Raw genomic sequence first — 72,089 nt, forward strand, 5'->3', positions numbered from 1 at the left:
GGAAAATGATAGATTATTGGCTGAGAAGGATAGGGAGATTTAGAGCCTACAACAAGCAATGTCTGTCATTGAAGATGATATGCATGCTCCACACGTGCAGAATATGGAGTTACAATCTAAAGTTATGGACTTGGAGAAGGAGAATCGAAACATAAAGAGGAAGCTCACAAAAACTTTGGAGATTGGGTCCACTTAAAAACCAAAGAAGCACGTCAGTGCATCCGATTAGTTAAACCAATTCAACCAAAGGAAGTGGACAATATCATAGACGAGGATATATGCTCAATCTTCTACAATGAGAAATATGTTCCCTCATGCAGAGAATGATACTATTGCTAAAGTCCTAAGCAAGGATATGGTAAAGAATGTATTGAAAAATCGTAAATTCAGGGACATTGTAGATGGTGTCGCAAGTGAACATCTTAGGGATGTGAGAAACTTGTTTATTGGTACAAATGCTCAAGGATTATGTGACAAGGTGGGAAAGAGTTCTGAGTCATATAGTATTCTCTATCAACAATTGGATACATGTTTTAAGCAAGTCTTCAAAACTAAGCGAGTAATGCCTCTGCCAAAACCATTTCATGTGAAGAAGGCTCGAAAATAGCTAAATGAGAAAGTTTTAGAACTAATTGGTGAGCCAATGCATCTGGAAAATATACACATACTGAAGTATGGTTCCAAAGAAGTTGCATTTGTATTGTATGCATCCAAAAACTTTGTATTGGATATATGTGGATATATGTACGGTTCAGATTGCTATTGTTAAGTTCTACAATATGTCTATGGAAGAATGTAGAGGCAAGCTTAAGTTTGTCCTCAAACTTGATGAGAGTGAGATTATTAAGGGGCAAAAACTTGAATGTGTGAGTTCAACACTTATGAATCGAGCATTGGATCCCAACATCGATGAAAACCATCCTTTATAATTCATTGTACAATTAGAGAATGAAATATGGTGGCTTGTAGCATTTGAAGTACTAAAGGAGGACCATGAAGTACTTAATGTTTTTTTAAACCCCACTAATATACCCAGTGTTATTCAACAGCAAAATAATGGAGCAATTTTACACATCGAGGGTTTGGGTACTATCAAGTTGAATGGCATCTTGTAAGTGATTTAAAAACATTGAAGTGTGTGTTTGGTTTATCAAATGCAACGAATGCAAAATTTCCATGCATATACTGCATGCAAACTAGGAAGAAAGGAAAAGATGGAAATAAAGAATGGCTTGCCAAGGCAGGACAACAAGGTGCTCCAACACGTGATAAAAAAGTCATGAGAAATGGAATGCTAGTTCCAGTGGATCCAAACTAGGGCCCTATTTTGGAAATACACTAACAAGAGTTCACTTTTTCACATTGCATTGTTCGGTTAGAATAATTGAGAAGCTAGTATATGAATATATATGCTTTACATACAAGATGTAGCCTGTGTCAGAAGCTGATGCTACATGCAAGAAGGTAGAACAAGTCCTCTCTAAAGTTGGATTGCATAGGGGCCAAGTAGAAATAAAAAAAAGGACGAGAAAAAATAAAAAAAGAGTGGAAATATCCCTTGTAAACCATGCTTTGGCGGACCCAAGGCTAGGAAGTTTATATCTCGACCTCGAAATGAGGAAGGCAATATACTTGTAAAACAATCAGAGAGGTATGAAGCATGGAAAAAGTTGCACCTTGTTGTTTTGGATTGGAGCAATGGGGGACAAACAAGGATTGCAAAGGCAGAAGTGTGGATACACCTAGATAGATTAGCAGCTCTCTTACAAAAGTTGAGGTTTAGGGATGGTGATGCCAATATATTTAAAGAGACAATTGCTAAATTTCATAAGTCCATGGTGGAGGCATGAACTACAAACATCATAACACACTGCATGGTTAGTATTGCCAGCATTACAAAAAAATATCATCATGTCAAATTAGTTTGTGTTTCTAATCTCTCTTCTTGTGCAGCATATACTTGAAGCACATGGTCCATACTTTGCAGATCAAGGAAGTTTGGCAGTATAGTCAACTCAAGGCATGGAACGATCTCATTAGCAAACTCGCTCTACTTTTCAAAAGGCAACTGATCATGGAGGTGACATCAATGATTCCAATTCTATGAGGCAATTATTACAATGGTGGTATAGGAGATTAGAGATATGATATGAGGAAAAAGAAAAGAAGTCCAAAACCTCTCAAGTAGAATTTTGAGAGCGGAATTTAGGTGACGGGAAGTGCTTAAAAATAGCTAAAAATTATGAAGATCAAGGGAAAAATATTCACCGTCAAAGGCGGCGGCTCGATCTAGGACGATTTTAAGCGCCAAAGTGCTTTAAAGGCGCCCGAGCGACACTTGGTGATTTTTCATAAATTTTCAGACAGTCGTGCGGGTTGACACGAGCCACTGGCCAATGCGGGATGCTACGCCAAACACCCAGGATTTTTCAGAGCTCGATTCCGAGTCCGGACGGGGGAAAGGCCACAAACCGGTCAAGATTTGAAAAGGTGGACATGAGTTTGGCCAAGTGGGCATGACCCTTGGGAGCCCAAACTTAAAATGCCACATGAAAGATTAGAACAAATCGTGGAGAGAGAGAGAAGGAAGATCAACGCCAGGATGCGCCGAAAAATGCGCCATGATCTTGATGGAGGCAACATGCCTGCTGCACACAACCCCCCCGAGTGATCATTGGCAGTGAATCCCCTCCGTATGCTGACTCTATCGCCGCCCTTCGCCCGTCGAATGATGGCCTGGTTTGAAATTTCTGATTCTAGTCTTTCTCTCTCCTCCCTCTCTCTCTTCTAAAGGCAAGATCATGTGGGGAGAAGAAGGAAGAAGAAAGAATGATGGAGGCTTGTCCGGCATGGACCGGATTGCTACACGGGCTGAGAATGGTGATTTGTGATGTTGCTGGACATGAAGTGTTGCTGTTTTCCAAATCTACAGCCATGGAAAAGAAACCCGAAACACGCGTTTAAGCGGTAAACCAAAAAATTACAAAGAAAATTTAGTGTTTTATGATTTTGATTGATGGAATGCCGTTCATATGGACTAAGATTTGATTATGCTGCTGATTCTTCTGAGTTGTTACTGTGTATAACCAGAAATTATGAAAAACATGCATTTCATGGCTCGAAATAATGTCAAGAAACCCAAAAACGCATGAAAATGAAGGAAAACAAGGGTTTTGGGCATATAAATGGGGAAAACCGTCGATACACATCAACTAATCTTTCAATTTTGTTGCAAATGAACTAAGGGCCACAGCCCACAAACTGGTTTTCATTTTCAGCAATTTAGAAAATACAAGAAAATGAAGAAAATGGGGGAAAATGATAAAAAAAAACCCTTGAAAAATAGGGGAAAAATACATTTGGGGCTACGAAAAATATAGAAAAATAGGATTTATGTTTGTTGATGTATAGCAAGGCTGGGGCATGAAGTTATGCTTCAGTTCAGCCTTGTTTATATGTTTTAGTGCGTGTTTCCTTCCTTTCTCCACATAAAATGACAAGGAAACCCTAAAAGGAATGAATGCAATGATGCACTATCAACGGGGAAGGGTAGAGTTGTGGAAAAAATGGTTAAATGCCGCTGAGCATGATGAATAATTTGCTGATTTTATATGCATTGCATCTAGGACGGAATAATAATGATAAAAATTAAAACCTAGTAGCACGAAGATCACTTCGGTGCTAGGTGATTGCAGCGAAGCACAAAGCGGTTAGAAAGAAAAGCATGAAAGAGATGATTTGCACTTGCACGCTGCTGGTTTTTAAAATGTTTGAGCACTAGGCATCCACCTCTTTGCATGATCATTTAGAGGAAATTAAAAGTATCAGAGTCAGCTCCTGGACATGCATAGCAATTGTTTTCAGTAGGCCTTTGACCCACTGTTGAGAGCGTGAAGTTCCTATGCTGTAGGCTAGTCGTGGGATTCTAAAGGGGAAATCAAGTAAGGACAATGGTACATTCTTGGATACGTTTATTTGGTACCTTGAGCGACTTTTGTGCGATGTGTTTATTTGTTGAGCGACGCACTGAGGGGCCAATCCCCAAGGTGTAGGAGAGTCGCAGAGGGTTGACGGCATTCAGCCATAGGAGGAACCCCATGTGTATGTGATTCGAGCCTTTTGGCTATGTGGAAGGGACTCCCTCTGAGGAGTAATATTGGGTTAGGATCAGTTGGACTACAACGTATTACAAACGCAATGTTTAGGAAGGCAGAGATTTTGATAGACGCTCCTGGCCGCGAGGCCGAGGGGTTGTCTTGTGCGTAGTGACGAGGCCCGGCTAGTGCATGAGCCAGTGCCGGCCCGTTTTTAGGTCCATCAGTGGTGCGTCTGCCGGGAGCTGCTTAAAAGTGGCGGTTCTCGAATCCTGGTTGTTTAAGGACCAACTAGCAGTTTATGCCAGAGGATACTGAGCTTGATCCGTTATTTATTGATAAGCATCGTCTAGCAGAAATCCAAAAGCAAGAAAGAGACGAAAGAGCTAGGCGACGTGCTGAAATTTTTAGGAGATATTCCCCTAAGCGTAGCGGTGCTGAACCCTTACGAGGGAGTGGATCTAGTGGTCTTAGGACCACAAGTAGCAAGTTAGGAGAAGGTGGAAGCTCTAGTGCTCCCCTTCCTTCTATAAGCCAATCCACGTCAAGTACGGGAGGTGTAACCCCACCGGTCTTTATTCCTAGTGCAAATCCAATCCGCGTCATGGCGCAGCCTATTGCAATTCCAGCAGGAACGACGGATTTGCCGGCTCTAGGTTACCCGCTACCCATTTTTAATGGGCTAGTTGAGGAAGATGCGGAACTCCACATTAGGGAGTTTCAAAAGCTGATGTTTAACTGTCGCATTCAAGAGGAAGGACATTTGATGATGTTCTTCAATATGACTCTCAAAGGAAGAGCCGCTATATGGTATCATGGTTTAGAAGCCGGAACCATATTGAACATTGATGCATTTTATGGAGCTTTTCGAAGGGAGTTTGCCCCTGAAAGGGGTGGGCAATATTGGTTGCGTGTACTCAACGTGACCCACCAAGATCCACATGAGGATATTCGTGCTTATGCGAAGAAGATAAAAGAGGTCTTCCGTAAGTTGGACACCTCTATTCCTATCCCCGCAGCTGCCCAATTGCAATATTTCCTACATGGGTTGGACTTTAATATCCAATTGCAGTTGAGTAGTGTCCCCTTGGGGGATATAGATACTGCCATTACACGAGCACAAGAGGTGGAATCCCGACTACAAGCAGCCTATGCTTCTCGAGGCAATTCGAATATGGGTGTAGTATTGGGAAACAATATGGCAATAGCCAATGGCAGTAGTGGCCAAGGGATAGCGATGGCTAACCCTAATGGGAGAGGGAACATGATGCAGAATGTGCCTTTATTACCAGCTCCCCCTAGCATGTCGATGCCGACGGGCAGTCAAATGGCTCCAAATGGTGGAGGCCAGGCGGTCAATCCTAACACCATGCCTGTGGCTCAACAACCAGTGCCTAATCGAATTGTTAGGCCGATGGAGCGACATGGTAATGACCAAGGCTATGAGTCGAGTTCTTCCAATGTTCTTGGCGAGGTTAAGGACATGATGAAGCATTATACCGACATGATTACGGAGCAGTATCGACAAATAGCGGTTGATGTTAACTTCCTTAAAAAACAACAAAATTTGATAGGAAGTAGATACCCGGAGGAGGGTGCACCGTCGAGGTTTAGTTGCAAATGGTGTGGCGGGCAGCACTATCCAAGAAATTGCCCAAATGTTAAGTGCGATATTTGTGGAAAATCTGGCCATCTAGCAGCTACTTGCTGGAGTAAGATCAGTTCTCTCCAGCGTGGTAGTCGGCAACCAGGGCCTGTTAATCATCGAGCCCAAGGAAATGATTCCCAGCCAGAAAATGGGCCTAAGCAAATACTTCAACGACCAAAGACTACAGTGGAGGAGCTACCAAGTGGTAGTGGGGTTAGTTTGATTGAGGCTGTACGCGTTAATGATGCTGAAACCTCTAATCTACGAGCTGTTCTTACAAGAGGTAAAAAGGGTAGAGAAGCCGACATGGATAAGCCTGTCGACAGAAACCCTAAACAAGGCGACAAAGGAACGCAAGTTTTGGATCCTACCCTAGAAGGGGGACCTTTGAAGCCCGTAGAGAGTAAAGCCGATAAGGAAGCACCAAAGAAGAAGGTGAAAGTTAAGAAAGAGGCAATAAAGCCAGTTCAGCGACCTAAAGAGCGGATGGTTTGGCGTGAAAAGCGAGCTCTATCAAATTATCATGAATTCGATTTGGTGAGCTCTCTTTGCGAAGTCAAGCCGGATGTGAACCTCTTACAGCTTATTAAGCTTTCCCCAGGAGTGCGTAAGGAATTTAGAAAGATCCTACGTACCGGGTATATCGTAGAACCTTTGGGTATTGCGCGAGTTGGTGATGACTGGTTCGAGCATGCTGAGAAGCATTGCCCAAGGGTTGCAGCCTATGTCGATGGGATACTAGTAGATTATGCCATTGTCGACACGGGATCATCTGTTAACATTATGAGTTCTGAACTGATGGAAAGGTTGGGTCTTGCGATTCAGAAAGATACCTCCACAATTCTCAGAATGGCAGATGGCAGTTTGAGACAGCCGGAAGGCTGCATTACTAAGGTCCATGTCACTGTTGCAAATGTAGAATGCATGTTGGACTTTAGGGTGATTCGTTTTGCAGGGCGGCCAAGTTACCAAGTATTACTTGGACGACCTTGGATCTTGCAAGCGGATTGCCAAGTGGATATACCTGCCGGTCGATTAATATTCGGCAGAGGTGCCCAGCGTGTGGTGGTTGATGCTTATCCTGAGTCCCCGCAGAGTGAGAGAGCTCCTCTATCTTCTACAGAATTGGAGACATTAGAAGATTTATCTGCTAGTGAGACATCATCGAGTGATGAGTCCAAAGAGGGATCCACCACGGAGGACATCTATCAGATCACTTTGAACGAGTCGATAGAGGCCCAAGATCGTATAAGAGATGCAGATGTTATCGAGCTAGACCTTGGTACGCTTGATGATTCGCGGCCAATCAAATTAGGCTCTATGCTCAGCTCAGCAGAAAGGGAGGACTATGTGGCCTTGATCCAAGAATTCCGTGATATCTTTGCCTGGAGTTATGATGAGTTGAGAGGCATTCCCCCTAGTCTTGCTGTTCATACAATTCCGTTGAAAGAGGGCAGTCGTCCTGTACGACAGAAAGTACGGCGTATGCCTTTCGAATTGAGGGACGGGCTGTTTGAAGAGTTACAGAAGCTTCGGAAAGCGGGTTTGATTTTTCCTGTGCAACACACGGAATGGTGTTCGCCAGTTGTGATTAGAAAGAAGAAGAATAATCAAATCCGTTTATGTGTAGACTTTAGGGAGCTGAATAAGCAGACAGTTAAGGACTACTACCCATTACCATTTATTGACCAGATTTTGGATCAATTAGCGGGTAGGGAGATATATTCGTTTATGGATTGCTTTGCAGGGTATAACCAAATGGCAATTGCAGAAGAGGATAAGTTGAAAACAACTTTCATTACGGTATTTAGTACTTTTGCGTACCATGTGATGGCCTTTGGTTTATGCAATGCGCCTGGTTCGTGGCAACGAACAGCAGATAAGACATTCGGTGACATATCCCCTGAAGAGTTGAGGGTGTTTATTGATGACTTAGGGGCCGCCACCGTGAGGAAAAGGCAGTTGATCATTTTGAGAAAATGCTTTGAGCGCTTGACGACACTGGCACATTTAGATGAGCTTAAGCTGCAGAGCTTATTGCACCAAGAAGTGGCGAAACGCCAAATGAAGAAGCTACACGACCTCAAAGCCAAGAAATACACCTTCAAGAAAGGACAGCTTGTTCTGTATTATGACGCACGACGTGAATTATTCCCAGGCAAGCTAGAACCCAAATGGGATGGGCCCTATAAGATCGTTAGAATAGGAAAGAATAAATCCACAGTTTTGTTAGCTGACCTTGAGGGGATAGAATTTAAAAATAAGGTTAATCTTAATAAGATTAAACCTTATTACTTCTGATTGCACTAATGCTATGACTGCCTTGCAGGTCTAGGCAAGATTGATCAAACATCTGCAAGGAGATCGTGATAGAGGTTGATGGGTCGTCTGATCCCTTATTTAGAACACCCATATTTGGAACAGAGATATAATCAGGGAAAGCTCATTTGGTGGAGCAAAGGATACAAGGTGATTGAGCAAAAAGGCGGGACATTTATTTGGGAAATCAAGGTCTTCTGCCATCATTGCCTACAACTTTTGACGAGCATCCCTGTCGAATTCAATAATGATGGAGGGATGGAGCCTACAGTCCACCCATTGAATATGCTGAATTTTGATTACCATAATTACGAGTAGAGTTCCGGATGGCGGGATATGTAAACCCTTTATGGACGTACACCTTGTACTTTGATGGGGCGTCCAGGGGTGCATGCAAAAAAGGAAGTGTAGGAGTTGTCATCCGCGACCCCCGACGACGCATTGTCATGAAGTTAGCTGCTTATCTCGGGGCAAATTTTACTAATAATATGGCCGAATACAAAGCCCTGATCATGGGTTTGAATATTGCAAAAAAGGGTGGTATCCGCCAGTTGTTGGTGAAAGGGGACTCTCAGTTGGTTTTAAATCAACTCAATGGGACGTACATGGTGCGGAACCCGATCCTTTGTATGTACCATCACACTGCCATAGCCCTGCTAGACGAATTCGATAGAGTGTCTTTTCAGCTGATTCCACGGAATTGGAATCAGTTTGTCGATTCATTGGCTAATCTTGCGTATGAAGAGGACCTCTTCTTTAATTGTGGCCCTTGTCCCGATATATCTATTGATGGTGAGACAGGACCTGGTCGTTTGTGGGGTATGCTTTCTGAACATGCCTTTTTTGGCAGACGATGGTTGATTTGGGTGATGCAGAGGGTAAGCGAGACTCATCTACCTTTATTATCTCGGACCCATAGACTGATTCGACGCCATGTGATGCGAACACCTCTTGCGATATACGCAGGAGGGATAGGTCATAATTTAATGCACCTAGTTTAGGGCTATGCGCCTTTGTTCCCCTGGGAATAGTATGCTTTGATGTCTATCATGGTTGTTTCCAAGTGGATGTTCTGCATAGTATTGTTTGATTTCATTAGGCCAAGAGGGCCGATTTAGTTTTGTAGCAAAGTCATGTCTGATTTCATTAGGCCACGAGGGCCATTTCCCTGTCTAGTGCGGGTGCGTTTAATCGGGTTTTTGTTTTAAGTGTTGTGCTGGACAGGTTTCGCGGGTTGTGGAATTTTGTGGAGCCTGGAGGCGCCTTTGCTGCGATGGAAGCTTCTTGTGGCCATTCCAGGTGATATTTCTCCTTTACGAGTACCTTTCTTTCCTGTTATATGTGTATTTGTACTTGTTGAGGGGATCTATTTTTTTTGGGGACCGGCAACCAAGGCATGAAGTCCCAGGTTTAGGCTAAGTATGTTTGAGGGAGGTCGGAGTAGTCATTGCCTCCTGTAAAGACATTGTTAGACATTGAAAGACATGTTTTAAAAGGAAGTCCTAGTGGCCCTGTTCTGCCAGCCTGCTAGGCAGTCGTTCTAGGAGTTCATGTTAGTAGTGAGGCAGTTAGAGAAGCCTGCTAGAAGATAATAATGATGATGCCAAGAAATCCTGACTGTCCTAAAGGATGACTATTAATACGAAGGTGTGTAAAAAGGGGTTCTAACCCCTATCAAAGAAGAGGAGAAAAGAAATGAAAATATATAAGCAGTTGATCATTGCCTTGCGTAGGCCTGGTAGGTTCCTGGGGACGAGTCCGACCCGGGGCCGATACCTTGTCTTCCTAGGGGTGGCTTCTTGCTGGAAACATAATGACAAAACCAGGAAGGTTGGAGCGAAAATAAAAGTGAGCGTTAGAAAAGGATTAAGTGTCGCCTTGCGAGGGCTTGGTAGGTTCTTGGGTGCCGAGACAGGTCCTGAGACCGATGCCCTGTTCTCCTTGGGTCACTACGCTCAGCTCCCTCCTTTTTACATGCCCAAGTATGTTCATCCAATAAAAACCCTCAAAGAAGAGATATACTGAAAGAAAATATCCTTTGCTCAGGCTATAGGAGTCCTCGCCTTGTAGGAGCTCCTAGTTGTGTTGTCTTTAGTTGGTCAGTAGTGCAGACTACCACTTAGGGCAACCTCTTTGACAGTTCTTTTTAGTTTGGCTGTGTTGGAGCAGCTGGTTAGTAACTCGCTTCGGATCTTCTATTAAATGATGCTAGGCCTACTCCTTGTGGATGTCATGCCTTGGTTTTGTCCAGGGGTAGGGGGAGCATTGTGCTGAGTTTTCTGATGATAATTGTTTTGTATCAGTTTGATGCTTCTTTGGTTGTTTATGTGCAGATATGTTCGTGGGTTCGATGGGCTGAGTCGCCCTATCCCGTGGTCGCCAATGGGAGCGGAATTTAGGTGACGGGAAGTGCTTAAAAATAGCTAAAAATTATGAAGATCAAGGGAAAAATATTCACCGTCAAAGGCGGCGGCTCGATCTAGGACGATTTTAAGCGCCAAAGTGCTTTAAAGGCGCCCGAGCGACACTTGGTGATTTTTCATAATTTTTCAGACAGTCGTGCGGGTTGACACGAGCCACTGGCCAATGCGGGATGCTACGCCGGACGCCCAGGATTTTTCAGAGCTCGATTCCGAGTCCGGACGGGGGAAAGGCCACAAACCGGTCAAGATTTGAAAAGGTGGACATGAGTTTGGCCAAGTGGGCATGACCCTTGGGAGCCCAAACTTAAAATGCCACACGAAAGATTAGAACAAATCGTGGAGAGAGAGAGAAGGAAGATCAACGCCAGGATGCACCGAAAAATGCGCCATGATCTTGATGGAGGCAACATGCCTGCTGCACACAACCCCCCCGAGTGATCATTGGCAGTGAATCCCCTCCGTATGCTGACTCTATCGCCGCCCTTCGCCCGTCGAATGATGGCCTGGTTTGAAATTTCTGATTCTAGTCTTTCTCTCTCCTCCCTCTCTCTCTTCTAAAGGCAAGATCATGTAGGGAGAAGAAGGAAGAAGAAAGAATGATGGAGGCTTGTCCGGCATGGACCGGATTACTACACGGGCTGAGAATGGTGATTTGTGATGTTGCTAGACATGAAGTGTTGCTGTTTTCCAAATCTACAACCATGGAAAAGAAACCCGAAACACGCGTTTAAGCGGTAAACCAAAAAATTACAAAGAAAATTTAGTGTTTTATGCTTTTGATTGATGGAATGCCGTTCATATGGACTAAGATTTGATTATGCTGCTGATTCTTCTGAGTTGTTACTGTGTATAACCAGAAATTATGAAAAACATGCATTTCATGGCTCGAAATAATGTCAAGAAACCCGAAAACGCATGAAAATGAAGGAAAACAAGGGTTTTGGGCATATAAATGGGGAAAACCGTCGATACACATCAACTAATCTTTCAATTTTGTTGCAAATGAACTAAGGGCCACAGCCCACAAACTGGTTTTCATTTTCAGCAATTTAGAAAATACAAGAAAATGAAGAAAATGGGGGAAAATGATAAAAAAAAACCCTTGAAAAATAGGGGAAAAATACATTTGGGGCTACGAAAAATATAGAAAAATAGGATTTATGTTTGTTGATGTATAGCAAGGCTGGGGCATGAAGTTATGCTTCAGTTCAGCCTTGTTTATATGTTTTAGTGCGTGTTTCCTTCCTTTCTCCACATAAAATGACAAGGAAACCCTAAAAGGAATGAATGCAATGATGCACTATCAACGGGGAAGGGTAGAGTTGTGGAAAAAATGGTTAAATGCCGCTGAGCATGATGAATAATTTGCTGATTTTATATGCATTGCATCTAGGACGGAATAATAATGATAAAAATTAAAACCTAGTAGCACGAAGATCACTTCGGTGCTAGGTGATTGCAGCGAAGCACAAAGCGGTTAGAAAGAAAAGCATGAAAGAGATGATTTGCACTTGCACGCTGCTGGTTTTTAAAATGTTTGAGCACTAGGCATCCACCTCTTTGCATGATCATTTAGAGGAAATTAAAAGTATCAGAGTCAGCTCCTGGACATGCATAGCAATTGTTTTCAGTAGGCCTTTGACCCACCGTTGAGAGCGTGAAGTTCCTATGCTGTAGGCTAGTCGTGGGATTCTAAAGGGGAAATCAAGTAAGGACAATGGTACATTCCTGGATACGTTTATTTGGTACCTTGAGCGACTTTTGTGCGATGTGTTTATTTGTTGAGCGACGCACTGAGGGGCCAATCCCCAAGGTGTAGGAGAGTCGCAGAGGGTTGACGGCATTCAGCCATAGGAGGAACCCCATGTGTATGTGATTCGAGCCTTTTGGCTATGTGGAAGGGACTCCCTCTGAGGAGTAATATTGGGTTAGGATCAGTTGGACTACAACGTATTACAAACGCAATGTTTAGGAAGGCAGAGATTTTGATAGACGCTCCTGGCCGCGAGGCCGAGGGGTTGTCTTGTGCGTAGTGACGAGGCCCGGCTAGTGCATGAGCCAGTGCCGGCCCGTTTTTAGGTCCATCAAATTTATAAGTAGGGCAATATATGAAGTGAGAAAAGCAAGATATGAAAATGGCACAACCAGACAACGCCACGCGGAATGGTTGGCAACCCAAGAGAGAGATGGCAAGAAATGGAGACCTAGATAAAGATAATACTTTTGATGCATTTAGAGTCCACGAGAGAGTACATTTACTAAGGACATGACATATCAATACTACTACCTTTAACATGAGATGTCTTGCAAATTTTGTTTAAAATTTTGAAGGTTTGTCACTATGTTTTTCAAAGTCAATTTTGAACTATGTTTTTTAATTATGAAAAGTCGATTTTAAAATCCTAAGACAAAGATATGAAAATTCCAAACCTTGGAATATTCATAGGCCTAGACAAACAGGGGCATGAGGGGGGTGGTAGGAGAGAGAGAGAGGTAGGGATGGGGTGAAGAAATGAAATGAAAGGATAATTTTAAAGTTCATTTACACCAGAGTAAGTTAAAAAGTTTCTTACTTAAGTCAAGTTTCTCCTTTCATTTTTTCCCATTACTCTTCACTCTACCCTCCACCTTTCTATCCTTCATCATCACAACCATGGTACGTTCCAAGCTTCCTATCACAAGAAGGTGCCTACAAGAGCAAGAGCTCAACACTCTTCTGAATCTAGTGAGCATACTATGAGTGACAAAGATCCCCTGGTGGTCGACAATGGTGGCCCTACTGCAGCTAATAATGGTGGCGCTACTATGTCCAATAATGGTGGCCCTAGTGTGGTCAATAATGATGGTTTGCCATTGTCCAAAAATGGTGGTGCACATGCTCTAGTTGCTTCACCTCCCACTATTGCTCCAACTAGTAATACACATCCTTCAACACATAATAAGTGAAGATGGAGACCAGACAAAACTGCACTACGTGTGATAAGAAAATTCTAGAAGAGTGCAAACTTGATTATTCCTAAGACACCATTCTCTAGATCTATAGTTAGGGCATCATCACAAGTTCTTTTCAAGAAACCAGGCAATGAATATGGGGCAATGGTCAAGCCAAGCCTTGCTTTCTCTCCAAGAAGTAGCTAAAAGTTACTTGATTGATCTAATGAGTGATTTTCAAATTTTAGCCATTCATGCCCGATGTATCACTATTAAGTACATAGATATGGTTCTTGTTCATAGGATCCGCAATAACAAGGATGCATTTAATCTTAATGTCAACAATATGCTTTGAGAAGCTACCTTGTAATTGGATCTATGTTTTTAGCTCAGGTTTGGTTGTAGATTGTAAGGAGCTTAGTTTTGGGTTATCTTTCCACTAGACCTTCAAGTATTTGATAGCAGTGGCCTGCAAAATGGAGCTAAGTTTTGCCTAGCTCTAGTTGTACTTGGTGCGGTGCACTATCTATCGTGTATTTCATGGTTTCATAATGCCAAATCCAATATTTGATATTCTATTTTACCATGATTTGCATTGTGCGTATTTCCAAGTTTCTAATTTTCAAAGTAGTTTCGTTGAGGATAAATTCAATGCACAACCATGCACACATCAGTGATCAATTGTACATGAGCTGATTCACTATATCTTTACTATATTTAGCGGTTTGGTAACACTATATCTGATATGCGATATTCCATTTTACCCATCACTTATTTTTTGTGAGTTTTTAAGTTTCCAATATTTCACGTAGTTTGGTTGACAACACATTTAATATGCAGTTGTGTACACTCGGTGGGTGAGTTTTTTTGTTATCGGTGAAGTATAATCCAGTTAATGCATTTTCAAAAAATGATTGAACCATCAATTTTATAAATTGAAATCAGGTGAAAATTCACCCACATGCCGGGCATCATAAAAACCCATGGATTTTAAAAACTTGGCCCCATGAAAAGCCTCTAGGACACTTGTCTGGAGGTTCACGTCTGGGACCCTGAATTTGGGATTCAAGGCCCCAAACGCCAGACTCCAAGCAGGTGTCCTAAAGACTTCTGATGAGGCCAAATTTTTTTTGGGTAGTTGATGTGTCATAGAGGAGTCCACATATAAAATTTCATGTCAATTGGATCATTGGTCATATTTTTCCAAAGCTTGGATACATTAATTCAAGTTTAAGGGTTTTTGAAAAGTTTTGATATATAAGTTTAAAGTTTCACCTCATTTTACACATTTCACTATTGAGTTTTGAGTTTTCTCTACTAGAAGACATGGCACGCACCAAGCAAGCAGCTCGGAGACACCCCCCTAAAAATCCCTTGCACATGCCACCTCTCCCAACTCCACCACCACCACCATGCCAACATCGCAAAGTGTCGATGGAGGCCAAGCACATTGGCTCTTCATGAGATCCGCCATTACCAGAAGACCACACACCTCCTGATACCAAAGGCTCCATTCTAAAAGCTAGTGCGGGAGATTATGAATGGCATACTGATTAAGAGCACCATGAGGCACTTTCCAGATGGATCACGCTTGCAACAACCTGATTGCTGGACTGTCCAAGCCCTCCTTGCACTATAGGAAGCTGCCAAAGCTCACCTCATCGACTTGCTTGGAGACTCGGTCTATGTAATAGTGCATGCAAGGAGAGTCACCGTCACCGATAGGGATTTGTGGAGAATAGTGAGGTTCTTCCGATGATGGAAGGATAATCCTCACGAAGATCAACAATGATAGGGGTGTACTACTAAAATATATACCGAATGTAGCTTCCAAAGAGATTTTATAAAACCCTGGTTGTAATGGATCCCATGTAAAAAGTTATAAATATGAATATAAATTTTTTGGTGTGTCTTATTTTTGTTTATTCATTGTTTTATTTCTATCTTTGAGTTATCATTACATGCGTTAGAACGAATACATGTTGCGCACAAATTCGATAAAGTACTATGTATTAATTTAGTGTACGAATCGTGTTGCATATAAATTCGATAAATAAACGTAACATTCAAGTAAAAAATAATAATAAATGATGTGTATGACAAACTACATTGCATGCAAATCCAACAAATATCGGTTTTCATTACTTCAAGAGAAGATTACAAAGTGCAATACATTGGTGATGAGATATCATTTGGGAATAAGTACATCTACTCTCTCCTAGGCTTCTTCGAGCTACACTCCCCATGGTCAGAGCTATTCTTGATCATAGGCAGCAACACATTTTTCCCTAGTAGTTCTTGCCTAATGACATTGGGGTCTTGAACACCAGCAATGATGCCATGGGCCACCATGGAAAAAAATGGCCTAGACCTAGTGCTAGAGAATAAGTAGAGGAGCTTCGAACGTCGAAGCAACACTACTTTCTCCAAGCTAGAGTTCGTTGGGATGGTCTTGAAGGGCCCAGCCTTCGTTAGTGCCCTCAACTTCAGGAAATTCTCAGCAAAAGCTGGAGAGTATGTCTTATGAAATACAATAATGTCACTCACAAGCTAGACAATATGCTTCTTTAATGCCGAGTCCTGCACCCTTCCTTGGCTACCAAATTAGCCACCTTGTCCAGATGAAAATTCATCTATATAGACAATGTCCTGTATTACACGAGTTCAGTGTCAGACTCACTATGCATGGAGTGTGCTAAATATATATACATAATATTCGTGTGCAAATTTACCAATAGGATCTCCAGGGCATCGAGACCATTGGGATTAATTTTCACTCGGATTGGGCCCCCAAAGAGCTCGTGTTTGGGGGACCTAAATATGCACCTTGGTTTCGGCGAAGGCTTGCATCTTGGGGCTTGAATCTGTAGCTCATGTATGGGGGACTTGAATCTGTAGATTCAAGTCCCCCAGACACAAGCCTTCGGCCCAAGGCTTCTCCGGGAGCCCGATCCGAGAAAAAATTAATCTTGTAGATTCAGGCCCCTAGATGTGAGCCTCCGGCCAGGGCTTCTCTAGGGGCCCGATCCACGCAAAAATTAATCCCAATGGTCTCGTTGCCCTAGAGGCCCTACTAGTAAATTTGCACACGAATTCGATAACATTACCTTCTCTGCATCATCTATCAGCTAATGTAATGGAGTATCCAAGTCAGCTCCTGCAATTGGGCCACCCTTGTCTCTCTCTTGGGAAGGTACTGTGTAGTTGGGTCAAGGTCCAAAAATTCTATCTTGCAACTGCTCGAACTCCTCATTTGAGATATCATACTGTGGCGCTGCATCCTCAATCTACTCTTGGATGCTCACAATGGCAGATATATCAACGTCACTCATGCCATCATATCGAGCCACCTCATCAACATGTGTTAGGGCATCTTGGATATCAAAATCTATAAAATCATCAGGTGCATCATGCACCATGATACAATATAGTTCTTCTTCTCTTAGCTCCAAAATTTCTACTACATCCTTGCATAAGTAGATATTCCATCCCCTCGATGATGATAGCATGGAGAGAAGCGAGAGGTGGCTCATTGCTTGTTGGTGTCTCATGAGAGCACAAGGAGGTGGGTGCACAATGGCTAAGGTTTGTGCTTCCTCTATGCTTGGATCAAGTGCGATCTCTTTGGGCTCCCTCTCAAAATACTTTAGATGTGGCCGAGAGGATGCGTTGATCTCTTTGTCACTGTCCTCTTGCACCTCAGTGCACAAAACATATATGGCAAATGTTGCATCGCGCTCAATGAGATCCATCGTGGTATGGTCTTGTGATGAGGTGAGCACTGCTCTGGCACAGAGATGCTATCCCACATGCATGAGGGCTCAATTAATCACCTTTGCATGGCTCAATCCATCACATAAACTATATAAGAAATCTTTGGGGACCCATTTGAGAGTAGAGTCCAGAATAGAGCATGTGAGAGGGTTTGCCGCATCACAAAACGATGCCATTATACTAGAGCTAGGGTCTATGGCGGAAAGTGAGCTAGACTCAAGGTCATGCAAAACCTAGGGTATATCTGGTCTCCTATGTGTGCATAGCACGTGGAGCTAATCCATGTGGTGAAGGTGAGAGTGGTAGCCATGGCACACAAAGAGAGAAGGAAGGAGAGCACAAGTGTAGGGAAGTAGAGAATGAAAGTAAAAATGAGTTTGGAGTTATAGCTTTTATGTATCTAGGGTTTTAAATGAAGGTTCTTTTTTAATCCTAAAGTTTGAAATCAAAACTCTTACCTTAGTTTCTTAATTTCAATACTTCAAAGTCACCGTTAAAATTACTCATACAGACAAACACTTCATTCTACATTATTATATCCTCGAATATACTTGGATCACTGAGTATATTCAAGTCCAACTAGAGAAAATATAGAAAATTTTTAAGAAAAGAAATCTAAAAGATCTTGAAAATCCATTGGATCCAATTTAACATTTAAATTTAAGAAATGAGTAAAAGAGATGAGCTACAATAAATCATTATGCAAAGAAAATATTTCATAGATTATAAAACTCTAGCTTGCAATTTAATTATGATTTTAACCAGCACGATTGACTAATTATAGTATGTATTATCACACGCTTGGATCACAGTAAACTAAGATTTTCTAAATTGAAAATACTCAGAAGTTTAAAAAAAGTTTATATCCTTTCTTTATTTAAAAAAATTACAAGGATTCTACTAACTCAAGGATATGTGGAGAAGCACATTGTTTACATGTCATGGATGCTCACTATGAATCCTGACTTTTCTATTATCTAACTTGAAATAGAAGTTGCAGAGGGGCTCATTGGATATTAATTGGATTTCTTATCTCATAAAGAAATGGCCCAATGGCTCTCTGCACTGACCACAAAAGGATTATGACCATTCCACAAGATAACCACATCTATGAGAGTTGTATGTGTCTCATCTCAGGTATCTTAATCCAAGCTGATCTACTCCCCTCGCAAAAGTCGCCATGTTCTATATCAAAAGCAAATGCATAGAGTTTGTCTAGCAATGAAATACCTGTAATTTAAAAAATAATAATGGTAAGTAAATGCAACTAACACAACAATTCATCTAAGTAAGACATAAGTCAGTTAACTCAAGGCATTCAATTTAGTAAAAAAGACTTACCTGAATGTGAGGTCATATTGGTTGACCTTGCACTCCATCATCTCATCAAAATGTGTTCTTTTGACTTGCCAAGACTCACCCAATAGCTGACTCATCCATTCCTCAGATGGACACTTGCATTGATAAGTAATCTTTGTTTTCTTCAGAACATCATATGAACCAAACAAATGTGCAAACAATGAGAATGGAATGGACTAACTAAGATGCACATCTTTGGAGCCTGTGGTGGGTTTCATAGCACTATTGATGTCAGATTTTATCTTGGACTTACATGCTCGTGACAACTCTAAGCTACCAATCAACCATTCACCACCACTAGATAGTGGTGGCAACGGGACATACTGTAATCTTTGGCTTTCTAGTACATACAATGAATTATAAAAAAAGATATTTTGAGTTGCAAGTTGACTTGCAAAGTTATTATCATAGATCAAAGAACCTTTGTCTTCATGTCAAACATGTATCTTGCCGCTCAAAAATTCCACATTTTGCCATTCATGCAAAGTTGATGGATATATACCTATTTATTATTTTGTTTATAATTTGCAATGCAGTTCTTGTCGTGTACTGAGATTTGTTTGTGCATATAAACATGTTGGATCAACACTTCTGTTAATGTACTTATTCCATTAAACACTTTTCTGAACTCTAAAAATTCTACCTTTCCAATGTTTGCCAGGGTTTGCAACATCCTGACGCCTGACCTTGAAACTCCCTTGACTACTCGGGTACATCAAAATTCAATCCAACTTATGGTACTTATCACAAATCCAATTATTGCCACTATATTTCCTATTGGGGACCTCCAGTGCAAGTATGTTACTGATGTTTTTCCTCCGTGAAGACATCTATAATAACCAAATAGAAAATTTACCTATCAGCATGTGTATAATTTGCAAATGTTCTCTCCAAATGAAATGAAATTTAAATGGAGAAATTCAAAAAAAAAATTGTACTTGAAATTCTTTTCACAAAGAAGCCCAAAGATATTGAACAAGAAGTTGACTTATAATAAGACCATTGTTCCTTCACTGACAAATTCCTGGAGTATAAAAACAAAAAAAATCTTGGAGTCAAAGCATACATATAACTTACATAGGCTTTGTCCAGATGAGTTAAAACTTAACCATAGAGCAACAAAAAAAAGTGACAATATATCTATGGCTCTCTTTGCAAAGAAGCCCAAAGATGGTGAAGTTGAGTTTTAAAAAAAATCATTGTTCTCCACCCTCGAAGACTCTTGGAGTAAATAAACAAAAAAAAATCTCAATATGCATATAGCTTGCATACATTTTGTCCAAACAAGATAAAATTTAACTATGGAGTAGCAAAAAAACAAGACAACATACATGTAACTTTGTTTACAAAGAAACTGTAAGATGTCGAAGAAGGAGTTGAGTGTTCAAAAGATCATTGTTCTTGACTGTAATAAGGCTCCTAGAGTACCAAAACAAAAGAAATTACATGTCAAAGAATGCACATAACTGGCACAAGTTTTGTCCAAACAAGATAAAACTTTACCATAGAACATCCATGGAAGAAAACTATGTTTGTGTAGAGGAAATGAAATTTCACAGGGTTACAGACATGGCAAGCAACAATGAGGCTGTAAGATTTCATCAGGAAAGAAGAAGCGGAGAAAGAGATATGATAAATTTAAGTTCTGCCTAAGAAAGAGGGGGAAATTGAAAAGGGGAGAAATAAAATGTCGAACATAAAAAAATAAGAAAATGAAAATTTGTGTTACAAATTTCCAAGAAGTGTCAACATTGTATTCCCCACATTTCCCCTTATTTTATTGTTTCGAGCCAAGATATGGCTAGAAGATTCATGTTACATGAATTTGGAATCCCAACTCTCTCATTGGTTAGGCCTATATTTGTTTATTCACTCCTTAAGGGGAAAAAAGGAGAGTCCATATTTCTCCTAATGAGTAACGATCCGCAAAATCTAGCAAGTTGGCTTGTGGTGGCCAACCATGCATGGTGATGTTTATAAGTGGGTCTAGCACTGTGATTCTTGCCAAAGGCTTGGTCATCCTAGCACTAGAGATCGCTTGGTGCTCCAACCAATCCTACCTTTGGAGCCCTTCCAAAAATGGATTGGCCCAATCTCTCCAGTAGTTGCTTACACAAAAAACAAGTATATCCTAACTCCAACTAATTATTGCATGAAATGGGTAAACCATGGGCTCTACTAGACAATACCACCAAATCAATTACTTAATGTTTATTCAAGGATATCTTTACTAGGTATGAAACTCCTATTAAATTGGTCAATAAGGGAGGTATGCACTTTGCAAATAAGGTCATCAAAGAGCTCATCTCTTTTTTTTCATTGCAGATAAAAAATCTTCTCCATATTATATGCAAGATAATGGTTTATTAGAATCAACCAACAAGGTCATGTGCAAAACATAAAATATTAGGATACCAAGCTTCTTGTAGCATTATGGGCCTTTCGAACTTCCTTCAAGACTACTACCAATATGATCTTGTACAAATTAGCATTTTGTATAGAAGCCATTACACCCCTAGAGTATGTAGCACCTAGTTTATAGCTCCTGGTATAAGATCACAGGAATCTCTTCCATTCCGGATGGAAGCCATTGCACAATTAGAAGAAGACCAAATCTGTAGCACCTACATTTTATCCAAAAGTCTAAACTTGCCAAAAGCACCAAATGGACAGACTAAAATCACTTTTTTAGAAGGGCCAACTCATTTTGGTATGTAAGACTCAAATGGGAAATCTTCCAAGCACACTTAAATTCTGGGGTGGAGCAATCCTTTTTGGATCTTTCATAATTCTGACATTAACTCCTTCTATCTGACTGTGACTTACAAGTAAGCTGCTCTATGGAAGCCTATCAATGGATTCTGGATATGCTACTATCATACTGAAGGCTTCTAGGCCCACCAAACTAGATTTCCTTACTACTCCTTTGCAATCAAATTTTGGATTTTGTTCCCCACTGGTTACTCATTTGTAGGTCAGCTAACTGCTAGACATTGCTAGTCTTGATGATATGGCATTCATTTATGAACCCCACTCATAAGCTCATACTCTTGACATTGGCATGGTATATTGAAAAACTCATCTAACCATGTCTTATTATGGCATGTTTTGTTGATGTGGCACACATGCATTGGCCGCCGTCCTTCAGCATTAACCACATGACCTTTTAAGAGAAACTATTATGAGTGAGAATAATGCATCCCTGCAACCCTCGGCTCTAAAATCCTTTGAAATCTTCATCAGTACCAGTTCTACCAATCTAAAATGGAAAATCATGGTGGACTACTACCAATCATTGGAGCATCGGAATGCCAAAGCAAAGGAGAGCATCTAAGTACTGCATTAGGTGGTGGTGGTGGACCCAAAATGGCACTAGAAGGTAGCATCATTTGACCTTCTTTCGTAGCACATTCTAGAGGAATGGTGGGCTAGAGTATCTCGAGAGATGAAGAAGGATGGTATTCCTTGTTTATGCTAGGATTCAGTGAGCCCATGCCCTATGCTAAAGCACCACTAGAGTCCATCTCTGGTCCCTAAGACCAAATTCAAGAAGGAATCATGCCCAAATCATGAAGAAGAATTCCCAAATCTTGATGATCCAAGCAAGGATCAAGGAGGTAGAGATCCTAACCATGATCCACTTTTTGAAGACCCCTTCGCTCCCACCTCTGATATCATGAAGTTAGCTGGTATTAACCAACTTTGGGCCTACCTAAAGTCCTATTTCTCAAATGATAGCATTGCATCCATGCCCTCCTAAGCACTCTGTCTAGGTATAAACTCTAACTTGAAGGAATCCATGCTTGCCTTGGCTAGATTACCTTTGAGCGTGACCAATTGTAGAAGTAAATCTTTCTTGGATCCATCTACCTAAAGAAGCTTGTGGCCGAGCTCATCTTCCACAACATCCTTGTCTAGATTACCTTTGAGCATGGCTAGTTGCAACAACAAATATTTCTTGGATCCATTTACCTGAAGAAGCTTGTGGCTGAGCTCATCTTCCACAACGTCATGTAGCCTCCCCTTTAGACTCGCATGGATCTTTGGCTATACCAGCACCACCTTCAATATAACCCACTCCCCTACTCTGACACCAACCTCCCAAAATAGTAGCACCCCACCCCTGGCCTCCACCAAACCCCAATCCACCTCACCCCTTACTACCTCTCATCCCTCCCGAACCAAATCCAACAAGGTAATGCATGTGAGACAAAGAATGACTATGACATCAGGGTGAGTAATTTTGTACACCCTGTGTGCCAGTGTTAAAGGCGGCAGCAATTAGCAACCTTTAAAGCTAGGGTCCCCATCGTTGCATTAATGAGCTAACATATGTAGGAGCAGTGAAGACCATCTAGCACGGCACATGGGCAGAGCGAATGCCATAGTAGTAGACAACATGCTATATAAGGAAGGAATGGAGGGGGGAGATCAAGGGTTAGACACAATATATTGAAGAGGAAGAGAAAGGAATCAAGTATCCAAGGGAAATTGGGATTTAAAGATTCAATGATGCCCATATTCAGCTATTAAATCTTTCGTGTGTCCCTCTCTGACTAGTCCTTTGATTAGCATCCTAAGTGTTATCTAGTAGTAGAGCTATCACTTGTATTGTCCACAACTAAAACATCGAGCACTAGTACTGCCGTCATCTTTGTATTCATCGATTGTCTTAATTTCATAAGGGTTTTGTGTTCTCTCATTAATTGCTCATGATTATTGTGTTACCATTACTTTCGTCTCTATTGAGATAGCTATATTGATTTCATATAGTAATATACATTTGGGATTGATTCTATTGTTGAGTATATTTGGCATTTGTTTTCATTGTTATGACTATGTTGAGCTCTGCACACTAGACACTGACTATAGAGTAGGATGTCGGTGTCCACATGTTAGCTCTCTGAGTATGACCACAGTTCACTCTATGGTGGTAGTGTTTGGACCCGATTACAAACACAAACCCTAAAACGCAAATGGTGCGCCATCTTAGAGAAGTGACCTAACCCTAATCCTAATTTGTGTCTATATAAGGGTGGAAAGTCTCACTTGTATTTACCCTTTTGGTGCATCCATGCTATGGAAGCTCTCTTAATACAACTATTGAAGCTTTCTATTCTCTTCTTTTATTCTATCATCTTGCCTCCATTGTTGAGAGTGAACAAGAGAGAGTAAGTAAGAGGTATGTTGAGTGAGGGACTGAGAGAATTTGAAGCTTATGTTATCTTCTTTCTCTTATTCTTCTTCTTTACTAGCGTCTCAACTTTTTGGTGTGCTCAATGGTGGATGTGAAGGAGAAATGGCATAGAATTGTTTTTGTTGGGTTGTGGAACCATATTTGAGTTTTCAAGCTTTCGGACTACAACATGAAAAGGTAAGAGAGGTGAGCTTACTATGCCTAAAAGCTAGTCTTCTATACATGGTTAGTTAGTGTGAAGTGCCGAAAGACAAGGTGAGAGATTGTAGCCAAAGTGAGCTATAGATTCTGAGAGAATAGAAGTCCATCCAATGTCATGACTGTTATGTGCTTAGCCCAATATTTTGGTTTCATTATCAAGACAAAGGACTGTGTGATTACCAAGGTTCTCACACTCCTATATGTGGCGGAATAGGAGGCTTATGCATGAGCATGGAGTGGATTAGTAGGGTGTTGATCATCCACATTTATGGTCAAATTGGGAGGAACCATCTTGTCAAATTAAGATTAGAAAGATTGGATTTGTTAGACTAGACAAAAAACACCAAACTCAAATTTAAAAACAAAATAGAACTCAAAAAATAACACAAAAACACAAAACATAAAACTAAAAATGCAAAACTCAACTCGAAATTTTCTTGCTTTAACAAATCATCTGACATTATTGTGGATTAAGGGTACATCATGCTTGTCATACTTGTTGGGTTGTGTGTGTAGAGAAGCAAAAACAACACAAAAATGTAAAATGCAAAACATAAAACATAAAACTTAAAAAATCCAAAGCACAAAACTCAAAACTTAGGTCTTCTTACTTGAACAATTTGTGTATCAATGTTATAAATGCAACTTTCTTATTATAGATGATTCATAGTGTGAGTAAAATTGAAAAAACACAAAACTCAAAACTCAAAACACAAAAGGCAAGGCAAAACTCAAAACTCAAACTTGTCTTACATGAACAATTTGTGTCACACTAAGGTGGATTAAAAACACATTATGCTTATCATTGTTGTTTGATTATATTTGCATTGAAGGAAGGGAAGTGATCAAAACTCAAAACACACAAAACTCATAATGCAAGCATCAAATACATGGCCATTATTTCATTGTTTGGTTGCTTGTTCTTATTGCCATTCATAGTTAGGATTCTTCGCACCTAGGTTTAGATCATTCTCACCGTAAGTTCACTCATCATATTTGACTCATTTAAGCTCACTCTCACTAGAGTTCATATTCATCAAGTTCACTCATATAACTCATCTTAAAAGTTCATGCAGATCACTTTCACTCATCAGGTTCACTCATATCAAGTTCAATCAAATTAAAATTTTACTCATATCTAGTTATCACTCAATTGGAGTTCACTCATCTTGAAAGTTTACTCATATATAGTTCTCACTCATATCGAGTTCATTCAATCATATCAAGTTCACTCATTTTGAAAGTTTACTTATATCACATTCACTCATCTTGAAAGTTCACTCATATCTAGTTATCACTCATTCACTCATATCACATTCACTCATTAAGCTCACTCATATCTAGTTATCACTTATCTTAAAAGTTCACTCATATCTACACTTACATCAAGTTCACTCATCTTGAAATTTCACTAGATGAAAAAGAATCCCATCATAAAAGTCATCACACATCCAACAATGATTATCCTCACTTGAATCAAAAGGTATCCCAACATAATGGTTGTCCAAGTTAGGAAAGATGTCACTAGTCATTTACTTATAGCCAATTGGATCAAATGGGTATAAGGAATTATCTTCATAATCCACAAGATCAATATCAGAAACATCCAAGTCAAATGAGGATTAATGATTAGTTACATCACATGTAATATGAAACTCTTCCCTAAGTACATGTATACCTTCATTAAGGATGGGTTGATGTGCATCATTATTAAGCTTTTCATTAGCCATTTCATCTTCCTCAGCTTTCTCCTCTTCATTTACCCATTCTTCATCCTGGAACTCTATAACAAGTCCCAATTTAGCATTCCTCTTCTTGCATATGTCTTTTTTATGATCAGAGGACATTGGTTCAGCACATTTGTAACATAAACCTTGAGCATGCAGTTCTTTTATATCATCACTAGTTAGGAGTTTTCCTTGGATAGCACCATGCTACCCACTATTATGCTCATACTGCTCATAAGGGAGTGGCTATCCATAGTCATGATCATAATGCTCCCCATAAAGATTTGCATAATAATTATATGCATGTTGTCCAAAATCAAATGATGGGTGTCCATATGCACTAGCATACTGTTGCTCATGTCCATAACCATGATCATATGCACGGTGCTATTCATAGTCTACCTCCAAGAGAGTATGCATGAATATCGTGTGCATGCTTGTGTTCCAGAATTTATATCACTATCATATGCATGCTGCTCATAGAAGTGACCATGGTTATTAATGTAGTGATGAGTACCCTCAATTCCAACTCCGAGACCATAACATCAACCAAAAGTTCCTACATTGGATAGCCAATTTTGAATGGGGATATGAAGCTAATGTTCACCTAAATTTAGATAATGAGATGGATGTTGTTTTGGCACATTCCACACCAGATGTTCTTACTACCATTTCTGTTGCATTGAAATATTGGCCTATAAGTTTCTAGCCAATACTTGGGTCTTCTATGAGACTAAGAATTTAGCAAGATTAGTCTCTGACCCAAAGTAGTCTAATGTACATGCACATCATAAATGCTCAATTGTCTTGAATTAGCTAGATATCATGTTGAAGAAGTTTGTCTTGTCTATAAGTATCTTGTTGTTCATAAATGTGTGATTCATGAACAAAACTTTGATGATGTGATGAAGCATTGAGCTACTAAACAATAGATGAGAGATGCCAAATTTTAGCTTTCAAGTGATTTGAAATTGAATTGGACTCAGAACTAGTGGAATCATTATCTAGTAAGCTTTGCTCAAAAAATAACTCCTCTTCACATGACATAGGATGCTTCAATGAAATATGTGTCATCATACACTTTCTCTTGCAACTCTTCCTCACTGCAATCGATGTGGTCACTGATTCTTCTTGCATTCTCATAGCCACCACTTGTTTAGGACCCTTGAGTTGCAAACCCTTGTCCCATAAACATTTCTTATTGCCTTAGTACTCCATCCTTTACTTTGGAATCCTCCAAATCATGCTCTATCATAAGCTTCCCATCCCTTTCCCCATGCCAATTATACTCTCTGATACTTTTGGCAATAGTTGATGGATAAGGCTATGAGTCAAAGGATCTAGAGACAACCAAGTCAACATAAGGATAATACCTATCAACAAGGGAATAAAGCTTGCCTACATTGCCATGAAGAACATCCAAGTTAGCATAAGGATAATGCCTATCAGCAAGAAAATATGGCCTGCATGCAATGCCATGTCTAGATTCTTGAGATTGCTTAGCTTGATCTCATGGCATCTAGGATATGTCTCATCGACAGAAGATAGCAAGTCAATTGAATGATGCTATTATTATAAACCAAAGTCACAAAAAAGATCTAAAGCTTTCAAATCCTTGCCTTTATTGGAAAACTCTGCCTAAAATTCAGTCCTTCACTACCTAATGTACCTTGTTACAAATGTTACTTTCTTCTTCAACTTCTTCAAGAAAGGAGAATTCTCCACAGCCTTCATATAGTTTGCAAAATACAAACTATATCATTTTTTAGTATGATGAGAGCCATCCTTTTAGCATTTGGTGGCAGTGTGTTATATGAGCCCACTATGTGGCTTTAATCATGTCCAAAAAAATATTACAATATTAGCATGTTGAGAAACCTCAAACAAATATTTTGTAAAGAACCTCAGAGTTTGGTTTTGTATAATCTATTCTATATTTTACGACCTACAAAATCAAGCCTCAAAATCAATGGAAAGAACAATCTAGTTGTGAGAAAAATGGATAGTTAAGTGTCTATTCATGTTTGCAGCCTCAACCTTTCTATCCATTAGAGACTTCCTTTTTCCTTTGAATCACATGTTTGGATGTTGCTAAATAGGCTTGTGGTGGATAGTTAATTGTCTATTCATGTTAGTATCCTCACCCTTTCTATCCATTAGAACCTTCCTTTTTCCCTTGAATCACATGTTTGGATGCTGCTAAATAGGCTTATGGTGGACAGCGTGATTCACCCAATAATATTTTGGTATCAACAAAGGTACCTCAATCTGATCTTGATGATGAGGTCATACAATTGACACTTTTGAACATGCTATTTCATGTATTGTGATCTCTAAAATTAATAGACCTTGAAAATCCCGATGAAAGTAGCATGTCCTCTTTGACATCTATGCATGATAGCCTTCATAAAGATCTATCAGTGTAGCTATGTGCAACATCAAAACCTTGAGATCGAAGAAATTCATACACATGACCATGTTTGTTGCCATTCCAATATCCACAAAGAACCATTGGAAGTGCTTTAAGACCATGCCCCATCTTAAATTTCTCAAGACACTCAAGGATCTTGTAAACGTGCCATAGTCAAACTAAGTAGAAGGTTGGATCATGGAAAAAAGGAAATTGAGTATTAACATGAATAGCTCCAGCTCTTTTGTATGCACCTGTTTATGAAAGGCAATCATAGTTGTATCACTTATCTTGGCAAGCTTGCCAGTTTGATATCCCACTCTATTGAAAGCCTTATAATAAAGATTCACCACCAATTCCTAAGTGAAAGATTCATTGAGTGTGGCCAAAAGTATGCAAGATTCCCAATTATGCTTGATATTGTCCCTTATGCCTGCTGGAATGTGTGCTATCCAATGTGTTGATATATTTGTCTTTGTCTACCTCATTGATTATTTAGTAGTAATGGTTTGATTAACCAACATGTGATCAAGACATGAAATTTTGAGCTGCCTCAGATACCAGTTTGTTGGTGTTGATAGGTGAAGGCTACAAACAATTACATTTTCTAGTGTATCTATATCTTTAGCATCTTTGTTAAGTGCTTTGAGAAAAATAGTATTAGGCTATAGGCCCTCCAATACTTGCAATAGTGCTTCATCAAGCACTAACTAGATGAGTGATCAATAGCATTTCCCTCCTAATTGAGTAGCAAGATGTGATAAAGCCAATTGTCTAAATGTATCTTCTTGTACCACTGTTTTACTAGAAACATTCACATGCTCTTGTACAAGAATCTCCTCAAATTCCTCTGATGCTTTCTCTTCTAATACTGCCTCATTGCATTCACAAGCTTTTCTGTAGGAATCTCCATTATTTCTTCTAGCTTGTCTTCACCCTATTCTAAGCATTGAAGCAAGCATACACTAGAATTGTGATGGTTTTGAAGATGAAAATGTTGCTGAAGCTTGGAGAAATGAGCATAAAATGCATTTTCTTGACCCTAGACTAAGCATTGAAGCAAGCATACACTAGAATTGTGATGGTTTTGAAGACGAATTTGTTGCTGAAGCTTGCAAAAACTAGCGCAGAATGTGTTAAGTGGAATTGCTAATCTTTCTTTCTTCTCCCCTCCAACATGTTCCTATTCCTTCATATTTCCCTTCCCCTTGAGGTATATATACACAAAGATACCCAACTTCGCCCCCATCAAGTACTAGAAGGAATTCTCTCCATTTGGCCTTGAGCACCTTGACAGGTATTGCGATGGCTAGATAGCTTTGTTGCAACTCCCCTAATGCAAAGTTGCATGTATCTTTACATAGTTTTGAGGTTGATTCTCAACATTTGCGATTTGAGCCTTCCAATGTAGATAACACATTATGTCAATCATTCTATTCATGCCAAGAGAAAATATCCCAAACCTATGGTCTAGGAAAAGATGCACAAAGAATGTAAAGAGGCCTTAGCAAGCTATTCAAAGGTTTGTGATAGATCTTCATTGGCTACTTTGAATGCCAAAGAAAATTGCTTTTATAAAGGCATTAATAGGGAGTAGAGGAAGAATTATAGAAGCTTCAATTGCCTGAAATTAGACAAAAGTCCTTAGATTTGTCCCATTTGATTTTAGAAGCTTCAACTATCTTATTAAGCCTTTGAAGTTCCAATGGAGCTAAAGAATGCTATCCAAGATCTTACATTGCTGTATAGTAGGGTTTTGTGAGAGAAAAGTTAAGAAGCGGATGTTATTTACCATTTTTTATTGTCCTATAGATCTAAGAATGGAGAGTATGGGGCCCTACGACCCCTTAAACATGGAGTTCTCCCTAGCCTATTTTGCTACCTTTTAATAGTGTATACTACATTTATCAATAGCCATTTTTCCTTGTCTTCAAAATCACTATCAATGGTAGAAAAAGCATGCTCCATTTGTTGAGAAGAACAAGACTTTGATAAGCATCCAAGCTCTTGATGCATAAGAGAGGAGATATGGGAGTAGATCCACCATAAAAGCTCAAGGAAGAGCTTGACAACAGACATGAAGAAGAAGATGATGAAACCCTCCTTTCAAAAAGTAGAGGTCACTTTAGTTTCATTCTCCTTTTTTCCATAGACCTTCAAAATGGCTCTAGATTTGATGATGATATGCTAAATTAGTGAAGCCACTACCATTCTTACTATGAAATACTTTCAATGGATCCAAATGTAACCATAGTTAACCATTTAAGTTTGCCCCATCCAACAGACTAGACACAACAACCAAGATTGTAACTATAACTACTTGTCCTAACCATTGATACCATATCTAAAGCTTGAGAATGGCCTATTGTTTGGATCTAACTATAAGGCCTACTCTAATAGAACTAAACTAACATTTAACTCCTAAAAATCATGAAATGAATAAGAAATATAATAGGAAATTGATGATGTTCCATTATCAAGATGTTCCATGAATCGATGGGTGTTGTTGAAGTACAAAGAAGGTACAACATGTAAAAATTAATGTGAACTAGGAGTTCTTGTTGTATTTCTAAAAAATGAGCAAAATTTATTTGCAATAGCACTAAGGATCCATTTTATACTCCTAAAATAATACCCCTTGTTTACACTCTCCTCTTCAATTATTTTCTTGTTTTCAAATTAATAATGAAATCCTTGATCCCCTATTGTCCTTCATTACATCTCCTAAATGAGGGACTAGGCACATCATTTATAGCATTCATTGGGAAATTTACCCAACTACCTAAATCTTGTCTTCTTAATCACCTGTAAGTACTTGGCCACTCATCCTATTGTTAAAAAAAATGCCCACTATTTTAAGAAATGTCTACCTTTGTTGTTCTTTGATGTGAATGCCAAAGTTGACCAAAGTTCCATGGCCACACTCATTCTTCACATAAACTTTTTACCAAGACACTAGTCAGAATTGTTAGAAGACATGACCAAGAGTTGGTTTGCATGTTGCTCCCATATCTTCCTCTCAAAATCCCCTATCCAAGTGTTGCTAACCACCATCAAAGAATACTTGATCTTCAACTGAGACTTTCCTTGTTTAGATCTTATGCCCACTCCTTGAGCATGAAATATTCAAAAAAAGAGAATGGAAGACAAAGAAAAGAAAAGAATACGAATAAAGGAGAGAAAAAACTCTAAAAGTTAGTTAGGTGCAAGCACAATCACTAAACCGAGGGGTCCTCAAGTCGAGGATGCCCAAGGGCCTTGGTTGGCTAACTTCATCTCTACCCTCAAGTCACTTTATCCACATCACAATTTAGGGCACGTCAAGGGCCAAGCATCCCAGATAATCTTTTCCCCTAAATCTCAACCACCCTTTCACTTATTGGGTCCTCAAGAATGGCATAATTAGGAGGTTTGGGTTTGCTTAGCATTAAAACCCATCTCCCAATCACACTATACGAGCACTCAATAATATTATGCATTATTGTCAAGAAAAGCCCATGAGGTTTTATTTTAGATAAAAATCAAGGATACGAACAATGGTACACCATTGACACCCACATCCCTTCCTTCAATAGCTATAGACCCATATCATCACCTCTTCATCTTTTGCATCCCAAGAATTGTTGTAGCCTTTGGAGCATAGTATATCATCCTATCTCAAACTCATGTGCCATATGACTAGCACTCATCTAGAGAGGGGAAATAATATTAATCCTAGATAGACAAGACTACAAAGAGAAAAAAAGAACTCAAAGTAAAAGGGTTGGTTAAAGTAGCCAAAGCATAGTCAAAGGAGTCTATTGAGGCCAATTAGCGGCATCATTCAGAAGGGACTAAAGCTGGTCGAAGCATAAAATGATGTTGAAATTTTTTCCAATATATTTTTTTGAAAAATATTAGAAAATCTCAAGCTTTAAGAAACCAAAGGAACTATCTTTATGTTAGATAACTAGATTCCATTTCATCTTAATGTAGTATATTTTCATTTAGAAAATGAGAGATGGGGTCACTCCTATGTGAATTGTAATATCTCTTAGAGATACAATTTGTGCATTTTCAAATCCTATTTAGGTATGCATAAAGGACTCTCAAAACATGTAGATTTGTAGGGAAGTGCATCCATCATATCAAATTTAGAAAGCTATGGGTACGTGAAAGTGATATCTCCATACTTAAGAGAGCCCAATGATTGAGGTTGAGAGGAATCAATGGTGGGATGTGAGATAGAAGCTATGGAGTGCAAGAGAATTGAGAGAGAGAAGTATACAAGAGAGTTTTATCGTTACAATAATGAATGGTGCCCTTATTCTTTGCTATCTTCCATCATATATGTATTTATATAAGGGGTACCCATCTAGCTATTGTTCATTAGCCTCTACCCCAACAACCTATTGTTTAAAGGTCAATGTGCCTCTATGGTTGTATACAAAGATAGTGGATGGCAATGTGTAAAGCACTCAAGAGGTAAAATCTTTGTGAGAAGATACATAGTAAGGTTATCATCTATATGGACCTTGATGAGCTCAATACACTTATCCTTAAGCATCTCCCTAATGAAGTGATAATTTAGCTCAATGTGATTTGCATGAAAGATAGGGTTTTGTCACAATTGAATGGCACTTTGACTATCATAATGTGATGTAGACACCTATCTTGCAATGCCCAATTCTCCCACTAGATGAGTAAGCCATATAGCTTTCTCATAGGCCTCAATAAATACAACATACTTAGCCTTAGTAGTAGATAAAGTCATGCATGGTTGCAATTGAGAGACCTAAGAGGCTACACCACTCTTAAAATCAAACATAAACATGTAGTAGACTAGATAGAGTCTACATTGCTTGCATCTACATATCTAGGAATAGATGCATCCTTCCTTCTAAAGCACATGCACATATCTCTAGTGTCATTCAAGTATCTCATGATACTCTTCACTACCTTCTAATGTTTCTTGCCAAGGTTTTCCATATACCTACTGACCACTCTCACTATAAAGGCAATATCTCATCTACAGTCACCATAGTGTACATCAAGATATCATGCAGATACATATTGAATCTTGGTTATTTTAGCCTTTTTCTCATTTGATTTGGGGTTCTCTTCTTAACTAAGTTTCAAATATGGAGGCAATGGAATATTGATAACCTTCCCACTTTCCATATTGAAACACTTTACTACATTCCTAATAATTTTCCCCTGAGACAAATAGAGTATCCTTTTGTCTTTGTCATCTCACATAATGCGCATGCTAGCTAGCATCCCCCAATTCATTCATGGCAAAGGTTTTATGTAGCCTTCTCTTTAGTGAATCCATATCCGTGATTGACTCCCTAGCAAAATAGCATCATGTCATCCACATAGAGAATCAAAATCATAAGGCTACCATCCCTAGCCTTCTTAATGTATAGGTAGTAGTCAATATCACTTCTTGTCTACCACTTAGATAATATAAAGGCATCAAACTTATGATATCATTCCTTTGAAGCATGTTTCAAACCGTATAATTTAATATTTCCCTCCCTCCCGCCATATGACCCCCCCTTGATTAATGAGTTTTTAAAAAAAATGAAGAATTAATGCCCCCTCACTCTCACCGCCAGCTTGCGGACGGAGGGGGGCTGCCGTGGATGACGGGGATGGCTTGGCGAAAGCAAGGGGAGTTGCAGGGAGGCCCAATGAGGTGCGGAGGTAATGGTCACTCCCTCTTCCCCTCCACCATACGCGACATGGCGGCCATCCATCTGGCCGCCCAAATGGGGATACGGGGGGGACTCCTTACCATGCTATCCCCCCCCCCCCTCCCCAATACCACTATAAAAGGGCCTTAGGCGTAAGAAGGATAAATAAATTGACAATTGACACTCTTTCCTGTTGTTAGATTGAGAGAGAGAGAGAGAGAGAGAGAGAGAGAGAGAGAGGGAGAGGGAAATTTCCCATTGGGGGCTTCCACGCTTTCCCTTCCTTTTTCCCCTCTTTGAGAGGGTTCTCACAGTCAATTTCCTTCCACAAGGAATAATCTCTCTTCTAGCTTGGGTGCGTAGCCATGAAGAAAAATCCAGATTATATGATGCCTCTCCCAAGAGAAGTAAGGTCCAATCAAGCATGAATCCCGCTTCAACTGATGGAGATGTGGGTCAAGGAACCGCGACACTTGGTAACCAGGTGCATCCCATAAATCCTACTTTGATGGGAACTCTTAAAAAATGTAGATTAACTTCATTGGGAAGAGAGAAGTATTCTGGTAAAAATCTATGATAACTAACCACCAAATAGGTTGCATTATTCAATCATGTTGGAAATTGTGTTTCATTGCACTCTGGTATGTTTGGAAAGAACAACTTGCACAAAAGATTTCGCATTTGTGCACACTGAAATCAAGGACTTTATTGATTATGTTCGTAGTGTATTAGATTTATGCACTAGCATTGGCATGCTTGAGAGGTAAAAGAAATTGAAAAATGGGTTATCGAGACAATAAAGCATAGTCATCATTAAGCGAAAATAGTACTTTTTTTTTGCATTGCAAAATTTGTGAAATTGGAAAGATAGGAGTAAAGGCTTGAATCAAGTCCATAAGGATCATGATTTGCTACGATAATGGTTAAGTATGTTTAGGTCATTGCAATACTAAGCCAAGTATTAGGCTCCTATAAATCTTTAAAGAGAAGTAGCTCTTGCACTTGCATTAGGCCTGATGACTTCATGTTCCTCGCACAAAAAAAAATAATACAAGTCTCTATTTATGATTTTCATAAGTGCCTTGAAATGAATTCCCAAGAGTAGAACTCTGCATTGCATCATCATCTTAAGAAGGGCTCGCATCTAGATTGCATGATATCATGGACGGTTTCAGTTGCACTGCTAGGGATTCATCTTGAAGATAGTTATAGGATGTGCATGTGAAGGGCTAAACTTAATTGCTCAAGGCAGTTCAAAAGTTGGACCCTATATACGTAAGGATAGGGCTTAACTCGACTTATTTAGGGTTTAAAAGTGAATGAGCCAATCAATTGTTACCTTAATAGGAGATTCATAGGAGGACCTTGAGACAATTAAAACACTCATTGGTCTTATCCTACATCAGCCTCGATTAGTACCCGATTCATGCCATTTTCGAGGACCGGAATGAGATTATGCCCTACAAGCACAGAGGTGGAGCAACGCATCCCTCTCGTTTCTCCCTCTCATTGAACCAGGTAGGGGATGGACCTGCTTCGAATTGGTTAACTCTGCATAAAATAATGACCAAGAGACCTTAACCACTAGGGACTCAAGTTTCAGGTCAATCCTAGTGGGTTTGGCCGCGAACATTCCATTGTGAGGTGGACTCGAGAAACCCTAGGTGACAAACCCCGTGACATTCCATGGGAGTGCCGGGCGGTGACACCTAGATTCATTTCTCAATGGACGACCAAAACATTCTTGGACAACCAATAGATGGGCATGTCGCAATTGGTATTAGAGCCGATCAAAGACTAAATAGGATAGATCAGGAAGAGTGAAGTGATGTTTTCATTAGAAAATATTTTTCTTTTTACTCACTTGTGGATTGTTGCCGCTTCCAAACTTACGAGGCATGGAGCAGGTTCCTTGTATTTCATATCATGTTCAAGATAGCTACGAACTCTTCAAGCTATTGCAGACGGTTCGACATGATGGGGATCCTGGATCGGCTCTACAACCCCTCACCGCTGTATGTGGAAAGGTGTTGGACTTGGAGCACGTGATACTGCTACATAGATGCCAACCAACTCGCCTATCTTCAAAACCATCTGAAGAGGTTAAAGTGGTTGGATGACTTGAAGATTATCAAGTTATTCATCTTCCATGAGGCTCGTGCAAACTCAACCCTACACATCAAATGCCGGCAAGTAGATTAGAACCACTACATCTACGAAGAGGTGGTTAAAATCTTACCAGCAAATAGAATTAAAGTAATGGGGTGAAATAAACATCATGGCTATCAAAAATAGGAATTTCTTGAACTTCCCATGGCTTATCACTTCTTGAGAATCCATTCCCCCAATCCGTACTACTATTCTATCCCTGTAGCTAAATCCAATAGGGAATTATTGACATGGCGTTGATGCAACTCTTGAAAAGAGAATCATCCCAGTCAATCCCTATCTATTCCCGAATACTTGTACTTGAGGCTTACGCTTCCCTATGGTTAAATAAGAATTTTATTTTCATTCGATTTGTTGCACAATAGCGATGGAAAATAATATGCACATTGATTTAAGTTGTGTAGGGATGTGCAAATGCAATCCTAACATGGAAAGTTTAAATTGGTAACCATATGCAACCCCAAGCGCAGAACCAGAATCATGTTTTCGCACTAAGGCCCAACAAAGGCCTAAGAGGAGAAGTTTCTTCTCAAAAAAATTAAACCACCAAAATTTGACGGAAAAGGGAAGACTGTTGAAGCTTATGTCAAAATATGGATTGAATCCATGGATTATTATTTCAGTGCGGACGGAACAACGCCTATGAACCAAGCCATGACTGCCAAGCTCAAGCTCACCGGTGAAGCCAGGCTATGGTGAAGCAATGGTGTAAAGACCAAGTAGTCATTGAAAGCACAATAACTTGGGAAAAACTAAAGGAAGTAGTGCAGGAAAGGTATATGCCACCTGCGTATAGAACTCAGAAGATGAATGAGTTCTTTAGGTTGAAACAGTTGGGCATGTCTCTAGAGGCATACTACTCAAAATACGCCCCGACAATGAGTATCTCCCAAAAAGTCTCAAAGTTTTGTGATGGGATGAATCCACCAATAAACACTCGGTTGGAATCAATGCGTCCTTTGGATTTGCAAGATGCGTTGATTGCTCAAGAAGTCCAGCCGAAGTCCACACCTTGGTCTTACAAAGACCAGAGTCTAGGGATGTCAAAAGCTCAAATTAAAAGGGTGCAAGGACAGATTCAAGGTCAACGAAAGAAGCCGAGAGCAAATGCAATCAGTGACTTGTCCCCACTCAAAGACGTTATCAAAGCCTGTGTTGTTTTCATTGGAATGAACCCAAGCACTTCAAAAGGGAATGTCCAAAACTTGGCAGAGATCGTCATCAAGAAAAATTTGGTGGCCAAGCCAGGGCTACCCATGGCTGCGGTTGTGAAGCATTGAGAAGGACAAAAACATCCAATATTACCACTAAAGGAATCAATGAAGAAGAAGACCCGTCCATGGAAGCTGAGATTGAGAGGGCAATCGTTCATGCCGCTCTCCATAAAAAGGGGCCGAACCGCCAATTCTTGGTGATTCAAACACCATCGGACTATCAAGGTAAGAAATTCAAAACCCTGATTGATTGTGGTAGCACTCATTCTTTCATTTCACCAGCCTGTGCAAGGAGGTCACCGATAACCACTGTAGCTCCACCCACTTTGCTTGTCAAACTAGCAAATGGGCGAGAAATCACTTGCGCTAGACAAACTGCTAAGGTGGAATTCCTACTCAAAAACGAGCCCACAACTGTTAAGTTCAGGGTAATGAATCTAGGAGTCCATGAATGCCTACTTGGAATGGATTGCCTAATCCCCAATGATGCTCACATTCATTATGGAAAGGGTCAAGTATCCTTTCGAAATCCTAATGGTAAGCTAGTTACAACACAAGGAGAAGCAAGTAAACCAAAGATCCAGCTAGCTAAGGCAACGCGAATAGCTCAAGGAATAAGGAAAGGATTACCCGTCTACCTGATCAAGCTAAACAAACCAAATCAAGTAGAGGATACCAATGAATAACCATCATGGTTAAAAGAATATGTGGATGTGTTCCCAAAAGAATTGATTGAATTACCACCACCTAGGGAAGTGGATCATGAGATTGACCAGGAGCTACACCAATTGCGAAAAGACCCTACAAGATGTCCATTCCTGAAGCCATTGAGTTAAAGGAACAACTCAAACAGCTACTGGACCAAGGGTACCTACACCCCAACAGTTCTCCTTGGGGGGCTCTAGTCTTGTTCCAAAAGAAGGACGGTACACTTCACCTTTGCATCGATTATAGAGGCTTGAACCAAGTAACCATAAAAAGTAAATATCCCATTCTGAGGATAGATGAATAACTCAATTGTCTACAGGGAGCAAAAATCTTCTCCAAGATTGATTTGAGGTTAGGGTATTATCAGATCTGCGTCAAGGATGAGGATATTCTGAAGATGGCATTCAATACTAGATATGGTCATTTTGAATTCACAGTAATGTATTTTGGATTTACTAATTCCCCTGCCACCTTTAACAGGCTAATGCATGTCATTTTTAGACCATATCTCGATGATTTTGTATTCGTCTTCTTTTACGACACCTTGGTTTATTCCAAGGAAGAGGGGGATCATGAATCCCAAGTTCACATCGTCCTTGACACCATGATGACTCATAAGTTCTATGCTAAGAAGAAAAAGTGTGCCTTCCTCAAAAGGCATATTGAATATCTTGGATTTATTGTGTCAAATGAAGGAATCTCTATAGAATCTACAAAGGTCAAGGATATCCAAGAGTGGTCTCCATTGGTTACTATTAAAGAAGTGTGTAGCTTTCTTGGATTAACAGGTTGGTACATGATCTTCATTAAGTACTATGCATTTATCATAGCACCTCTCACAAATTTGCTGAAAAAACAAGTTGCCATAGTGTGGACACCCTCTGAACAAGCAAGTTTTGATCAACTCAAGCATAGCTTGGTGACAGCACCAATTCTGAAGCTCCCTGAATTAAGCAATGAATTTGAAGTTGTCACGTATGCTAGCTCACTTGCACTGGGTTGTGTACTAATGCAAGAAGGTCATCCTATAGCCTTTTCCTTGCGGAAACTAAAAACCCATGAAAGGAATTATGCCACCCATGACTTGGAGTTGTTAGCAGTGATTCATGCCCTCAAACTTTGGTGACATTACTTGCTTGGTAACAAGTTTTCTTTGGTCACGGACCATAAGAGCCTTAAATGGATCTTCACCCAGACCAACCTCAACACGAGGAAACGTCGTTGGATAGAAGTTCTGTAGGAGTATGATTTTGAGATCAGGTATTGACCTAGCAAAGAGAATGTGGTCGTTGATGCCCTAAGTCGCAAGGTGTTCCTCAACTCTCTTAATGGAGGAACCCTCAATGGCCAAATCATTGGCAACTATGGTGTCAATACCTAGCAATCCTATCCTTGAACTAGCTAAGGAAGAAGCTAGCCATGATTCAGAATATCTGGAGATAATAAAGAAAATTTCGAAAAATGACCAAAATCCCAAACTTAAGGTCAAATATCAAGAATTCTCCATCAATGAGGGACTTGTCTATTTTAGGACAAGATTATGCATACCCCCTCGAGCAAGAAACTCAAACAAAGAATACTTTGGGAAGCACATGACTCCTCCTTTTCACGCCATCTCGGATACGTCAAGACCCTCAAAACAGTCAGAAAGAGCTACCATTGGGGAAGGCTTAAGGGAGATGTGCTCAAATATGTCACAGAATGTTTGTCTTGCCAACACATTAAGGCAGAACATGTTAAGATGCGTGGGAAGCTGCTACCTCTTGACATCCCCCAAATGAAGTGGGAATTTATCAACATGACTTTGTTGTTGGGTTACCCTTTGTGCAAGGAGGCTACAATTCAATTATGGTTATAGTAGACATGCTCACCAAGGTTGCACACCTCGTTCCAATCAAGACAAACTATAAAGCTTTAGATATTTCCAAATTGTTCATCAAGGAGATATTCAGATTCCATGGGTTGCCTAGAAGGATCGTTAGTTACCCGCGACTCCCTATTCACATCTCACTTCTGGAGAGGGATATTCGAGGCCATTGGGACTCAAATCTGTTTCAGTACAGCCTATCACCCTCAAACTGATGGCCAAACAAAGAGGGTCAACCAAGTCATTGAAGATATCCTTAGAGATTATTGCTGTCGCGAACCCAAGAAATGGATATCTACCATTAGTAGAGTTCGCCTACAATGCTTCCTACCAACAAAGCATTCAAATGACACCTTTTCAAGCATTGTATGAGCATGATTGCCATACCCCATTGAACTTTTCAAATCCTACTTTAAGGGTAGAAGCTTCTAAGGAAATGATCGAGGAGCAGGTTAAGTCCGTCAGGCAAGACATTAGAGCCACCAAAGATAGGCAGAAAGCCTATGTAGATCTAAATAGACAAGAGCAACTCTTCAATGAGGGAGACATGGCTTTTATTTGTGTACGACCCAAGAAGAGCTCCTTATCATTGGGAGAATTAAAAAATTTGAGTCCAAGGTATTGCGGACCCTACAAGATCCTCAAGTGCCTCTAGGGCCCAATGCCTAAAAACTCCAACTCCTTGAGAACATAAAGGTTCACAATGTACTTCATGTTAGCCTACTAAAGAAATATGTATCCAATCCTAGCCATGTATTCAATGATCAATAAGTTGTAATGCCAAGCCAAGGAGTCCTTGAGCTCTAGCCAGAAGAATCCTAGACATTCGAGATAAGAGATTGAGGAGTAGAATCCTCAAGGAGTACCTCATCCAATGGAAGGACTTTCCAGAAGAAAATGCCACATGGATTGACGAGAGTAATCTCAACCAACAATACCCCCAATTTCTTTTAAGATGAGGACATCTCGATTCCTTAAGGGGGAAAGGATGTAAGATTTCCCTCCCTCCCGCCATATGACCCCCCTTAATTAACGAGTTTTTAAAAAAAGAAATAACGCCCCCTCACTCTCGCCGCGCCAAACTGGCGAACAAAGGGGGGGGCTGCCATGGATGATGGGGACGGCTTGACGGAAGCAAAGGGAGTTGCAGGGAGGGTTGACAGGGTGTGGAGGACGGCGCGTCATCGTGGAGGTAATGGGCACTCCCTCTTCCCCTTCACCATATGCAACATGGTGGCCATCCACCTAAACACCCAGATGGGGATAAGGGGGGGGCTCCATACCATGCTATCCCCCCCCCCCCCCCCCAAATCACTATAAAAGGGCCTTAGGCATAAGAAGGAGAAAAAAATTGATGATCGACACTCTTTCCTACTATCAGACTGGAAGAAAGAGAGAGAGAGTAAGAGAAGAGAGAGAGAGAGAGAGAGAGAGAGAGAGAGAGAGAGAGAGAGAGAGAGAGAGAGAGAGAGAGAGAGAGAGAGAGTAAGGGGAAAGAGAGAGGGAGTAAGAGATAAAAGAGAGAGAGAGAGAGAGAGAGAGAGAGAGAGAGAGGGAAATTTCCCCTTGGATATTTCCACACTTTCCCTTCATTTTTTCTCTCTTTGAGAGGGTTCTCATGGTCGATCTCCTTTCACAAGGAATGATCTATCTTCTAGCCTAGGTGTGTAGCCGCGAAGAAAAATCCGGATTATACGATGCTTCCCAAGCGAAGTAAGGTCCAATCAAGCGTGAATCCCGCTTGAACTGATGGAGCTGCAGGTCAAGGAACCATGACACTTGGTAGCCAGGTGCGTCCCATAAATCCTAATTTGATGGGAACTCTTAAAAAATGTAGATTGACTTCATTGGGAAGGGAGAAGTATTCTGGTAAAAATCTATGATAACTAACCATCAATTAGGTTTCATTATTCAATCATGTTGAAAATTGTGTTTTATTGCACTCTGGAATGTTTGGAACGAAAAACTTGCACAAAAGATTTCGCATTTGTGCACACTGAAATCAAGGACTTTATTGATTGTGTTCGTAGTGCATTAGATTTATGCACTAGCATTGGCATTCTTGAGAGGTAAAATAAATTGAAAAATGGGTTATCGAGACGGTAAAGCATAGTCATCATTAAGCGGAAATAGTACTATTTTTTGCATCATGAAATTTGCAAAATTGGAAAGGTAGGAGTAAAGGCTTGAATCAAGTCCATGAGGATCATGAGTTGCTACAATAACGGTTAAGTAGGTTTAAGTCATTGCAATACTAAGCCGGGTATTAGGCTCCTATAAACCCTTAGAGAGAAATAACTCTCGCGCTTGCATTAGGCCTGATGACTTCATATTCCTCACACAAAAGAAAAATAAAAGTCTCTATTTATGATTTGTAAAGTGCCTTGACATGAATTCCCGAGAGTAGGACTCGCATCTAGATTGCGTGGTATCATGGATGGTTTTAGTTGCACTACTAGGACTCATCTTAAAGATAGTTATAGGGCATGCATATGAAGGGCTAAACTTAATTGCTCAGAGCAGTTAAATAATTTGAATCCTATATATGTAAAGATAGGTCTTAACTCAACTTATTTAGGGTTTAAAAGTGAATGAGCCAATCTATTTTTACATTCGTAGGAGATTCATAGGAGGACCTTGAGACAAGTAAAACACTCATTCGTCTCTATCCTACATCGACCTCGATAAAATTAGAACAACCTTGAAGAGATCACCTTTAACCATGACACAATTCGATGTTAATTCAAGAAAACTCGAGTGTTGTTCTTCCAAGGCAAGAACCTTGGACTTAAGGCTAGCAAGCTAGGATAGCTACCATCCGAGAACTATGGATATAGATCCAATTGCATAATTGCTCACTCCTATCACATAGGAGTGGGGTCGAAAAAAAATGTATTTCCTATCCCTTGGAGGATATGGAAAATTGCCGCCAAGGCAAGAAGGAAAAATGCTAAGCATAAAAGATCCCACTCCACCTTAGCAGATGCCCCAAGCACTTGCTTGCACCTTTGTTTGTGCTTATAAATTTAGGAACACCGCTTGTAAAAAGATTTTATAACCCCAAACTCATAAAAGAAATGGGAATAATGAATCAGATTGAACTTTTGGAAGGCACACCAAACCACCCTCAACTGGCCGCCAACCCTAGCCAAGGAGGTTCTAAATAGCCACGATGGGAACATGGACCAAACCCGCAACGTGAGGTCTCTCCATGGGTTGGATTGAATGTAGGAGGACGCTTGGATGCCAAGGGGGGCTCTAGCTGTAAATTCCCTGCCTCCGGGTCCTACTCAAACGATTTGTGTGACTCGAGGTAGATTCTGGAGGGCCATGTTACTAGTGCAAGGGCGAAATCTTGGAGGAAATAAGGTGCATCCTCACGGATTTGTGGAAATTGTACCTTTTGAATAAGGCTTGTATCTTAGTTAAAATGCTAATATTAGGTTTACTTCCAAGGGACTTGTCTAAATTTTTTTTCGTGTCAGTGCCATAATATTACTGAACAAACCCTGTCCCCTGAAAGGATAAATTAAGGAATCTCCTTTTAAATGTCTCACATAAATGTGATAGGGCTTATTAGATAACTAAAGTATGCGGATTGAGGGAAGCGCATGGGCAAAACCCCCGAGGGGTCTGTCCTATGGAAGGGTGGTCCTAGAGAACTGGAAGGCTTCTCACAAACTTTTACCATTGTTCGACCTTTAGGCAAAGTGGATTAGTACCTGATTCATGCCATTTTTGGGGATCGGAATGGGATTATGCCCTACGGGTAGAGAGGTGGAGCGATGCATCCCTCTTGTTTCTCCTTCTCCTTGAACCAAGTGGGGTATGGACCTGCTTCGGATTGGATAACTCTGCATAAAGTAGAATGACCAGGAGACCTTGACCACTAGGGGCTCAAGTTTCAAGTCGATCCTAGTGGGTTCGATCGCGAACATTGCGTTGTGAGGTGGACTCGAGAAAACCTAGGCGAAAAACCCTATGACATTCCATGGGAGTGCCGAGCGGCAACGCTTAGATTAGTTTCTCAATGGACTGAAAAACGTGCTTACACAGACGGGCACGTCACATATAAGCTCTTATGTAGCTTATATATACCATTGTTCTTTGCCTTCATTTAATTTCTTTCAAGCTGCTATATACAAATGTCCTCATGCAAATCTCCATGCAAGAAATATAAATTTATATCCATCTAAACCAACTCCATATCCTCATTTACAAAATCCAATCAAAATACCATACAAAGGGTGGCCATCTTGACTACTGTGGTGAGAAGATCTAATCAAAGTCAAACTCCTCTTACTTGGACCCCTTGGCCATCGATTTTGCATTATACTTAGGCAACGCATCAAATGGAGGTACCTTGAATGTATAGACCCACTTTCATGGTAGTTCATGTTTACTCTTAGGCAAAGGAACTAACTCCCAAGTAGCATTTTTCACCAATGAATCCATCTCTGACTACATAGCATTCTTCCACATCCCTTGTCATAGCATCAAAATAAGAAGAGGCTCATGGCAATCCATAACCATGACATAGTCTAGAGATGGCATGTATTTGTCTAGTAATCTCAAAACCCTCATAGACAATCATAAAATAGGCTCAATAGGAGCTTTTGGCTATCCCATTTTTCCATCTTGTAAAACTTGAAGTTGTCCACCTACTTTTGGCATTCCCACCTCATCATGAGGAGTAGGTTGTATATATGGCTTATGTGATGGCTATGGTCCATCTTCTTGGAATAGTACCCTGCAAATCTCAACAATTTTAACAAGTTGCCTATGCATTTTAGCCTCGTTAAAAATGATATTATGGCTATATAATACCTTCTTAGAGTTAGGATTCCATAAGTGATAGTTGATTTCTTCTAACTCTCCATATCTAAGAAAGATACACTTCTTGGACTAGGATCAATCTTACTAGACTTGTCACTAGATACATGTATAAATACTTTACAACTAGTGACATGTAAGTGATCGTAAGTAGGTATCTTTCTAGACTACAACTCCTTTGAAATTTTGCCATCTGATGACTTACCAGGAGACTTGTTGATCAAGTGCATTGCTATCTTTATAAATTCATCCCAAAACCCATTTGTGAGACTAGTGTTAGAGAGCATACTATGGACCCTTTCTTAAATGATCCTATTCAACTTCTCAACTACACCATCTTGACCTAGATTTTCAAGAGCTATCAATTCTCTTTTGATACCACATCTTACAAAAAAGTTTGTAAAGGCATTAGAAGTATATTTAGGACCATTATCAGTTCTTAAACACTTAATCCTTTTGCATGATTGCTTTAGATATCAAGAATGTTTGAAATGCATCTAGCATATCATTCTTCTTGCAAAGAGAGTATTTACAAATATTTCTAGTGGTGTCATTATGCAAGTGACAAAATACAAAGCTCCACCAAATGAGACCATGGGCATATGCCCACAAAAATCAATATGAACTAAATTTGAGCAATATGATATTTTAGTACCATCACATCTCTTAGGAGGCAATTTAGTTTGTTTTTAAAAAAGGCAATGCTCATAAGAACCTAGGTTATACAAGTTCAAACATGAAAGATAATGCAAAACTGTAAAGCTTTCATTCCAATAATTAATGTGTGCTCTAAATGGTGATGCCATAAAGAAACTAATGGTTATTTAATGACAGCCACAACATGGTCTTTAACCCTAGAAATATGGATACAAAGTAAATTTAGGCCCTTTGGCAACAATAAGAGACCCTTTGCAAATTTTCCATGCATGATCTCCAAATACACCCTCTAATTATAGTCATCAAGCTATCATGTACTTAGTAAATTCTAGAACATGTTGTACATTCCTCAAGAAAAAGGAAGATCCATTATGCTGTGATAAATAGATATCTTTGATACCAATAATGCCACATGCATTGTCATTACCAAGATAGGTACATACTTGTCTCCAAACATCATGAGTATTGAACCACTATCTGTGTGGAGTGACATGGAATGATGCTCCAAAATCCAAAAGGCAACTTTATGGAATGCCATTATCCATCGCAACCAAGAATCAATTACCAAAAGAGGATACATATAAGACATCTCTATCATCACTACTACATACATTGATCTCCTCTATCTTTGCCTTTCTCTTCTCCTCATTTTTTCCATTATCTTCATTTTTCCTTTTTTCGTTTTTCTTATTCTTCCACATGTGGAAATTCTCCTTGATATATCATTTCTTATTACAAAATAAGAATTTCACATCCTTCTTGCTATGAGATTTACTTGAGTTGCCTCTTTCACGAGAGTTTCTCTTGGCATTTAACCTTCCTCTCACAATGAATGCACTAGAGCCTTTTAACCCTACATTGATCCTTCTATTCACCTCATTAGTGTGCAACCTTCTCTCAACATTCACAAGTGTAAGACCACCTATAGGTGCCGAGTTGCTAATGGTTTTCATGAAGTTATCCCAACTCTTCAATGACCAACAAGAACACAACCTTTAACCCAATCATGAAAAATGATCTTCTATGACACTAGTTGGCTAAAAATGGTATTAAACTCATTGGGATGGTTGGACATGGAAGTCTCCTCCTCCATATGAAGATCAAAGAGTTTCTTCAACCACTATACATGTGAAGCAATACTCTCTTTCTCATACAAGTCAAGTAGATTTTTCCATATGTGTAAGCAACACTTGACGTGTCTTTTACATTAAAATACATGGATTTTGAGGGTTTGTAAATTATAATGGGATGTGTGATCTCATCCATTTCTTTATGTACATCAGTATCCATACCCTCACGCTTAAACCCCATTGCATATGATTGTCTTTACCTGCTTCTTTTGAACCAACATATTATAGATTTGCTCTTTTCAAGAAGAAAAATAATCCAATATTTTAATATTGAATAATTCATCCTCAAAAGTGGATGAAGAATAAACAATAGTTGCAATATGCATTGCATACCAAAATACCCAACATATGCTCATCAACCACCACAAGTCAAAAGAGACTAGCCACTGCAATATGAATTCTCTCCACAAAGCCAAACAATAGCTAACTCTACATCAAACCAACCCAAAAATGATTCAAATATGATGTTCCAACACTTATAAAAGCATATGGATTTCCTAAAATTTTTAAGTAATTTTTTGGCTATTTTCCAAGCATATATGTTGAACCAATATTGTCAAAGATTGATTTTTGAGCATCTCACAATGAGAAACACTTCTTGTGAGCTACTTCAAGTCTAAAACTAAGCTTAATGTGAATAAGGACAAGTTTGCATCAAAAGATTAAGGTCTAGAGCCTTTGTAAGGCTAAAAAACATGTTATGTTTAACTTTTTATTTGCCCTAGAGTGCCAGCATAGAAAATGAGGCTCTCTTCTTATGATGAAACGTTCACTTCTTTGCTATAGGCCCAATGCTTCTTGACACTAGCTGACTTGAAAGAGAGCCTCAAGCTCTAGAGATAGAAGCAAGTCCCCCTACTTGTAAGAAGACCCCTTTCTTGAGCAAGCCCCATGCTTGTGGGAAGCATGCCCATTTCTTACAAATGGCAAGCTGGCCTTGAAGCTGGTTTCCCTACTTTGATTAGGGCATGATGGACTATTGAGAAGATGCATATGTGAGCACAAGATGCTTGATGTGATCCAAGAAGCACACAAAAAAGGAAATAGTAGGCGGACATTTGACAACAATAGAATGGCACATAAGGTTCTCCAATCATAGTAATGTTTCCTACTATATTTAAAGAAGTGGCTCAATACATGAATCACTATGATGAATTCTAATGGATCAAAGCACCATTTCGAAAGGATAAAATGGAGTTGAATATAGTCCTAGCCTACTAATTGGGAGTTCATTTCATTGGACACATAATTCCCACAACTTAGTATTCTCAAGCTAGAAAGATCATAATCACCATCAATTATCTAAGTTCAAAATGGTTTGAAGTAAGGGCCACTAGAAAGAACAACACATGCACAATGGAAAGGTTCCTTTGGAATAATGTCATATCCATATTTAGATACCCTAGAGAAATTGTGAGTGATTAAGGAACCCTCTTTCTCAATGAGGTGATCAAACATCTTTTGTTTACATTCATCATCATTCATAGGGAGTCATCTTCCTACTACCCACAAGCCAATGGCCAAGCTGAGTTTGTAAACAAAGTTCGGATCAATGTCCTCACCATGTTTGTTGCAACCACTAAGAGTGATTAGGATAATAAATTTATGGCATCACTTTATGTTTATTGAATGGTCCTTAAGACTATAACAAGCTAGAATACTTTCAAAATTACCTATGTTGTTGATGCCATGATGATTGTTGAGTTTCTCATTCCTAATCTACATCTCTCTCTCTCTCTCTCTCTCTCTCTCTCTCTCTCTCTCTCTCTCTCTCTCTCTCTCTCTCTCTCTCTCTCTCTCTCTCTCTCTCTCTCTCTCATTGAAAAGCATCCATGGTAGATGTGAACAAGGTCTAGGGTAGAATATTTTGATCTATGATTGATCTATGGTGCCCCTTCAACCCTCCATTGAACATACTATGCATCCTTGTAGACATTACATCCATGCTTCCAAAGAGCTTGATAATCACCACCAAAGATATCAAGTAAGTTATGCCTACTATGTTGTTACACATATTTTTGTTCTCTAGTTATTACAAGTCTCTCTCTCTCTCTCTCTCTCTCTCTCTCTCTCTCTCTCTCTCTCTCTCTCTCTCTCTCTCTCTCTCTCTCTCTCTCTCTCTCTCTCTCTCTCTCTCTCTCTCTCTCTCTCTCTCTCTTTGTGTGTGTGTGTGTGTGTGTGTGTGTGTGTGTGTGTAATATCCCCATGCCCATAGGAACCCCCCCTTTTCTTTTCTTTTTTTTTCAATTTTTTTCCCCCTCTCCCTCCCCCCCGACAGTACGTCGGGGAGAGAGAGAGAGGGAGTGAAGTAGGGAAAGGGGGGTGCATGCTTCCCAGGTGGCAGCGTACAGCTGCGCCCCCCTTAAAAGGCCACCCTCCTCCTCCTCGTCGATAGGGCTCCCCCCTGCTGACATACAAGCCCCTTTCCTTGTGATCCTTGTTAGGAAGAGAAGAGGGAGAGAGAAGAGAGAGAAGAGGGAGAGAAGGAGAAGGAAAGAAGGAGTGGGAGAGAGAAGAGAGAGAAGAGGGAGAGAAGGAGAAGGAGAGAAGGAGTGGGAGAGAGAAGAGGGAGAGAAGGAGAAGGAAAGAAGGAGTGGGAGAGAGAAGAGGTAGAGAAGGAGAAGGAGAGGAGTGGAAGAGAGAAGAGAGAGAAGAGGGAAATAGAAGGAGGAGAAGAAAGAAGAAGGAGAGGAGAAAAAGAAGAGAGAGAAGAGGGAAAGAGAAGAAGGAGAAGGAGAGAGAAGGAGAGAGAAGGGAAGGAGGAGGGAGAGAGAGGATGAGAAGAGAAGTGAAGAAGAAGGAGAGAGGAAGAAGGAGTGGGAGAAGAGGGAAAGAAGAGGGAGAAGGAGAAGAAGAGGAAGGAGAGAAGGAGGAAAGGGAAAGAAGAAGAAGAAGAGAGAAGAAGAGAGAGAAGAGGGAAAGGAGAGAAGAGGAAGAGAAGAGGAAGAAGAATAGGAAGAGAGAGAGGAAGAGAAGAAGAAGAAGAATAGGAAGAGAGAGAGTAGGAGAAGAGGGAAGAGAGAGAAGAGGGAAAGAAGAAGAGAAGGTGAGAGAGTGGGAAGGAGAAGAAGAAGAAGAGTAAGGGAGAAAAAGAAGAGAGAGAGAGAGAGTAGGAGAATAAGAGAAAAGAAGAAGTGGAGGAGAGAGAAAGAGTAGGGAGATAGTAGAAAAGAATAGGAAGAGAGAGGAAGAGAGAAAGAAGGAGAGGGAGTGAGAGTTAATGAGTAGCTGCAAGGAGCCACACCCGAACCACCCTCTCAGCGAAGGGCCCCATCCAACGGTCTTTTCTTCCGAACGTGTCAACTCGGAACCCGTCAAGGTCCGGACTACCCAATCTCCGCGAGGCAAATGGCTCCCAAGAAGAAAGTCGCAGGAAGCGTAGGCGCCCAAGCCACCGGTAATATTGGAGGGGTGAGCAGAAAAACCAAGGCAACACACACGAATCAAGCCCAGGTTCTAGGCGTTAAAAATTAATTTAGAAATTATTTATCGTGGAAGGGATGAAAGGATTGATGTAGTGCATAGGGTTTTGTTTACTCTAAGAACTAAGTTGCATGCGCAAAACGGTAGAGTTTGGAATTCACACAAGATTTTAGGCACAAAATGATAGCTTTTACACACATAAAATGATAAGGTTTTCGCCCTACTTCACATAAAATGATAGCTTTTTAACTAGTTCAGTGCATAAATAGTCATTTAGAATTCACGTTTCGCAATCATGGTTAAAAGAAACACATGAAATGTTAATTACTGTTCATGATATACACTTGCATCGTTAGACAAAACCCTAGAATTTCATAAACGCAAGTCACATGTGATCCGGTGCATTAGGAATAAGTATAATTGCATGGGAATTGTTTTATCGATCTTGCTGTGGACTATCGCAAATGGATACGCTCCTAGCTTAGTTGAAGCTGGTGACCTAACCCTAAATGGATTGTTGACCCAAGTTATGCTTGGCGGTTTGAAAAGGTTGTAAATCCCTTAAGCAATTGATTTGATACATCCAATTAAAATTCCGATTGTGCATGCAATGGGATTGCGATGCCTTGAAGCAAGTGGTTGTGCATTCAACTGTTTGTTCATGTGGTTTTGGATGTTAACCCAAGTGGGGAGTGTTTGATGATTTCATGGCCGGGTTTGAGGTGACTGATTGCCATGGAAACGAAAGGGATTTTTTTCCTAGCAATTGTTACTATGCTGGTTGCTTCAGCTATGGTTGATTTCCTAAAGGGATAGTTAAGGAAGGATGGTGTTAGCTACCCCCCACAAGCTGCCAAACCCTAACCAACAGGTTTATGAATCCGCGCCGGGAATGTGGACCGAACCTGCCGCGAGAGGTCTCTCCGTGGAAATCACTTGGCGTAGAAGGACGCTTGGGTGCTAGTGGAGACTGTGGCCATAAATCCCAATGCCTCCGGGCCCTAGACAAGTATTCTACGTGACTCGGGATGGGATCTCGAGGCCTTGATACTAGTTACAAGGTGGAATCTTGGAAGGATAAACTTTCGGGTCTTATTGTCGGAAGACAGAAGGATTTTTCTGCGGAGGCAGAAAGGAGCACTTAATTCTCATGTATGGGCAGGAGACACACATTAATCTGAAGATAAGTTAAGGAAGTGTTTGATCTTGTTTTATCTTGTCTTCGTGTCTATGGCCTAAATTATGTGAAGGAACTTGTGATTAATGAGTTAATTAAGAAAGCTGCCTTTATATGTCAAACATAATGTGGTAGGTAATTAGATAACTAGGGGAACCCTCAAGGGAAGCGTGGTGGATGTGATCGATGGGTCTATCCTACGGAAGGGTGGTCTCGGTTAGCCGAGAGCTTTCCTCAAAGGAAATGTTAACAAGAAACATTAGGAAAAAGTGGGTCTATGACCTTAGACAATGTTGACTAGGAACCCGGACTTCAGGTCGATCCTAATGGGAACAGCCGGATAAGTTCCGTTGCGGAGTGGACTCAAGAGACTCTAGTTGGCAAACCCCGTGTCATTCCTTGGGAGTGCCGGGTGGCGTCTTCTAGATATATCTCTCGATGGACTGCTAAGACGTATCCCGCGATTCAAGGATCGGGCATGTTACACACTCTCTCTCTCTCTCTCATGCACATGCACACAAAGGGTGCAACAAGGTTAAATTGATGTTGATTGACAAGAAGATAAAAATTCTTGGAGGAGAGTCAATTGGAATGGAAGGGCTAGGAAAATGCATGAAGAGGGACATGTATAGAGAGAGAGAGAGAGAGAGAGAGAGAGAGAGAGAGAGAGAGAGAGAGAGAGAGAGATTTTGTCTATCTCTAATAGAGTCTTTCAATAGATTGTGCCTTTCATGCTTGGTTATTACAAAATGAAGTTAAAAATAGAGATGAAAAAATAGTATACTTGACAAGCTATAACATGCATAGCATGGAGGTACAAAGAAGAAAAGTAAGGTGAAAAGAAATAAGAATCGAGACTATTATGTGCATGGATTATAAGGGCAGGGTAGATGACAAATAGATTGTGCCTTCCATGCTTGGTTATTACAAAATGAAGTTAAAAATAGAGATGAAAAAATAGTATATTTGATAAGGTGCAATATGCATAGCATGGAGGTACAAAGAAGAAAAGTAAGGTGAAAAGAAATAAGAATTGAGACTACTATGTGCATGGATTATAAATAGAGTGGGATAGAGTATATGGGATGAGAAATTGTATATAAATCATAAACAAATACAGTAGAGAGTAACCCAAAAAAATAGAGGGTAAATACACAGTTTGAATTTAGAGATCATAGCTAGAGTAGTGGGATATATATTGAGAAGAAGAGCAGAGATCTTGGAGGGGAGTTTATTGTAATGAAAGGGATGGGAAAATGCATGAAGAGTGAGAGGCATAGTGAGATGAGGAGCAATAAAGATCTACCTAACATTATGTATGTTAATGCTAAATTATGAAGGATATAGTTGAAAAGTAAGAGAATATATATATGATCTAGGCTTTAGAAAGTAAAGAGGTGAGAATAAGGAAAGAACATGGAGACTCTAGACATTAAATGTAAAGTGAAGATAAATGAAAGGGTTGCAAGTGCAAATTGACATCTAGACAATATGGAAACCAAGAAAATACACAACCATATACTATTCCCATGTGCCATTCCTACATATCAACCATATAGTACCTCCTAACCTCCCAAATCTCTCAAATTCATAGAAAAAAGGTGATACATTAACAAAAAAAAAGATCTTTTTCGTCCCTTTTGTCACCTACCTTTGTGTGTGTGTGTGTAACATACATCTCTCTCTCTCTCTCTCTCTCTCTCTCTCTCTCTCTCTCTCTCTCTCTCAATCAAAGGAAAAGATTCAAAAACAAATTAATTTACATCTTGCACTTGACTAGTTGTTGCCCAATTTATCCCTTTTTTAGAGAAGTATATATTCCTATATTACAACTCCATCACATGGTCACTAAATATCATACACTCAAGGCAAATAACGAAATCACAAGAACAAACACAATGACCTAGCCCTTGTTGGCAAGCTTAAAAAGTCTTCTCTATAGATACTCAAACATCCAAACCTTGTGTTGTAGGTTTCACAACTATTTGGAAGTGTGAGAAGTGTGTGAATCCTCATGAAAAAGGTGGTGGGTCACCTTTTCTAGCAAGACATGGAATTTTCTATGTGGGAAAATCCAACAAAGGGATTAGTTAATCGAGATGCCTTCCCTCTATTGAACACTAGTTTTAAACTTGTTTTTTGTCATCATTTATATGAGTCTGTAGGGCAAGGATAGGTCAAATGAAATTTCTCCTCATGCAAAACAATGGTATTATGCAAGTAGTAATGGAGTAATGAAGGCATAAGGCAAAGCTCATAGCTCTATTTTTTAAGGGAATAAAAGGGAAGAAGATATAGAAGTGCACAACCCTATAATGGATTGGGATAAGGTGTGCATAAGTGTATATATCCTCTTACCAAGAGAAAAAACTCGAGTGCTCTTAGTGTGTCCACACATGACCTCCCTAGTATATGCTACAAATCCCCCTAGCGAGTGATGATGTGAACACTAATAGGAATATAGTGGATCATGGTGGGAAGGGTAATGTGTCCACACTCGACTACCATAGTATGTGCTATAAATCCCTCCAGCAAGTGATGACATGAAGAATGACATGAATATAGTGGCTCATGGCTTAAAGCTCTGTAGAAAGCTTCAAACTTCTTACAAGTGAGAGCCTTCATGTATAGAACTACCAAGTTATCTTGTGTAGGCACATAATGATAATGCACGTCAACGTGCTATGTGCAATAATTCAAAAATTGGATTTTTGTGCAACTACCAAAACTCTAAACTTTGCATATCAGTATATATAATGGTAGGGGATGATTGATTGTCACCCAATATGACAAGAAGTTGTATAAACCACACACACTCAACTGTAATTGCGAAGGATACTTGGCTTCACACCTAGGAGTGGCCATGGTTATAACACTAGGTTTTCTATCTCTTTTTATTCGAATGTAGAAAAGTGTTTTGTACTATTCACTCTCATAGTAAGAATAAATATATATGTTCACACATTGAATTTCATCACCATGTACATGTGGAGATCGTTACACATCATTTGAAAATACAAGAGAAATGACATGAACACTAAATCACAATATTCTCATTACGGTGGAAAATATCTTGAATATGGATACATTAATAAATAGTTACATTGTAAACAAAAAGTTCACCCATTGGACTAATGCTTGGTTGATTTTCCACCACAATCCCCAATTAGCAATCATAGAAGTCCGAGAAGATAGGTTATATTGACTCACAAATGATATGTGGAGTAGATTAGTTCCAGTAAATATGGGCAATGTAAGTTGCTCACATATGTGAGAGCAACTCTTGGTTGGGTAAGTGGAGACTTTATAGTTGTGAGGCTTGATACAAATTTTATAACCTTAGATTTTTGTTTGCAATGAGCATTCTCCTATAAGGGAGTAGAAAATTCTTGAGACCTGCAAATAAAAACAAAAAAGAACCACAATCAAACATATGACAATTACTTTTAACCAAAAAGTTGGCAATAGATAGACAAAAGTAAAGATTTCTTGTTGTGTACAAGATCACATTTAATGTTGAAAACATTGTTGGGCTTCCCATAGCAATGTCCCTTGAGAAAGTAGATGAACATAATGCCCCTTGCCTTCCCCTTTAAAAACAAGCTCGAAAGATTGGCTATGGTCCCTCCACATCTATAAAGAGAGGGACTAAAGCGTTAGGATTGTTCTATGAGAAGACGTATGATTCTTCCAAAAGGTGAGGTAAGAAGCAATAGCTACTAGTGTAAGTCAAAAGGGAATTGATTTAAACAATTCAACTATAAAGGATATGAATAAGAAGACAAAACAAGTCCATTAAAGACACCATGAAATAGCCATGATTGCAACCATTCTAAGGAATGATAAATAAGATACCACATTATTAAATAAACAACTAGAACATAGCATAAACATTGCACAAAAGGAGAGGGCAAGGAGTTTAAATATTCTTAAACTCAATTTAAAATGAATCACACAATGCTACATATTGCTTTAAGTCTTAATTAGTTAATGTAAGCACAATTAATCGCATACCCACAACAACTACCTGTGCTAGTGCAAGGTAAGAGCAATCATTCCAATCAATTTGCTAATCAAAAAATGAAATAGAAAATCACATAAAACATTTTAAAAGGACCTTTAAAAAGTCTACAAGGAAAGAGCAAAGATTCCTAAGCTCAATTTTATGCCAATCACGTAATTCCATACACGTTTGACCTATGGCTAATTTGAGCACATCATATGAGAGCATGCCTTGACCATTGGTACAAAACTACATGAGATATTCAAAAATAGCTTCACAGTAGACAAAAAAGGGGAGTCCAAAGTTTAGATAATCTTCAACTCAATCTTAAGACAATGACACAACTAGAGATAACTTTGTTTAAGTTTTACTTTTGGCATTCTCAAACTCAAGTTTAAAACAATATCACAATTGGAGATAACTTTATTAAGTTGTAATTATGATTAATGTGAATGTGGTGACTTACAAGAGCATGCCCATAATTGTGCAAGGTGGAGATTACACCTTGAGCAAGCTAGGGGGGTGGTACTAGGGAGAGGACAAAGCGTTTAAATAAATTCTTAAACTTGAAGTTAAGGGAAGTGGCTCGATGATATAACGATTTTAAGCCTTATTGATGGTGGATAATGTGAGGGTGGGCACTTTAAAGTGGTGACATGATGATATAACTATTAAGCCTTAATAATGGGTAATGAGGATGGGCAAATTATGGTAGCAACATGATGATATATCTATTTTTGGTCTTAATTATGGTAAATGAGAGGGTTGGGTAGTTGTGCATGGTGGTAAAAGACTAATTGAGCCACCTAGTAAGGAAATGAAAGCATGCCTTCAACTATCTTAGCTTGCACCTATGATGGGCGACAAATAGAATGGGTCTTGGGATGCACACCATGAGGGAAGAAAAAGAAGAAAGCGAGCAATTTTTCGGCTTGCCTCTCTCGATTTGCGTTCGTTTGTTAATGGGGGTTGAAGAGTTTTAGCTAAAATGTCTCATGACTAGTGTGTTTATTCTTATGGATATATTTTTAGAATCTAGACCTTCTCTCTCTCTCTCTCTAAGGAAGGGTGCTAGCTATGATAACTTCTGCATAGCAACCAAAATTTTCTTTCAATATTTATTTTTATAGATGGAAGTGTTGAATTAACCTTACGACCCCATCTTTAAGGCAAATTTTAATAGGCAGGCCTTATAATAATATATTATCACTTGTTTACATGGTAGGAATCTCAAGGTACCTATAACGGATATCCCACCCCGAGAGAGAGAGAGAGAGAGAGAGAGGGGGGGTGGAGGGGACGCGCTCACCTGCGATGCAGGCGTTCCTATAGGCCTCCGCGAAGCGCACGTTGCTGGTGGGGTGGCTCCAGCCGGCGGGGGGCATCTGGTTCTGGAGGCAGTCGAGCAGGGCGAGGTCGGCCTTGTAGAGCTGGGCCTGGTCGTGGCTGTCGTAGCCAACGTCGTGGCAGAAGCAGCAGTAGTCCAGCCAGTCGATAGGCGGCCGCTCCCACACCAGCGACCCGCCGCTCCTCCCGCTCGACCAGTTGGGCCCGCAGTAGTGGCCGTACTTGGGGAACAGCCACGACAGGAAGGCCCGCACGCCCGTGTGCCACGGCACCCTCGCGCTGTAGGGCGAGAAGGGCCGCCCCGCCATGAAGGGCGGCGGGATATTGTCCAAGCTCGCCTTCTCTTCTTCCAACCGCGTCTCTACTGCCCTCCCCTCCTCTTCTGATAAACTCGGCCCCGCGACCTGCTTCGCTTCTTCCTCTGCAGATGCGCTCCTCCTCGTCGCCCTCACCTTCTGATGATGCTGTTGCTGCAATGGCGATGCCGTAGGATGCCCCGACGAGCTAGCAGAGCTTTCGACCTTCAAGTCCATCATCAGCCACTGTTGATGATGCGGGAGACGCCGCTCACCGCTCGCGCGCAGCCAGTGTTGATAGCCCAGAGAGACTGGATCTCTGTGCTAATGCGCAGCGCGCTCTCTCTCAGAGTTCGTGGAGGAGGAAAGACTGGAACTCTTTCTCTCTCTCTCAAGTCATGGAGGAGATGCAAGCTGAGAAACCAAAAGGCGGAAAAAATGGGAGTAGCGAGCCACCACAGAAAAGGGTCCATGTGTTGATATTCTAGAGACTCCCTCCGCACGCCCCCCCCCCCCCCTACAACACAACACAAAAGGAAAAAGTCAAAGGTGATAAAATTACATCGGCCTCCTTGATGTTCGTTGGTTGGTAGTCGATCACACCGCCAACCACAGCAACACATATAGTGGTGAAGGAACTAGTAATCACAGCAACCATATTTGTGGAATCAAAACAATTCAATTAACAACTTAGGGAATAACTTTGAGTGCTTTGTGCTTTGCATTAACAAGAGCTTATGAAGAATAAACCTTACTAGCTGGCCTACACCATTGCCATCGTTGCTGTGAACATCACAAGGCTACGTCTCACTCGCTTCACATTTCTATGAACAAAGGCAATGAGTTGCAATAGAGTCAAAGTAGAGATATGGAAACCAAACACAACATTATATACACGTTTATTTTACCATCTAATATAGACATAGAATCTTACAGCAACTAAATGTCCATATGAACGTGCAATTGAACACTTAATAAAAAGGAACCTTTCCTTCAACATAAACACACTATTTCACATGCAGCTATTGTAAAATTGGGGCCACACCTTTTTCAACTTTCTCGTATTGTTTATTGAAAAAAAGATTAAAGATAAACAAAAAGAGCTACACACACACACACACACACACACACGCACACACACACATTGGAAATCCCCACTCTCTAGAGTAACTTTTTCAGCCTTATAATAACTAGATGCTACAACCTCCTACCTTATAGTGTGAATTTTTGCATTAAGATACACTTTGCTTAAACATATTGGGATACTATTTGTGAATGTGATATGGTGATAAATATAGGGGCTTATGGTGATAATTTCGTTATTTACATCTTGTTTCTCTTGGATGCTAACTAAATACATAATCTTAGGTGTTTTAGCTTAAGCAATAAATAAGTATTCAATTACTAAGATTTTTACAATGTCGTGTATACGCTGTAATACAATATAACTTAAAAGCTCTAACTCATTAGTGTTACGAATAGATATGTCCTTAATTGCATGTCGACCATAAGCCTATAGAACATAGTAATTATGCCTGAAACAGGTCACTGAGCGATGTCTTAATGACTAGGACGCAATAACTACTGACTTATATATAACTCACATTGATCTGCATATCAATTATGCTTGTTCCCTTCACTCGAATAGATTTCTTTGAATAGTCATGCACTTATCATGTGGTTTAAGACCCTTTACCCAAACCAAGATTTGCCCTAAGTTATTTACTACACTAGAAGTATACCTAAGGTAAATGTGTAGGTATATGAACTACCTAAAAGCCCTAATCCTAACCTAGCCTCTATTTAAACCAACCTATTACCCACTACAACATATAGACCCTATAGCGAAATTTAAAGCGACGTAATTATTCATGGAAAAAATTACCCCCGTCATCGCTATTCACGTCGCTATTAGCGACGCGACCGATTTGTCGCTATTAGCGTCTCTATTTGCGTCGCTAAGTCGATATTTGCGTCGTTATTAGCGTCGTTAATTAAAATAGTAACGCTAATAGAGATGCTATTAGCAAGGATTGCAGAGTAAATTTTTAACGCAAATAGCGACGGTTACAGAGGGGGAAAAAATTAGGTGGCAGGGCATGCAGCCGTTCCATCCTTCTAGCTATATGCACTAAATATTCTTGTATACTTCATTTTCCAATGTCACCTACACCTAATGTAAAAAAATTGTGTATCAGATTTTTTTTAAAAAAAGAAAACCTCTGATTGCAAAAGCTAGATATAATCAATTCGAAAAGGTATTGCACAATGAGCTTTTTCATCACTTGCTTAGGCACTCGAGAAAAAAAAAACTTGTGATTGTAAAAGCTAGATATAATCAATTCAAAAAAGTATTACTCAAGGAGCTTTTTTATCACTTGTTAGGCCCAAGAAGAAGAGCTTCACTTCAAGCTTTCATTGTAATCAGGACCTAAGGTATGAATAAGTCCCATTGATCTTCTACTCACTCCAGCTTATTCCAAACTTGTTCAAGTCTTTTTGGGGGACCATTTGGACATTTGTAAGAGTTATACCATGGTGTTGGAGCCAAAAACACTTATATAGGGAGTGGTAGTGTCTCTAAGCTCTACTTCTTCCTTCTTGTTTTTACCTATGTCTATGTCATCTTCTATCTCTTCTTTCTTATCTTTACTCTTAATCTCAATGAATGGAGGTGTTTCAAGATAAAAAGAATCAAGCTCATTCTCCCCCTTCTTAAACTCCGTTTCTTGAGCTCAAACTAGTTGATGTACTCCAAGTAGCTCCCTGAAATGAATGAATTTCTCTTTACCAAGTGATTTGGTAAAGACATCTGCTACATGGTATTCTGTCTTCACATGAAGTAGATCAATCTGTCCTGGAAGTACCATTTCCCTTATGAAATTGTAATGAATCTCTATGTGTTTGGATCTAGCATGATAGACGAGGTTGCTAGCCAGCATCACATTACTGAGATTCTCACAATGCAATGTGACTTTGTTGTCCGACTGGATACCCAAATCATGTAGCAGTTTCATAAGCCAAACTGCTTCCCATGCCGCTAAGGTTGTACCCCTTTATTCTGCCTCTGTATACTAGATAAAGCAATGGTGGGTTGCTTCTTACTACTCTAGCTAATCATACTGCTTCCCAAACTGAAAGCATAACCACTAGTTGACCTCCTATCATAGATACACCTAGCCCAATCAACATCCGTATAACCTGTCAAGTCAAATGATTTTCCATGCTCATAAAACATCCCATAATCAACAATACCCTTCATGTACCCCATAATCCTCTTGACTGCATCTAAGTATGGCTTACGAGGTTTTTGCATAAACTGGCTAATCAGCCCCACTGCATAACTCAAGTCAAGATGGATAATAGTAAGGTAAATTAGGATGCCCACCATCTGTCTGTACATATTTAGGTGGCCAAGAGCCTTTTTTTTTTTAAGGAAAAAAAATGTGTGCATACCCCTGGTCCGAAGTTTGGCATCTAAAGAATCCTTTCACGCTTCTCTCCTCCTCCTTCTTCTCCTTCACGGGTTCCCTCCTTCTCCTTTGTAGTTGTCCCCTCTCTTTTAGTGGATGCAATGGCAGCGGTAACATCTCTCTCTCTCTCTCTCTCTCTCTCTCTCTCTCTCTCTCTCGTGTTGATATGTCTCCCTTCTTCTCTCTATACATCTCTTCATTCAACAAAAAGAAAGAGAGAAGTAAAGAAAAGAGAAAAACAAAGAGAGAAGAGAGAATGCACTTACCTCAAAGCTTGAAGAAGAATCCTTTCGCACTTCTCTCATTCTTCTCCTTCTCCTTCACGGGTTTCCTCCTTCTTTGCAGTTGTCCCCTCTCTTTTTGTGGTGGATTGGCGGTGGCAATGGCCTCTCTCTCTCTCTCTCTCTCTCTCTCTCTCTCTCTCTCTCTCTCTCTCTCTCTCTCTCGTCGATCTCTCTCACTTCTTCTCTCTATACATCTCTTCATCAACTAAAAGATAGAGAGAAGTAAAGAAAATAGAAAAAACAAAGAGAGAAGAGATAATGCACTTACCTCAAAGCTTGAAGAAGAATCCCTTTGTACTTCTCTCCTTTTTCTTCTCCTTCACGAGTTCCTTCCTTCTCCTTTACACTTATCTCCTCCCTCTTCATGGATGACAGTGGTGGTGGTGGCCTCTCTCTCTCTCTCTCTCTCTCTCTCTCTCTCTCTCTCTCTCTCTCTCTCTCTCTCTCTCTCGTTTACAAACCTGAAAAATGCCATGCTCGGGTTTCGATACTTTTTTATGAAGCCCCTCTCTGTCCCCTTTTTTATTTCTCCATGTCTCTCTCTTCCTTCCCCTCCCTTCTTCTCTCTATTTCTCTCCCTCCTTCCCTCCCCACTCTCACTCAACTCATCTCATTGCAAAGACAATCAAAGATAGAAAATAAAAAGCTTAAAAAACAAAGATATTGAAAGAAATGTCACCCCACCTCTCTTTATCTCTCTCTCCCCCCTCTCCCTTTACTTTTCTTTCTTAACCTTCTCTCTCATTCTCTCATTGTTTTTCTATTTCTCTCTCCTTCTCTCTCGCTCTCTATTTTTTTCTCTCTATCTCTCTTTCCCCCTCTCACTTTCTTCTTTTCACTCTCCTTCCTCTCTTTACCTCACCCTTCTTTTCTACCTCCTCCTCCTCTCTTCCTTTCCTCTACCTCTCTCTATTTCTCTCCCCCTCCCTTTCTCTCTCTATTTCCCTTTCTTTGTTTCCTCTCTCTTTGTTTCTCCCCCCTCTCTCTCTCTTTGTTTCTCTCACTCATCCTCCTCTCTCCCTCCATTCATCTCTCATTTTTCTCTTCATCTTTCTCTTTGTTTTCTTTCTCCCCTTTCTCTCCCTCTTTCTCTCTTCCTCTCCCTTCCTTCTTCTCCCTCCTTTCCTCCCTCCCTCTTTCCATGAATTTCTTTGCAAAGAAAAATAAAAAAAGAAGAGAAGAGAACACAAAAATAAAGCAAGAAGAGGCAATGTACCTACCTCAAAGACCTGAAGATGAAACCCTTTGTACATTCTCTTTGCACCTTCCCTCCCTTCACCCTTGCACACTTCTCTTTCTTCTTCGTGTATAGCGGTGATGGTGGTGATGATGGTGATGAGCTCCCCCCCCCCTCTCTCTCTCCCTCACATTGACTTATATATAACTCACATTGATCTGCATATCAATTATGCTTCTTCCCTTCACTCGAATAGATTTCTTTGAATAGTCATGCACTTATCATGTGGTTTAAGACCCTTAACCCAACCCAGGATTTGCCCTAAGTTATTTACCGCACTAGAAGTATACCTAAGTTAAATGTGTAGGTATATGAACTACCTAAAAGCCCTAACCCTAACCTAGCCTCTATTTAAACCAACCTATTATCCACTACAACATATAGACCCTATAGTGAGGTTTAAAATGATGGAATTATTCATGGAAAAAATTATCCCTCATCATTGCTATGCTTGTCGCTATTAGCGACACGATCGATTTGTTACTATTAGCATCTCTATTTGCGTCGTTAAGTCGCTATTAGCATCGCGAAGTCGCTATTTGCATTGCTAACCGAAATAGTGACTCTAATAGAGACGCTATTAGCGATAGTTGCAGAGTAAAATTTTGATGCAAATAGCGATGGTTATAGAGGGGGGGAAAATTAGGTGGCACGGCATGCAGCCGTGCCATCCTTCTAACTATATGCACTAAATATTCTTGTATAATTCATTTTCCAATGTCACCTACACCTAATGTAAAAAAAATTGTGTATCATATTTTCAAAAAAAAGGAATCCTCTAATTGCAAAAGCTAGATATAATCAATTTGAAAAGGTATTACACAAGGAGCTTTTTCATCACTTGCTTAGGCACTCGAGATGGAAATATTTATCCTTCGAACCCTTCTACAGGTAAGCATCCTCCTTTTTACAATATTCACAACTTCATAAGATATCTTGGAAATATTTATCCTTCTAGTAAGCATCCTCCTTTTTACAATATTCACAACTTCATAAGGTATGTTGGAGATGGTTGTGATGGGATGCTTAGCTATTGCATGAGGTTATATTCTGCATCTTTTACATTTACAAAACAAATACACGAAATGAAGGAAGCATTAACATTGGCACAAAAAACTATTTTTGAGCTAATGGACAAGGTTGATAATCTAGAAAACTCTAATCAGTCATTGCAAGAAAAATTATTCTGCTTGAAAGAAACTCCAATAGGGTTTAGATAGAGAAAAATACCACTTAAAAATATAATGGGCTTGTGTAGTCGAGTGAAGAAAAGGAGACTAAATCTTGCAAAGAGATGTGTCTCTAATATTTCAGGTATTAATATTCAAGAGAACGATGAGAGGATTAAGCTTATTAAAGAAACCATGACAAAGAAGGATATTATAAGGGTTCTTAAATCACCTGAAAATGTAGACTTGAGAAGCCAAACTCTGAAAGAGTTAGTGAAAGATTTAAAAGGAATAGTTAAACCAGATGAAATAGTGGAGACATGTGACAGTATGGGTATCAGTCGTAGAGGTTATCGTGCTTTCTCTAAATTGTGGTTTACAAATCCTAAATGTCATAGAATAAGTGCATTTGGTTTGCCTTAGCCTCTTGCAGTTTCAATTGCTGGGTAGCTAGGACTTTTTTGGGGAGTATATTCATATAGAAGGATCCATGACCTATAAAAAACATAAAACAAAGGCCTTTTTTGAATACAATACATTTAATAGTATTTGAATTGATCTTAAAAGAGTCCATAGATTGCAATGGTCCATATGTATAAATTTACTGTCCAAGAATATTGTGGTGTTTTGAAGTTTGCACTAAAATTGGATGAAGCACAGATTCAAAAGGGACAAAAGATGAAAAGAGTTAGCATCTGTATAATGAATAGGGCATTGGATTACAGTACCAACATGGAGCCAGAACAACAATTTAAGATACAATCTGAGATGGAGCTTTGGTGGATTAGTGCGGCCCAAGTGCCAATTGAAAGTCATGAAATCTTAAAATGGTTATTCTCTCATATATATATATATATATATATATTCTTGATATTATAAAGTCTCAAAGTGAAGGTGAAATGTTGATAGTCGCGATGGTGTTGGTAGTTTTAATGTGGAATGGCATATGAGTGCTAACTTAAAAACTATCAAATGTATGCTTGGAGTAAGTAATGGGGCCAATGCAAAATATCCTTGTATTTATTGCATGGAGAGTTTGGGATCCAAAGAATGGAGTACTTTGCAACCAACAAGAAGAGCCTCAACTCGAAACTCTATAGATTTAAGTAAGTTCAAAAATGTGGATGGCTTATGGGATCCTATTCTCTCAATCTCTCTAAGGAACATTCATATTTGTACATTACATGCAGAGATTAGAATAATTGATAAGTTGCTTAGATTGCATATTGACTATGCATATTCAATAAAACCAGCATCTTTGTCAGATGACTGTATTGATAAATGTGAGGCTTTGCTGTCAAAAATGGGTTTTCATGGAGATCAAGTTCACCTGAGAAAGGATCCAAAAGCCTCAGGGAAAACAAGAGAGGTATTAGCAGATGTCTTTATGGGGGTTGCAAAAGCTATACGATTTCTAAGAAATCATACTAGTAAACAAATGAACGCATTGTGGGAGTGTTGGAGAGAGTTGTGTGCAATCACAACAAATGTGGCTAGCACACCACAAATTGCATTCCTACGAATGGAGGTTTGGAGACACCTTGACATATTTTTAAAAATGCTCAGGCAACAAAAGATAACATCTAACTATTCGGAATAGTACAAACGTTCAATTGTGAATCTTGTTCAACCAATCAAGGAAGCTTGGAGAGAAAAGGATATTACTTTCTACTTGGTAAGATGGACATAAATTTGAACCTTTCTATTTTGAAAACAAGGTTTAAAACCAACAAAATATTGGGATCAATCCTCGATATGTAATGCCCAAGTGCAACATCCTTTAGGGAACCACCACCAACTCTCGATCCTTTGGCTCTTCCCAAGAAATTATCCTCATCTGCAATCTCCAATTGTAAAAGCAATAGTCAGAATGAAAAAAACAAAAATATGTATGTGATTCCACAAAAACAAAAGAATGCATTACCATTTGATTTTCATCACTCTCAAGTTTGCTTGGATTCCATAAGGTGATTGATGTCTCCTTGATATCCTTGAGCTTCTTTATATATTCTGACTCCTCCCTTCCAAAATTGGAGATTCCAAGCTTCTCTTGAAATCGGTCAAACTCTTTACCAGCAGCTAGTAACTCTCTCTCAGCATCTTTGACCTTGCTTAAGCATAAGGATAAAGCATTTGATGCATCTATAAACATATCATCGGACATTTGAGTATCTAATTTAAGTAAGTCCTCCTTGGACTCATTTTCAACATTCACTATACCTTCTGCATCTACAAATGCCTCTGCAATAACTGCCAAGCAATAATCTTTTCTCAAATTGAAAAGAGTTTGGAGATCAAACAATAATATATATTCCTTGTCTTTAATTGGGAAAGTAGGCAAAGATGGAACAATAAGGCTTGAAGAACTGTCAGATGGCTCATCAACCTCTATAGTGGTTTCTTCAATTACAATCCCTGCTTTAAATTCAACAACATCCAGGTCCTTTGAAACTAGTGCTTCCATCTGGGTGTCTAGTTGTTCCTCAACATCAATTTCATCAACTATCTCTTTAAGAAGGCAACAACTAGATAATTTTGAGGTTTATTTATGCTTTTCATCAAATTTAAGAGGGTATTTCACAAGGGCAAATACAATGAATGTAGTAGACTTAAGCATAAGCCTACATCTTTTTGGGTGTAAAGAGCATAACTTAGCTGCATAAAATCTATCAAGAAGATGATAACCACATTTCTTGGTAAACAAGGACTTCTTAGTGCCTAACCTTCCAACAGGGGTGTGAACATACTCATTGGAATCCAACTAAACAATAGGATATGCCAACTCTTCAAACTCTGCAAAATCTTCATTGCAAAAGTCCTTTGAGAAATTAAGAACTTGATCAAAATCCCACTCTGGACTGAAAATCTCCCTAGCTGTTGGATAGAATGTAAGGTAAATATTATTTTCTATGAGAAAATCCAAGAGCTTCTCAGAGGCTATAACATCTATAATTTGAGAAAGTCCTGGGACCCTCACAAGAGACTTTGAAGCCTTTCCCTTCTTTGAAGCCTTCCTTGAACCTTCACCTGTCACCTGACATATGAGATGCTATTGAAACATCTGAAGCAACTAACTCATTTGTCATTGTGGGCTCAAGATCTCTTTTCCCCTTTATAGATGTGGAGGCAGATATGTGTGACATTTCAGTTCTTGACATCTTGAATCAATAGCTCTGAAAACTACTTGCATGTACAAAGCGAATATAAACGTATAGATCTCTTAAAGTGCAACCCTCACTCCATGTTGGAAGATCGATTTTTACGACGTGAGTAGAAGCATTTACTAGCCTCAAAACTCCTCCATCGTGCCGTTTTGGTTCAGAAATTGGTTGGGATTCTACACACAACACAAAACAAAGACACATGCGTGAGAGAACATTGTGAGAAAAATAAAAACCTTAAGCAAATTCTTTCCAATATGGCATGAGTGGATAGAAATAAAAGTCCTCCTATTAACTCTATCGCGTTGTTTCGGTGGAGGTCAACGCGAGTGGAGGATGACGTGAGTGGAGACGTGATTACGATGTGGTAAAGGGTCTTTCCAATATATGACGCGAGTGGAGAGAAACGAAAGCCTTGCTTTAATACTTATCGCATTGTTTTGGTCGTGGACGGCACGAGTGGAGAGAAAAAAACCTTGCGAGTGAAGAGAAAAAAACCTAACATGGGATAAGACTCACATGTGATAAGACTCGCATGTGAAAAAAACCTTGCGAGTGGAGAGAAAAAAACATTGCAAGTGGAGAAAAAAACCTTGCAATTGGAGATGTGAGTACGCATGGAGACGTGAATATGAGAATAGAAAGATGAAAACCTAGGGATGGACTTTGGGAATCTGCTCAGGCGTGCATGGAAGGTTCTACGGCAGGTTGGGAACGATATTGGACGTAATTTATGGATGGAGTACAAAATGTGTTTTCCCGACGTAGTCAGTAACATCGGGGGAATGGAATTATGGATGGACGGGCATCTATGATTAACCCATAAGGGAACGGAGATGGAGACGGGCGTCAGTGATAATGAAGGGAAAGGAGTCGAGGAGAGAGGAAGAAATTTGGCGCAAGAGGAAATGGGGAGGAAAAAGGTGCGAAAATTTTTGAGTGGGCTTAAATAGGTGCAAGGGGGAGGAAGGAACTTTCTAGAAAAACTCTAATATTGGGGCGAATGAGAACGTGACACGTGGATATAAGCAACCCAAGTATATAAGCACTTCTCATTTGGCATGAGCGCGAATTCAAAACTTACGTCACCACTGATGTTCGTACGACAAAACCTTACACCATGACTGTCATACGATCGACAGTACTGTCGTACGTCCGCGCTGCTCATTCACTCCTGGTTTGTTGTAATCCCCCAATATGAAGCGATTAGAGGAAAGGAGGAAATAAAATTCGCCAAATCGCATTGTATTGGGCATTTTTTTGCAAGGGAAGGAAGATAGGTCCAAGGGCTAATACGAAGCGATAACGTCAATGCAGGGTGTCAAATTTTCTGTATTGCGTTATATTGGAAATAAGAAGCATGGATAAAGGGTTCAAGGGACAACATCATTGCGGCTCCGATATGAAGCAATAAGGTCAAAGTGTAAACCTTAGATTAGCACTATCGCATTGTATTGGGCCAAGCATTATTTTGGCTTTCATATCGCACGAGAGGAGCAAGTCTCCCTTGTATTCAGCTTCCTGATCGCACCGTGTTGGTTTCAATGGCAAGGACAAAACAAACGGCAAGGAAGGTATTGGTGAAGAAATTATCTGAAAAAGGTGATGAGCTAACTGTTGAGGAGATAGTTGAAGAAATTGTTGTCCCTGTTACACCAGCTGGTAGTTCAGGTGAATTTCCCTTAGAGAACAAGTCATTTGGTGAGTTTGAGCCCTCAGCTTCTCCTCAATCTTAGCCTACCAAGGAAGCCCCTATCAAGAAAAAGAGAAAGTCAAGATGGTTTTACATGTAGAGGTGTTTTGCAGAGATCAGGAAAGCTCAAAAGTCAACCAGGCACCTCATTCCTAAGGCTGCATTTTTTAGACTGGTCAAGGAGATATCTGATAGGTTGTCCCTTGTTGCTTCTATGGATGGCCTCAATAAGAGATGGCAGTTGTCTGCCCTCCTATGCTTCCAAGAGGTAGCAGAGGATTTTTTGATAGATTTTATGAATGATGCTTATATTGCAGCTGCCCATGCACATCGAATTACATTAATGAATAAAGATTTTAGTATGGTTAGCCGATTTAGATATAGGTTTTACAAAGTTTTGAAGCCTCTTCCATCGACTGATCAAAAGGCATTTGAAATCCTCAATGCTCCACCTAGGAGAAAGTAGAAAGAGCCACCAACACCCAAGATTGAAGAGGTTACACATTTGTATCCTACAAGGATTACAAGTGAGTAGGAATTTGTCATGGAGGAGAAAAGGAAAGAGGCAATAGAAAATGAGGATTTGATCTACCAGAGAAATATTTTAACTCTTGGCCCAGTGAACTACGAGAGGATGGGGAAAGTGTACTGCCAAATGGTCGTGAATGTTTTTGTTAGTCTTGAGAAAGACGACTACCTCAACATTTCTCCAGAGGATAAGATCCTATTTGAGAAAAAGGATACTCAACTTACAGATTCAGTAGTTTATTGTTGTTTGAGGTAAGGTGTTTTGCTTCTCTTTATTTATAATGAATTTTTCCAAGGGTTCTTATATTGTACTCATTTTCTTATTCAATCTTTACTTTGTATACAGGGCATGTGTTGCTTCTCTTAGCTTTAATATTGCTAAGGGTATATTTGTTATTGATCCACTTCTCTCAGTGGATTTGTTTTCAAAATCCGATTCAAATACTGCAAGGTTTTTTAAGGACTTCAATAGTGTCACAAACCATCATATTTTTGTTCCATATATTGAAATGTACTTTCTTCAACATTCTATCTCTTGATGATTTTTCTTTAGGGTTATTATTGCTCACTTGTGTTCTGGTTTGTAGAGGTCACTGGAGCCTAATCTATATTGATATTCCTACAAGAGAGGTCATTTTTATGAATTCTCTTTCAGGAATCCATGGCCAATCAAAGATGTATTGTCAATAAACACTCTTTATTTTATCTTTATTGGATAAAGTTTATAATATTCACTAATAAGTTAATATGTGCAGTGCTGCTAGACTTGTTACTACCCACTTGGACACTAGCTTTGAAAGCATTGTTGATCCTCAGAGACCTTTCAAGTTTCTACTTCAAGAGGTCCCATTGCAAGATGGCATACATAGTTGTGACTGGAGAGTTGTTTCAAATGCTTCGAGGAAAATAGATTCAAAGTTACTAAATGTAGAGGGAGTGAATGTAAGTCTCTTGTGCTTTATCCTTTTTATAGTGAAAGTCTCTTGCTACTTCAAATAACTTGTGTGCTTTGTTATAGTGCAGAGACTACCCTGAGGCATACATGTGGTGGATACGGGAGAGGTGTATTGAACTAGTTTTGGATAGGGCAATTACACCGGTGGACCTAGATTCCCCTCTCCCAATAGTTAAAAATTCCAAAGGACAGGTAACAACGAAGGGCAAAGGCAAGAAAATGGCAACCACCAAGAAAAAGAAGTCTCCAAGGTCCAAACAAAAGGGGCAAAAAATGAAGGGCATGCCTAAGCTTTCCCCATTGAAATTCAGTCCATCTCCTCTAAAGCCTAAGGAGAAAAGAGTACTTGAGGTAATTAAGTTCTTCGAGCAACGAAAGAAAACACCTAAGAGGAAACTAGTGATTTCGGATGAAGGAGAAAAGTCTTAAGGATGGAGAAGCTAAAGAATAGCCTTATAATTATCAATTTGTCTATTTGTACTGAAGTAACATTCCCCTTGTATATACACCCAAAATGTATTGATATGTCATATTGATCTTACCCATGAAAGACGATTTTTTGTTCATAGAATCATAGAGAATTATAAAGCTTGTACCAAGTCTTTCCTATTAAATTGTACTGCAATTTTGTAACTCATGATATAATGAAATCATTTTGGTCCACAAACGACGATTTGTTATTCACAGAATCATTGCAAAGCTTATACTAAGATTTTTTTAAATAGTACTTCTCAATGTGTATAATTCCATGTTTCTGGCAATAATATTTGTGAGTAAAAGAAAGATTCAAAATTATTTGTACATGCATTTTTATGGTTTGAAACTCACAACACTAGGAGGCAAATAGCTCATACATGATACAAAGCTCTGAGCTCTTTTTCCATTTACAGCACCATTTACCTTTAAGTTATATCCAAGAGTAACATTGTCTAGAAATTCCAAGGTGTCTCTTACATCCTTATGACTCCACTTTGAAGTAATGTTCACCTCTTTTACTTCTTGTGCAGTAACTTGCAATGTAAATTTCAATGTCTTACAATCAAGATTTGAATCTAGAGGAACCCAAGCACCCAATCTAAGTTTGTATCTTCTATAATCAAAACCTATGATAAGAGATTGTCGAGATATATCATAGGATAAACCCAATGATTAAGGACACACATTGCACCTTATAAAGTCACATTTGTGGTCAGATTCCTTGACTTTCCAACATAGACCTAAAATTTTGTCCAAATCTTCCTCTGAAAATTTTATGTTTAGCCATGAAACCTTCGTCCGTTGTAAACATGCTTTTTTAAAGCAAGCTATAAAAACATGCAAGGGTAAAAGCCATGATAAGCGTACTCTTCTGGAGATCCTTCCAGGAGTCATAGCCTTTTGAATATCTTGAGTAATTTTGAGTTTAAAACTCTCCATTGTTGCTTCATCAGGCATCTCCCATTCCAAAGATGAGAGGCTTGGTAACTGCAGATCTTCAAGATATCCATACGCACCTGCTCTTGAAGGAACCACATATTGTGCATAATACACAAAATTTCCACTTTCATGAAAAAAAATTGTGATCTGATTAGCATAAATAATGTCTGCAAATTCTTTATCAATAGCATGGAATGTTTTGTTGAGGCTCTCCACAGGTTGCTACTCGAAACTTGTTGATGGAAAGATATCTACAACCAATAATCCATTATTTAGCATATCCTTCAAACAAAACCATATACTCACGTATATTTTACAACTCAAACTTACAGTGTACTTATTGGGAAAACATTCCCGTGGAGCCAAGTGCATATCCCTAGCCATGTAAACATGTTGCACCAAAGCAAACCAGCCTTGAGGCGTGGTTTTGAAGGCAAAGACACGTCCCTTCCAATAATATTTGCTATCCCCTTGTTTTGCTTTTCTCACTCTGTGAGAACCCCTACAAGATGGTAGCATTGTAACCCAATCATTTATAGTAAATGTTTTGGGCTCCCATTCTCCATTTGCGCTCTTGCTATACATGGTGCAAGAGTTTATAGAATGAGAAGGACGCCTTGTGGATGCCATGTAAAAGACAACGAGTATGCAGACAATGTGCAAAGAAAGAAACCTAAAGAGAGAGGTCAAGGAGACAAATTAAAAATACTAAGAGCAGCAAGAACCTTGAAAATTCTCCTGAGAAGGACGTCTTGTGGATGCCAAGTAAAAGACAATGAGTATGCAGACAATGTGGAGAGAAAGAAACCTAAAGAGAGAGGTCAAGGAAACAGATTAAAAATACTATGAGCGCCAAGAACTTTGAAAATTCTCCCGATTCTCAAAATGGTCTTGATTAACTTAACTTTGTCATATCTTTGTCATAGATTTTGTCAACTTTTATTAGTTAATAGGGGCCGTTGGGGCTACCAAAACTTGTTAGGGTTTGAAGATTTTGGCTAAATAGGAGGGGAGAACCACAAAATGAACTCTACTATCTCAAAAGTAGGGGAGACAAGAATACCATATTTTTGTCCATGTGGCGAAATCTCTTTGGCCCTTTCCTTAATCCACGGATTAACAAATGTTCCGTTTTTAACCTCTTTTGACCCTAATGGTCACGCTCAGGTTTTCGTAACTTTTTCCTCAGATTGGCGTCGCTATTAGCGTCACTATTTATGTCACTATATACGTCGCTATATTAGTGTCGCTAGTTGCTAATTGTATTAGTGACGCTAATAGTGACGTAAATATAACGACGCAAATAGCGACACTAATAGCGATGCTTTTAGCAACACCACCTTTTTGCATCACAAATGGCCATTGCTATTGCTCCATTCCCTTGTAGTGACCCTTCCCTTTTCCTAAAACTATGTGTTGCTCCACCATTGCCCTTTATGGCTCATTGGCCATCCATCCCCTCTTTACTCCCTAGTCCATCCCACTCCTCATCGATTATGGTTTGATGTTGCAGAATAATCATATGGTTGCCTTTACTACACATGTAGAACTAGTGTAGTTTTTTGCCTCATCGTATTTAATATGGCAT

The 72,089-nt window shown here is 39.7% G+C and overlaps 1 protein-coding gene across 2 annotated transcripts; it reads right to left on the bottom strand.

Annotated features, from left to right (window-relative positions):
• Window positions 1–53,976: 53,976 nt before the first annotated feature.
• Window positions 53,977–57,053, bottom strand: LOC148029397 (Phospholipase A2 family protein). Of its 2 annotated transcripts, none has more exons than XM_087688211.1 (2): window positions 56,252–57,052; window positions 53,977–54,335 (listed from the first exon to the last, which is right to left on the bottom strand). In XM_087688211.1, exons 1-2 carry the CDS (start codon window positions 56,823–56,825, stop codon window positions 54,271–54,273), a joined length of 639 nt encoding a protein of 212 aa, XP_087544337.1. In that variant the 5' UTR covers window positions 56,826–57,052; the 3' UTR covers window positions 53,977–54,270. The 2 variants fall into 2 exon arrangements, with proteins under 2 accessions (XP_087544337.1, XP_087544338.1); XM_087688212.1 differs by lacking the exon at window positions 53,977–54,335 and adding an exon at window positions 54,353–54,572 and having other exon boundaries at window positions 56,252–57,053.
• Between the last annotated feature and the right edge of the window lie 15,036 nt (window positions 57,054–72,089).

Source organism: Lygodium microphyllum, chromosome 11, assembly GCF_053477565.2.
Source record: "Lygodium microphyllum isolate KBCC chromosome 11, Lygodium_microphyllum_v1.1.10, whole genome shotgun sequence".
In the NCBI taxonomy this organism is placed as follows: domain Eukaryota; kingdom Viridiplantae; phylum Streptophyta; class Polypodiopsida; order Schizaeales; family Lygodiaceae; genus Lygodium; species Lygodium microphyllum.

What these genes read in the sequence shown, in the direction of transcription:
- LOC148029397 (XM_087688211.1), bottom strand. Translation starts at nt 56,825, where the DNA reads ATGATGGACTTGAAGGTCGAAAGCTCTGCTAGCTCGTCGGGGCATCCT. An exon ending in TAGGAACGCCTGCATCGCAG is followed by an intron (nt 54,336 to 56,251) that starts GTGAGCGCGTCC and finishes TTTTATTTGCAG; the next exon opens with GTCTCAAGAATTTTCTACTC.